Source organism: Phyllostomus hastatus, unplaced genomic scaffold (assembly GCF_019186645.2).
Source record: "Phyllostomus hastatus isolate PE091 unplaced genomic scaffold, TTU_PhHast_1.1 phas_contig_58, whole genome shotgun sequence".
NCBI classification, from domain to species: Eukaryota; Metazoa; Chordata; class Mammalia; order Chiroptera; family Phyllostomidae; genus Phyllostomus; species Phyllostomus hastatus.
The window spans coordinates 20,681,251-20,734,886 of NW_025333916.1; the positions used below are offsets into that span (position 1 = coordinate 20,681,251).

Genomic DNA, 53,636 nt, shown 5'->3' on the forward strand with positions numbered 1-53,636 from the left:
GGGAAATAGCAATACCTATGAATAATTTTTAATGTTAAAAGGGGGAAATTTACTAGCACAAAAACAGTTACAGAAACATCAGAAGAAAATTTTCTTTTAGTCAACCTATTTCTGATATTCCTCCTCACCTCTTTTGAAACTATAGTTTTGAACTCATATTGTGTTCTCTGAACATCCACAGCATCCTGTGGTAGTGTAGCCCTGGGCAACGCAGCAAACCTTCCAAGCCTGGCAGAGACTTTTCACTGGCTGGCCACTAGGAGGAAACCACCAGGGTGAAACTGAGCCATAGCAGGACCAGGCTTTTAATGGTTTGACTGCTGGCTGCCTGGGCTGAAGTACTTATGGGTTACCTAAAAACAAGTAGAGTCTGGAGGATCTGTCTAGGACCTCAATTTCTATATTTTTAACAGAAATAGATATATTTAATAATCTAAAGCCTCTTCCATTTTGAACATGACCTAGCTGTATGCTCTAATAGTACTACAGGAAACAGTTTTTTCTTACTGCCTTACATTGTCAACAGGACATCAGAGAATATGTGAGATAGGCAAATACCTCATTTTTTAAAGGGGCCAACAAAGGCTTTTGTGAATTATTAGGAGTACCTGGCCATGTCTTAAAGAGTGTTAGATCCTTCCCATGCAACACTTGTCCTGGGTTCTGGCCAAGCTACTCCTGAGGCTAACAGCTCACGGATAAGCACAAACTAACAGCACCTCCTCCGCTGCCTAGGCTAGGGGCATACTCCTCCCCAGGGCTTCCCCCACTCTCAGTCCAGTCATCAGAGATGGGCGGGCTTTGTGTTGTGGTAAACAGGTCAGTTCCTCCTCTCCCCACTGTGTGAACTGTCCTGAGATGCACAGCCATCCCGTCTCTCATCTCTTGGAAGAGAGTGCCCTCCAGGGCAAATCAGTTGTACTTGATACCCAGTGGCAGCCAATTTAGTAATTTACCCTGGTCTTGGCTCTCCCTCCTTCCCCACATCACCCCTTTCCTTCTCTCCTGTTTCCTTGGATTTGCACTCCTGAAAAAGGCAGTGGCACACAAACTTGGGCTTCAGGCTTTGCTTTTTGAAGGATCTAGATTACAATTAGGAGTGGTTTTCAGTATGCAAGCCCTAACCCTGTGGACAAAATGAAGGCCATTTTATGAACACTAATTAAGAATATTATAAGTATCTTTTTAAACTTTACCTGAGTTCTGAAAACTATATATTGTCTAAAGCATCAAGTAATTAGTGTTAGCCTACGTTAACTTAAATTTAATGATTAAAACACTTTGTACAATAAGAGTATGTTTTCATATTTATTTTTATATAAAGAGGTTACCAGATTTGGGGGGAAGAGGATTGGCAGTCACTAGAAACTGACCAGATTGAAGACCACATGGAGGCAAGACTTTTCACTGAATACCTTTGTTAAAAACTTTGGGGAATCATGTGAACACGTTACCTTTTTTAAACACTCAGAATGTTACATGGGCCAAAAATGTGGAACTATAATTCACGATAGAATAACTGGACCAAAATTGCTCATGATATTATTTCTGGCCTTATAGACCTGGAGTCAGAATTTGAGAATGAAGGGCCTTAAATTTTAATGAATAGGTGCATATATGCTAACATAAATTGATATACTTGATTTCATATTTATTTAGTAACTTTCTCAGATTATAAAAATAATACATGTTCATTGTGAAAAAAACTGGAAAGTACCAAAAAGTACAAGGAAAATAAAATCACCTATAATTAAATCCCCAAGAGAAAAAAAATATTGGTATATATGCTTTGGTCTTCTTAAGTAAAATATTACACATATGTGTATTTAAAGCCAACAGCACCTACAAATTTCCAAAGCCAGTTTCTCTTACAAAGGAAATAGTAAGTAGTTAATGATTTCACACTATGGGCATGAGGTGACACATTTCACAGGTATTGTCCCTTCATCCTCAGCAAAATGCTAGGGTAGGCATTTCTCCCATTTTGTAGAGAAGGAAACTGAAAATTTGGGGATTTGAATATTAGAATGCCCAAAGGTTCATAAATAAGTGGCAAAACCATGTCTCATCTTAAAACCCCAGGTTTTCTCATATGCTATGATGCTGCCCCATCACATTTTTTAAGCATGATGTACAAAACCCTCCTAGATTATGCTATCACATATGTTGCATTAAATGAAAGAAATGGGAAAATCTTATACAACTTGCCTTAAGCAAAACCCTCCCAAAATTTCAACTTCTCAGTGGTTGGAAAGTATAATACCATTTTTTCATCTGTTAAAGGATCCTGCTACCAACATCTTCATAATGGAAAGGAAAATCAATTCTACTGCTAGAGGAGCTTTATGGCATTAAAAAACTAAATTTAAAAGGACTGTATGCTGAGTGGAAAATCATTTAAATGCAATTTCTCTAGGCACTTATGAAACTGCACATTTCTTGGGCTCTGAGTCAGTTTCGCTTTTGAATTGACGGATCTTTTCTGGAAAAAAACAGCATAACATTTATTATTAATGCCTAACACTTATTAGGCACTTACTATGTAGGTGTTATTATGCACTTAACCCCACAACAGCCCTTTGTCACAGACAGCTTCTTTTACTAGGTAATAAATGAGAACACTGGCAGGCTGGCACAACTTCTCCAGACCACATAGCCTATTAGCACTGGAGTGCAGGTACAAGTCCAGAGCTCATGCCCTTTACCACTTCAGAGAACTGCCTCTAGTCACCCCCTGGGGATTCTTATGGGGATGCTTTCCCAGGAATGAATAAATATAAGGTCGAGGGAACAACCCCAGTGCTATGAGGATAATGTCATAGAAGGTAGGCTTTATCCATTCGTGCATTTATATTCTCAGCCTAAGGTAAAGCTGCATCATGAGAATAATGGCAGCTGCTGAGTGGTTATTATTACATGCAAGTTATAACAACACCTAATTTACTGATAAGTTTTCAAAGCATCTTCCCTGACAATATAATCTCTGACAGTGATTTTTTAGCAGTAACCTCAGCTGGCAAGGCAACAGCCTGTTTGCTCTTTTCTTTCAACCTAGACATACCATTCTTAAGGACACTGACTTGCAGTTTCCCAAACAGGGACCAAATAGCATTTGGAGCAAGACAATTCTTAGTTGTAGAGAACCTACAACCTGATACATAGGTTCAGTGTTCCTGTCCCCCTGTCACCTTCCCCACCCTCTCACTCCTGCCCACACAGACACATAAACAAAAAGACCCCTATACTTGTTCAAATACCCAGCTGACACTGAGGTAGACACTGAGAACCACAGGGCTAAAAAAAAAACAAGTACTGATTGAGTCATTCACCAAAGGAGAAGCTGGATATTCTGACTGAGCCACAGTGATCACCCAGCTGAGGCTGTTGCTGTTCAGGGCAGCTGTATTTCTGTCAAGGGTCCCCTAACATTTTAAGGGAGCAGGAGTGTCTGTTTATTGAAAACTGCCACTCACCAGCTAGTTCTGGGAAACCTGCGCGCACCAGCTCTTCGTACAGGTGCTTGACTGGCGAGTCCTGCATCATCAGGGTCCCATGCAGCCAGATGAGCAGAGCCCTGTAGCCATGTTCGCGGAAGCTGTCCTTCCCTGTGCCACACACAAAAGGTCAGAGGCCAAACACCACCTGCTGATGATGTCTCTTTTTACTGCTGTGATCTCCATTCTGAGTTTTCTCTCTGGCTGTGGTTGCAAATTCACTCCTCTTCTGATGAATGTTGGGTCAAGGCCCAGTGGATGAGAGCCCTTCCAGTTGGCCTCACTGGAGCTGCCTCTGGGTAACCAGTGTTCAGACGACCCCAGTACTTCCCATGCACCTACTGTGCTTGACCTAGCCCAAAGGAACGGACAAAGATTGTACAGCTGGGTCCCTGCCCTGCAATCAGGAACCATCTTGATGAGAAGTGGAGCTTTTTGAACACAAAGGGCATTGTTTCACCTGGGGACCTTGTTAAAATGCAGATTCTGATTCAGTCGGTCAGGGGTAAGAATCTGCATGTTTAATAAGCTCTCGGGTGCTGCTGTTGCTGCTGCCGTCTGTCACCTGCACTCCAAGCAACAAGCATAGACCATCCCGCTGCTCCAGTTCCTGATAGAAGTCTGAATCCCCACCATCCGGGGCACTGAATACTAGGCCAAATACTGACTGGATACTGAACCCTGAGAAGTGGTGGGGGAGAGGGTGCTGGAGTGTGGAGGTGAGAATCCACTGGCACTCCAAGCAGTTCACAGTTACAAACACATGACCAGCTTCTAGCTCTATTGAGTGTATGCCCCTGAGCAGACAGATGCTACAAGAGAAGGGCCTGAGCTCCAGGGAGGGAGTTCATTGGACAGATTGTTAGAGGGGCAGGTGTTTTGGGAAGAGCAAAGTGTGTGCACAAAGAATGTACTCTGAGGTGAATCCTCCTAATCTTACCCTTGTCAAACTAATTTTTCTCAAATATCATCAATAACATGTCAATCTTTTGCTCAAAAGTCCACAAACTCCCTGGTGCCATTACCTGGGTCACACTATAAATAGATCGTGAATGTTACTGTTAGGCCAACTAGAGTATAAACTCCCTCAAACATGCACCAGTTTACCTAGCAGATGTACCCTCACCTGGCCTAAACACGCTCTAAGCACTCTGTAAGGCTGGACTAAAACATTTTAAATTCCCCTTACCCTCATGGCAAGTACTATGAGGGTACACTATAGTTCCAACTTATTTATTTAAGTCAAGAGAGGTTTCCAGAAGACAACCATTGGGAACTGCCCAGCCTGGTTTCAGAAGCTGTAACCCCCACATGGCTAAGGCTGAGTGACTGACCTTCGGACCATAAGCCACTAAGAAGACAAAGGTTATCTCCCTGGCAGGAGTACCGCCTCTGCTCCTTTTACTTCATCCTACCTGGCCCCCAATGCTTCATCAATTAGCCAATGACAGGTAAGATTCCTCAAGGGGGGAATGACTTAAAACAGGAACAATCATAGGGAGACCCCAGAGAAGGACTTGGGGGGCCATAGCAAAAGGGGGTGATAGACCCTTGCCCCTCAGCTTTGACATAGCCTGAGTCCTCATTCTGTCTGCAAGAAGTCTCCTAATCTCTTGGCTGCCTTAGTTCCCCTCACTGACTTAAGCCTGAAACAATGACAAAGGGTGGTGCAGCCCTGTGCTGGAAAGGGTGGGTTCCCAGGGTGATCAGGCTTAAGAAGGAATGGGTAAACTGTGAAACCTGCCTTGATAAGAATGCTCTTGATTAAATGATAAGGGTCTGAGCAGGAAATGAGTTTGTTTCCCAAAGTTTTGTAGCCCTTTAGCTAGCAGACCCTGACTCAGAGTAGGCCCTCGGAGTTCTTTGCATGCTATCTATTGTTTGATCCTTACTGCCTGACAATGATTAATGAGATTTACCTGTATTCCTGTGCAAAATGAACCCAATAAAAGTCCATTGAGGAAAAGGCTCTGGGCCCTTCTCCTTTGAGAGATGGGCCACCTTTCCTCCCCAAGCAGACCATGTCTGGTAGATTTATTCTCATCCGTGGAGGCCGGGTGGGGCAGGGGAGGGCCTGCAGGCAGAGAGCCCCCACAGACAACTTTCCTAAAGACTTCACAGAACATTATAGATGTCTAATTCATGACAAAGAAAAAATAACAAGAATTCTTTTTGGAAACTATAGTCAAGATTCAACATCTTTTTTTTTTTCACATGAAAACATGTCCTTAGAAGTAGCCATAAACTTGCCATAATTTGTGGTACAAGTCGCACATACCCCTGGGCTGTGCTTCTGCACCTACAATCCCCAGCAGTCAGCAATGCAAACCGGCCCCAGCAGGGGACACAATCACATATCATGGTATCCACAACGGGAAGTTCTGTTAAGTAGGAAGTTTTGCCAAGAAAAGTGTTTCCTTCTGTGTTTGATTAGTTGGTTAATGCCAAACAAACTTTCTGTATTTTCTAGGTTTGGGCCAAATCATTAAGAAGCACAGCTAAGGACTCCAGCTGACGTGACCTCACTAATCCTGACAGCTAGCCTGGCTGAAATGAGTCCATGGCTCGGCATCCTCTGACGGAGCCCAGAGTCTGTGTCCCTGGCACTTACTTAGAAGATCTGTCCCCAGGAAGGAAAGCTGCTCCTGACACAGAATGCCTCCTGCCACATCATCTAGGCCATGCTCACCTGACCACTGTTCCTCGATGGCTCTGATCTGGTCCTCTGTGAAATCCCATGAACGGGCCAGCTTCTGCCACTCGCTGGCCTTCAGCTGATGGTAAGCCAGGTGCCAGAGGAGACTGCGAATATGCTTGGTCTCCTGACTGTGATCTTGCTTGAATGTCAGAGGAAAGTTGGTTGTTGGGTCCCTGACGTTCTCACTGTGCTTCTAAATCAAAGTATCAGATGGTTTCAGACTTATTGCCTTTTCTGCTTATTGCCTTATTACAGAATATATATTTTCAGATATAACTGGTAAGGTGGTAACTGAGACCACGCTTTCAACGTTACCTGCTATTGGATCATTTTTGTCATTCAAAAATGTAGACAAACATCTGAAATAAAAAGCTTGAGTACTCTCTGTCTGACACAGGAAAAATAAGGGATTTTCAGTGTCATGTTTCTTGCTTCTGTCTCAACCTGCTATTTACCTGCCTCCAAGGAAAACAAAGGTGATACCTTGGCTAAAGAAATGTCACAAGCGCAGATGCATCTTTAATTGAATAGTTCTTCCGTACCTCTCTCCAGGCATAGTATCTCTCTGCTTTTATGAGCATGTCCACGACGAGGCTGTGGTTGCTCCTGGAGGCCACAGCCAAGGCCGTCTTCCCGTGCTAAAAGTTAAAAATGAAAGTGTCAAGTGGTGTGGCCTAATGGTTAAGAGCTCTAAAAAACAAGAGAGCCTAGGTTCAAGTCTGGACCCTACTGCTTCATTGCAAGGTGAACCTGGGCCAGTCCTTAGCTTCTCTCCATCTCAATAACTACCCCATGGTGTAGTGGAAGAGGCATATGTGATAACACATGTCATGCCTTTAGGACAGTGCATGACATGTGCAAATTGTCCAAGAAGTAGTAGATATTGATAGTGTCTGGTGCTGCAGCAACTGGTCAAGGGAAAGAGTTTGGGCTAAGTGGCCCACCATCATCGAGTAATGTTTACACGTGGTCTATCAACGAGAACCTGAATATTTCCTAATACCCTCAGGGGTCTCCCTGGCTCACTGCACTGGGATGTCCTCAGCAAATAAACAACATGATTGTACATTTTTCTCCTCAAAGGCAGACTCCACCTGTGGCAGAAGCTTTAGCCAGTGGCCATGCCCCCACCCTTCAATAGCCTTTTCTTCCTTTCTTCTATAGGAAGAGACCTCTGGGTTTTAGCTGGGCATTTGGCCATTCTAAACATTTCCTAGCTTCCCTTGCATTTAGGCATGTGACCTAAGTTCTGGCCAATAGTATAAAAATGGAAGTGGCACACGCATCTTCTGGGAAGAATCTTTAAAGAGAGGAAGGGTGTCATTCTCCTTCTGTTCCTCTTCTTCCTGAGTAGAATGCTGTCTCTACAGCAGGAGCTTATACAGCCACCTTAGACCAGGAAGTGGAAGCCATGTGTAGAGGCAGGCAGAGTAGTGAGACAGAAGAGGACTGGGTCTTATTAAAAGTAGTATCAAACATGACAACACGACTAATTCATTGTACAGAATTCAGATTGCTGGGCTCCTCACTAGAACTTTTTTCTATTATATCATACTGCCTCTAACCAAGGGTGAGGGTTGGAATCTCAACCAAATAGAATAATTGATAAGGGCTGTTCTAGACATAACTTGGGGCATGAGTGGTCTGGTGCCCATACGGTACCTTACACAAATTACAAAAGAAAAACCTCTGTCAAGATAGAAATACAAGTTTGCATGCAGTGTCCCCTAGATATGTTTCCCTTAGATTTTATGCAGCACACAATCTAGACATCTCTACATTTTTGTTCCCTGAGCAAAAGGTGGTGGTTTTCATTTGCTTTGCAAATCACTCATGAAAATTTGTTCAAGAATCCTGAGGAAAATTATGAGTGGTCAGACATAATCCCCAAAGAAGTTCCAACCTTAGGAACCGATGTTTCTATGCTTAGGGATCCACAAATATATCCCGATAATTCTCTTATATATGACTATTTGCAACTTCCACCAACCCAAGTAATTTGGCTGTTAATCCAGGCACTAAGACCAAGGTGAGCCTGAAAATTATGGCTAAATGTAATCAGCTTTTAATCAAAAGAGATGATAATGAAATTAGGAAGAACTGCATTTTGCAGGCATTTAGTAAACCTCTAATTGCACACTGTTTAAATTCTGGCTTGTAAAGCTATTTGCGTCACTGTAATTAGTCTATTTTGGGAAGGCAGCATTCTGAGAGCCAGAGTTTCCAGGCCCCCAGGAAACCATTCCTGGGAGTGTGCGCTCAAGTGGAAATCTAAATACTGAAACCATTGAGGGTAAAAGGCCCTCGGGGGGCCTTGTGACGTAAGTCTCAGGCCCAGGGAACAGGATTCTGGGAAAATCATACTTACACCAAATCTTGGCTCCTTTTATCCATTCAGATCTTAATTCAGTTTTAGAAATACTTATCTTTGGTAAAAATTGTAGGAGCAGATGGAAAAAAGTAGCTTTTATTCATTAATTAATATGTATTTGGTGTCAGCTATATTCCAGACCCTGAGAAAAAGAGGGAGGAGGAGAATGGAAATCTGGGAAAGTCACATTGTGAGGTCCAGTAAACCGTGGGTTTTTGTTCTGAAAACAAAATCAAGTGGTAACATTAATGGTGTCTACTGGAATAGCCAGTCCACTAGCACCAGGGACCCAACATGAATTCCCTGCCGATGCTATCTAGATTCTCTACCCACAAGACTTCCCTGGGGCTGTGATGTATTCGTGAGAAAGTAGAATAAAGTACAAAAAGAAAACATAGGAAAATACTAATACTAAATGTTAATACTAATACTAAATGCTATCGCAAGTTAACTGGTGGGATTCCACCTAGGTGATGGAATTGTGGGTTATTGTGTTTTCCTAATGATTTTCTATGTTTTCCAGACTGCCCGCAGAGGGCCTGTATTACTTTTATGACCAGAAAAATGTTTTAAGTTAATTCTAAAAACTGACACACAGAGGTAAGTAAAATAGCATGCCATCACTTCAGATCCTAAAAATATAAAATAGGTGATTCTGAAATAGAGCAGGATGGATTCAGGCTTGCCCCAGGAATTAGGGACGTGCTGAGCTGATGAACAGTGTGAGGGAAGACAAGGACAGGAAAAGCTGCAAGTTGTGGAAGCAGCCTTTGCTGCCAGTTGTAGGAAAGCACTGGACAACCAACTGGCCAGTAGCCTTGAGTTTGAAGCCAGGCTTTTACTATGTGTGCGTCCTGCTGTCATTAATTTCTCAAATGTTGTCTTGAAAACGGGGATTATTTTGTCTGCCTCACAGAGATGTGAGGACTGAAAGAATACAGCGTGTGTGTGAGCACCTAACAGGGCTGCCACACAGCAGTCTCCTGCGTCTACACCTTTCAGTGAAGCTGGAACCTAACAGTGGTCGTCTTACTCCTCCCCAATGGCTGAGCGGCACTATTTCATCAAACAAGTCTACATAGCATTCAAGAGGAGAGAGCAACCCAAATGTCCCTTCATGGATGTAAAAATAAAATGTGGTTCAGTCACACACTAAATACCACTCAGCCTTAAAAAGGAATGAAATTCTGCCACATGTACAACATGAATGAACCTTGAGGATGTAAAGCTAAGTGAAATAAACCAGTCACAAAGGGGCAAATACTGTATGGTTATACTCACAGGAGGTACCTAGAGACGAAGGTGAATGGTGGTTGCCAGGGGCTGGGGTGGTGTGGAGGAGAAAATGGGTGGTGGTTGTTCACAAAATTTCAATTTTGCAAGATGAAAAGTTCTAGAGATTGGTTGCAAAATAATGTGAATGTAATTAACAATAGTAAACGGCACACTTAAAAATAGTTAAGATGGTAAATTTTATGTTATATGTATTTTACAATTTAAAAACTCTTTAAAATAAAAAAACAAGTTTAGACATGGATGTGTACACTTATTCATTGCAGCTCTTTTTATAACAGCAAGAGCTTAGGAACAATTTAAATGCCCATCAGCTGAGGATTAGTTAAATTAATAGTGTGTCTACACCACGGTCTACTACACAGTTGTATAAAAAAGAATGAAAAAAACTGTCCAAGTACTAACATGGGATGATCCCCACTTTTCTATTGTTAAAGCAAAAAAGCTACATGCAGAACAATATGTAGAGGCACATCACCCCTGTGCAAAGAGGACAGAGGAATGGGAGAAGAGCACAATATTCTTATTGTTTGCTTGTCTCTGCAGAGAGAAATTCTGGAAAGAACAGAGAAACATACAATAATGGATTTACATGACAAGGGTGGTATGGGAACCAAGGACAGGGGTAGTAGGAGACTTATACTGTCAAACCTTTAATAGTTATATGTATTTTTTTTTCTAATTTTGAACCAGCCCTGGCTGGCATAGCTCAGTCGATTGAGTGCGGGCTGTGAACCAAAGTGTCGCAGGTTCAATCCCCAGTCAGGCCACATACTTGGGTTGCAGGCCATGGCCCCCAGCAATCGCACACTGATATTTCTCTCTCTCTCTTTCTCCCTCCCTTCCCTCTCTAAAAATAAATAGATAAAATCTTTTAAAAAATTTGAACCATATGAATCTATAATCTTTTCAAAAAATTAATAAATAATTTGACTTTTAAAAATAGATGTTTAATTGTTCACAGTTAAATTTCTTACTGACCTATTTCAATAAAAATTAGGATGTTTTACTGACTATGAAGACACAAGTTTTCTCCAGTTTGTGTCCATTTCTCACAGGCTATGCAGCTGCTAAAGGCAGACAGCCAACAGGCATTCTGGCAACCACCTTAGCTGAATAGGGTGAAATCCGTGAAATTACCTTATCAACCACCTTCAGGTCACAGCCTGCCTTCAGCAGGGTTTCCACCAGTTCCACATTTCCAAGATCAGCAGCCACGTGCAGAGGAGTTTGCTGCCTCTGCCATGAGAAATTTCAAAAATGTAATCCACATACACTACAAAGGGGAAAAACACAAGCATAGTGAAAAGACAAAGGGGAAATAGAGATGTCCTATATAGGCATAAGGAAAAAGAGATAAAATCACATGTTTTTAAGTAGGTACAGGGGATACTCATTACAGTATTATTTATGGCAGTGAAAAACTGACAGGACATTACACATTTAACAAGGAGATTCATTAGATGAACTATGGTGTGTCCACATATTGGAATAGTAGGCAGCTATTAAAAAGGGTTTTTAAAATTATTTCAATATGAAGTACCTAGAATAATCAAGTTCATGGAGACAGAAAGTAGAATGGTGATTGCAAAGGGCTGAGGGGAGGAGGGTTGGGCAGTTGTTATTCAGTAAGTATAGAGTTTCAGTTTGAGAAGACGAAAAAGTTGTGAAGATGGGTAGAGGTGACAGTTCTACAATAATGTGAATGTACTAAATGCCACTGAACTGTACATTTACAAATGGTTAAAAAGGTAATTTTATGTTATGTGTACTTTGCCACAATAAAAACTGGGTTCAAAGATTATTTTTTTAAATGAAAAAATACTTATTTAACATTAAAAGCCTTAGGAAACAAGGAAATGGCACTGTATTTGGCAGAGCCAACACCCCCCGCAGTGTATATATATACACACATTATCATTGTTAATATAACAAGAACAGTTTGTATGACATCTATGTAACCTGACAATCAAGGAGAGTGGACTGGAATGTACATGTGTGGACAATGATGACTTCAGTGTACCGGTCAGTGAGAGTGGTAGACTCTGTTGAGTGAGCATGTGTACTGTGTGACCATTGCACTGAAAATGACTCAGTGATTAGAACAACAAATATGCATCAACTTTTGCATTAAGCTTGAACATTCCTCCACAGAAACTATTTGGATGATTCAGAAGACTACAGCTATGGGCAACTGGTGATTGGCCGCTTCATCATGACAACACACCTGCTCATGCATCACATCACATACAGAGTTTTTTTGCAAAACATCAAATCACCCAGGTGACTCAATCCCCCTACAGCCCAGATTTGGCACTCTGCAACTTCCAGCTTCTCCCAAAACTAAAATCACCTTTGAAAGGGAAGAGATTTCAGACTGTTGATGAGATTCAGGAAAATACAACAGGACAGCTGATGGCGATTGGGAGAACTGTGTGAGGTCCCAAGGTGCCTACTTTGAAGGGGACTAAGGCATCATTGTCCTGTGTACAATGTTTTTTGTATCTTGTATCTTGTTCAATCATTGTCTCTATTTTTCATTTACATGGCTGAATTTATATATATATAAAACTCAGTATACATAAGAAAATAGCCCTGGCTGGTGTGGCTCAGTGGATTGAGTGCTGGCCTGTGAAGCAGAGGGTCACTGGTTCAATTTTCAGTCTCGGGCACATGCCTGGGTTGCAGGCCAGATCCCCAGTAGGGGGTGTGTAAGAGGCAACTACACATTGAAGTTTCTCTCCCTCTTTTTCTCCCTCCCTTCCCCTCTCTAAAAATAAGTAAATAAAATCCTTTAAGAAAAGAAAATACATCAATAATGTTAAAAATGATAATATCTGGATAGAGGGATTAGAGGTCATTTTTATTGCCTTCTCCATTCTTTTCTATTTTGTTAATTTCCTGCATTGTAATGTATAAAGAACTATAAGACTTCTAATTTCTTTTTGGAATAATCATTTTCCTATCAAGAGAATGAGAGTGTTTCAACAAATTATATGAAATTTCAAGAAATCATCCATTGTAACCTCTCATCCAGAATAATGCTCATGTGAAACATTTCTCAACTATTAGGACAGAAAGAACATTGGTTATGATATAGCCCAACGCCCAAACCAAACAGAGGAAGCAACTTCCCCCAGGTCACACAGCTGGGCAATAGCATCTAGCCTATACTCTCCCGGCCAGAGCACAGGGCCAATTTTGCTTGGGATGTTAGCATAATTAAAGTAGAAAAGCACTTAACCAAGACCCCCTTTGGCTGGCAGTGTGCCTCTCAGGGGGCTCATCATCCAAGACATTATTACACTTACACTGACAAACCCATTGAAGGTCTGTACCAACATGGAATAGAGACACAAGTGTAATACATCAAATGCCAATGAAATTTCATGTGACAATGGTGTTGTAAGCCTAGAAGGCAGGAAAATGCACCAAAATGTTAACAAGAGTTCTCTTTTTGGGGGGATGACAAACAAATTATAAATTGTCAGCTTATTTATGTTTTCTTATTTTTGTACATTGAGTGTATTCCTGGTCTACCAAAAAAAAAAAAAAGGAAATGATGAAGTCCAGCTCTATAACTGGATGGTAGTCTAACATACCATTCTTCTGTAGAGTGGATCTAGCCAATTGTGGTGAAACCAAAATCACACCTGAGTTCTGTCTGTGTATGTAGCAAAGAGTCTGCCCATTAGGAAAGGCTGGGGGCATTAACATATTTGAACAAATGATTATATTTAATAACATGAGGAATTTTTCTTTCCCCAAACTTTTGGGATAGTAAACGATGAGGGGAGGAGGAAGGCCCTGGGGAAGGAAGGGACCAAAGGGGAAATAAGTCTCTATTCAGCTCAAGGCACAGATGATCTCACAGGAGAAGACTGCAAAGATCTGAGTCGGTGCTCTGGTTGGACACAGGAGAAGTAGAGTGCTACACAGCAGGTTAGGATGGCTCAACCACCTGGTCTGGCTGGTCCCCACCCAGAGGGCACTGCTGAGGCTTCTCTGGGAAGAGGCAGAGAAAAGCAGGAGGAACCCAGAGGTCTCTGTCCTCAAGATTCTGGAAAGGCTCCTCTCTGAGAGTTTCTCTTCCCAATCCCTCCCTACAGCTCCTGGAAGGGGCAGCCCAATGCAGGGAGCAGGCACTGATGCAAAGAGTGCCCCTCCCCATCCTTTTTAGTCTTCCACCTTTGCCATTTCCAGCCGGTGACAGATTCTGGTCATGAGGAATATGATTCTGCTCCAGTGGGTTGAATTCATGGTGATTTTTTATACCAAGATTTTGCCTCTGGGCTAAAAGAAGACACATTTACTGTCTCTAATATAACATAGGAACAACGTTTCCTTCTAGAGGTGAAGGGCTCCCTCCCTAGTTACAACATTTCATACCGGGCGAGTGGCTTTTCATTTAAAGACCCTCTGGCAATTTACCTCTGAACTATTGCTTATCAGAAGTGCTGGGCCTGTTAAAGGAATGTACTGGCTGAATCCCAGTTGTACATTTGAAAAAGACACAGTATTTATTTGCAGGTTACAGGAGGAGGAGGAGGAGGAGGAGGAGGAGGAGGAGGAGGAGGAGGAGGAGAAGCACATTCCTCCCAAGAAATTTTAAAGCACCTTGAACTTGATCAAAACTACCCCTATACACACACTACATTGAAATATAAGTAAATAGATACTCCAGGTGCTGACTTGCTTGACTTACCTGATTTAAGATGTTAGTATCATGCTGTGCACTTAATAAGCTGTTTACTACAGTGACGTGGTTGTTGATAACAGCTAAATGAAGAGGGGACTCCTTAGGCTGCAGGAAGAAATGAAAATTTCAAGTCCAAACTATTCTGGCTTCATCATTCAGATCAAAAGCAACTCACTTCAGCAGACATTTCCTGACACTCTCCTGAGCACTGAAGGTGAGTGTTCAGCTGTCATTTCCACACCAAGGCTATGCAGCAAACCTGCTCGCCAACGATCAGTTTTCTCCCTTCACTCACTCTAGAACTACACACTGAGCACCTGCTGCGGGCCAGGCTAGAGGATGAGTGGTAAACATGGCCCATTCTCAGAAATCTTCCAATCCAGTGGGGTAAGCAAATATTAACTATTTTTAGTGTGTGTGTGTGTGTGTGTGTACACACAATTACAAATTATGATAAGTGCTTTAAACGAAAAGTAGAGAGTAGTATGAGAGCACACATCGAGGCTGGCAGAGGGCTGACCTCATTCTGGAAGTCAGTAAAGGCTTTCCTTAAGAACTGGCATGTGAGCTCAGATAGGAAGGATAAGAAAGCAATTAATAGGCTCAACTGCAGAACTTCTCAGAACCTTCAAAGAGCTACAGTGCAGTGGGAAGAGCCACCAGGAGGAAACAGCAATCACGTTTAGCATTTCCTGAATTGACTTGATCTCAAGCTCCCCCCCTCACCCAGGGGCACCATTCTTGTGCTCAGCCCTCCAACCTACATGAAGCCCAGCCATGATGTGCTGCACCCTTGTAACCCTCTCCCCTTTCCTCCTTGTTTGTGGCTAAAATTCCTGTTTTCTGGCCACATCCCCATGCTCTCACTCATCTCCACCTCGTGCTCCCTACCCAGCCCTCTGGGCGGCAGTGCCCTCCTCCAGGAACACACCTGGCCTCCTGCTGCCCCACTCTCACCCAGCTGCCACGGTCCCCGAGGGCATGAGAGAAAACATGTTTCCAGTGCAGAGAAGGCAGCTGAGAGGTGGGGAGGGGAAGAACACAGTTGTGAGGGAGTGTGAGGTGAGAGGCATCCAGTGGAGAGGACTGGAGGCGGGTACAGATGTGAAAGAACAAGGGCAGAAGATCCATTGAGACTGTTGAAGAGTCGCTGAGCTGAAAGCAAAGTGAGTGGAGAGAGGGAAGGCAGGTGCATGTGAGCACGGGTGAGAATGGAGGCTGTGGTGCTCAAGTGGAATAGATGTTAATAAACCTTAGTTATGTGCATCCAATGTATTCTTATAATGGTAGTTAGTATACTTACTTCCCCAACAGTACTCTGTATTAAATACAACTTTTCATTCACAATAACCCCAGCAGTTAGGTTTTCTATTCCCTGAGTTGTATATGAGGCACAGAGAGGTTAAATTACTTCCACTAGGCATCGGAGTGAGGATGTGGCAGAGACAGGATTTGAACCCAGATCTTCCTGATGCGAACATTGCATCAGGCTCCTTCCCATAAAATAGGGGCAGATTGACAGAGGAGAGATGTAGCTAGTAGGCAAGTGTGTCAGCAGCACACAGAGGAAGAGGAGAAGAAGGGGCACGTAGGATGCCACGGCTATGTAAGTTAGATTGTCTGAGGGTGAGCAAAGAAATGGGAGACAGATAGGGTGGGAGCAGGCAATGTGAGGGGAAGGCTTTCTGTGCAGGACCCCTCTGCTCAGGAAGACCTTCTCTCTTGACATACTAACCATGGAAAGAAAGAAGAAAGGAAGGGAGGGAAGGAGGGAGGAAGAAGGGAGGGGGAAAAGGAGGGAAGGGAGGAAGGAAGAGCAGGCATCCCTCCTCCCAGGAAGTGGGCAGTGTCCTTCCTGCTGGGACCACCGGCCTTGCTGGGGCCCAGCCCCTCTTGAGACACAGGAAGCATCTTTGGACCAGCCAGGAAAGTTCAGGGCCAGTTAGTTCCCTTGACACCATTCTCTGAAAACTACCAGTCATGATTCAAATCATATCCCTTCCCTTGAGTTCATACAAGAAATAGTAATGGCTAAGCAAGATCAGAGGAAAGAATATTCTCCCAGGAGAAATGAAAACAGAGTGAAAAATAGAGGAATGTTTCCCATCTAATTCCAGCACAGAGAACTTTTGTAAATTTTACCAAAGCCAATTCAAACTTCAGAAAACCTAAATCAGCATAAAGGATTGACTTTCAAAAGAAAAACAAGATTGTTCAGTGAAGGGGATAAAAACAATCATTCTCATTCCTATTGACAGCAGCTTCATCATTTTCCAAGACTGATAAATTTAATCCAAAAATAATGGCATCTCTAGACACATGATAAAGTTTTGTTACAGCAAACATAAATATTTAAAGCACACAGATTTCATTTTGTTCAGGAACTTCAATGACTTTCTAAAATTCAACCCTCGGATTTTATTTCTCAAGATTAAGACTCAGCCTCTGAAAGAAGTCAGCCGGCCTTCCCAGAAAGAATTCCTCCTTTGTGAACACCTCATGCCCACCATGTATCTGCAAGCAGCATCTCCCAGCACAGCCCGCCTCCCAGCACCAGGATCAAAGCCCGAGTTATTAGAATAGACTCACTTCCCCATTCCGGTGCAGATCAACGTTCTCACTGAGAAGAAAGCTGACAAGAGATGCATGGCCACTCTGGGTTGCTATCTGCAAAGCACCAACATTGAGCTGCAAGACAGGTGGAGAGGGCACATAAGGATTCCTGTTAGAATCCAGCATGCTTTCTGGTGTTGATCACATGGCAATCAAATAATACAATGAAGTAGTACAACTATTTAATAAAGAAAATCCAATGTGTTTTTTTTATAATTTGCAGGGCGTGGGCACTTCGTTGCTTCTAAGTGTCTTCCAATAAAGAGTCCAAGTCCTAGGTAATACATACGTCAGGCAAATATGAGTTCAATATCTGTTTCTCTTGTGTAGGAAGTACAAAGGAGACTAGAGACAAGTCTCTCTATACACCCTGCTAACCCCCTCCCTGAGCCAACTACCTGACTTGGTCCCAAGAAAAGGCCCAGCACTCTCCTGCCTCCCTGACTATTTGCTAGCAGCTTTCCCCTTTGCCATAGCTTAGCATGATTGCTACCTGCGTGCAGTGTTCCCTTGTGACCCCTTTTCTCAACTCCTTTAACACCTCCTCTCCTTCGCTGCCAGCAGCTGTGTCCCACAGCTCCCTGTGCTCAAGTGTCTTCAGTCAGTGTCCACACTAGGTGCCAAAGTGTTTCACATCAGGGCCTGCTTTTAATGATCCTGCCATCCTCCAAAAGGCCTAGCAGGTGCCTTGCAATAATACAAGGTCAATGAATAGCTATTGATTAACTCATTTTAAGACTGCTACAAAGTATTTTCAGGTCCTCCATCCAATAAGGACGCTGTAGGATATCATGTTTTCCTAAAAAGGCTGCATAAGTATCTCCCATCCCACACGCTCTTCTGCAGTGTGGCCCTGCCACTCCCCCATCAAGCAGTAGAGTTTATTTCTTCACCCCGCTGAATCTGGGTGGTCCCTGTAACTGCTTTAACCCATAGAACATGGCAGAAGTGACAGTGTGCCAGTTCCAGATGTGGCCCCTACCTGGCCTGGCAGCTTCTGCTCCCTATTGCACAGAAGCCAGTTGCCATGCTGTGAGAAGGCCAAGGCATATGGACACACCACATGTTGGTCCTCTGCTCCAGAGCCCCAGCTGAGAGCTGGCCTTGACTGCCAGGCATGGGAGTGAGCCATCACAGACCTCCACCTCAATTAAGGTTTCAAATGACTAAAGGCCTGCCTGGCTGGCATCTGACTGCAGCCACATAACAGCCCTAAAGTAAGAATCTCCCAGCTGGGCCCAGTCAACCCTTGGAGCCACAGAAGATACCTGTACATTGTTTTATGCCACTTCACTTTGGGGTTGGTTTGTTATGAAGCAATAGATAGGTGAAACAAAGGCTAACAGGGATAATACATATTCTGACCAACTGGAGTCTAGTTGAGCTGACATGAAATACCTTTATCACCTTGGATAAGTGGCCGCTCCAGTATGTGCCCCTTTGTCTTCCTCAGTTAAAAATTATATTACCACCTATATTAGTTTTCTATTGCTGTTAATAACAAACTGCCACAAACTTAGTGACTTAAACAGTATAAATATATTACCTAACTGGTCTAGAGGTTACAAGTCTTTTTTTTATTATTATTTTTTATTGAGGTCTGGCTGGTGTGGCTCAGTGGATTGAGGAACAGCCTGCAAACCAAAGGGTTGCTGGTTGGATTCCCAGTCAGGACACATGCCTGAGTTGTGGGCCAGGTCCCTGGTAAGGGGGTGCGTGACAAGCAACAACACATTGATGTTTCTCTCCCTCTCTTTCTCCCTCCCTTCCCCTCTATCTAAAAATAAATAAAATCTTTTAAAAATTATATTTTATTGATTATGCTATTATAGCTGTACCAAATTTTTTCTCCCCTTTAACCTCTCCACCCTGCACCCCCCTCCCACCAGCATTCCCCACACCATGTTAGCTCATGTCCATGGGTCATGCATATAAGTTCTTTGGCTTCTCCTTTTCTCACACTATTCTTAACCACCCCGTCTATTTTGTACCTACCAATTATGCTTCTTATTTCCTGTACCTTTTCTTTCATTCTCCTCCCTCCCACTGACCACTGATAACTGTCCATGTGATTTCCATTTCTGTGATCCTGTTCCTGTTCTAGTTGTTTGCTTAGTTTGTTTTTGTTTTTGAGGTTCAGTGCTTGATAGTTTTGAGTTTATTGTCATTTTACTGTTCACAGTTTTGACCTTCTTTTTCTTAGATAAGTCCCTTTAACATTTCATATATGAATTCCTTTAACTTGACCTTATCTGGGAAGCACTTTTTCTGCCATCCATTCTAAATGATAGCTTTGCTGGATAGAGTAATCTTGAATGTAGGTCTTTGCCTTTCATGACTTTGAACACTTCTTTCCAGCCCCTTCTTGCCTGTAAGATTTCTTTTGAGAAATCAGCTGATAGTCTTATGGGAACTCCTTTGTAAGTAACTGTGTGCTTTTCTCTTGTTGCTTCTATGATTCTCTCCTTTTCCTTAATCTTGGGTAATTTAATCATGATGTATCTTGGTGTGCTCCTCCTTGGGTCCAACTTCTTTGGGACTCTCTGAGCTTCCTGGACTTCTATGTCTATTTCCTTCATCAGATTGGGTAAGCTTTCCTTAACTATTTTCCTAAGTAAGTTTCCAATTTCTTGTTCTTCTTCTCCTTCTGGGGCCCCTATGACTTGGATGTTAGAACACTTAAAGTTGTCCCAGAGGTTCTTAAGCCTCTCCTCATTGTTTTGAATTCTTATTTCTTCATACAATTCTGGTTGGACAACTTTATTTCTTCCTTTTGTTCCAAATCATTGATTTGAGTCCTGGTTTCCTTCTGTTCACTGTTGGTTCCCTGTATATTTTCTTTTATTTCACTTTGTATAGCCTTCACTTCTTCCTTAATTTTGCAACTACTTTCAGTCATTTCTGTGAGCATCTTGATTACCGGTTTTTTGAACTCTGCATCTGAAAGGTTGGCTAGCTCCTCCTTGCGTAGGTCTTTTTTCTGGACTTTTGATCTGGTCTTTCATTTGAGCCATATTTATTTGTCTTGGTGCACCTGTTATGTTGTAAGGGGCAGAGTCTTAGGTATTCACCAGGGCAGGGCAACCCACTTCACTGCATTGTAGTGCTATATGTGGGGTATGGGACAGAGAGGGTACAATGCCCTCTCTCCTTGGCTCTCTCCCCACTTTCAGTCACTTCCCCTGCTACCTACAAGCAACTTGTGGCCTTCTGATGCAAATTCCTAGGTGGGTAAGCTTGTGTGTACATTTTAGGACCCCACTGAGCCCCTCCAACAGACTCTCCTGTGAGACTGGCAGTTTTTCCTCCTGCTGCAACCCCCACAGGATTTTACAGCCAGAGGTTTTGAGGCTTTCTTTTCCTCATGCTGGAACCCTGGAGTACGTGTCTGTCTCACTCCCCAGTTGATCCTCCTGGCTTTTCCATATGCAAATGTGAGATTTTCATGTCTGCCAGCTGCTGCCTCACCCGACCCAGTCCTCCAGCCACCACCTTGCTGCATGTCCTCTCCACCCCAGCTGCCCACCTCCACCCCTCCTACTGGTCTGGATGAACGTTTCTTCTTTAACTCCTTGGTTGTCGGACTTCCATACAATTCAATTTTCTAGCAGTTCTGGTTTTTTTATTGTTGTTGTTTTTAAATTGGTTGTTGTCATCTTTTTGGTTGTGCAAGAAAGCAAAGCATATCTACATATACCTCCATCTTCGCTGGAAGTCAGAAATCAGAAGTCTTAAATGGGCCTCACTGGTTTAAAATGAAGACCTTTTTGGAGGCTTTCAGAAGATTCCATTTATTTGCCTTTTTCAGTTTACAGAAACCACCCACACCCCTTGGCCTATAGCCCCCTCCTTCCAACTTCTAAGCTGGCTTGGGTACACTGAGTTCTTCTGATGTTGCCTGCCTCTGACCTTGCCTGCCTCCCTCTTGTACTTTAAAGGCCCCTTGTGATTACATTAAGCTTGGCTATATAATCCAGGATAAGCTCATTTAAGGTCAAATGATGAACAACCTAAATTCCATCTGCAACCTAAATTCCCCTTTGCCATGTAACATAACATACTCACAGGTTCCAAGGATCAGGCCATGGACATCCTTGTAGCCACTCTTCTGCCTATCATACCATCCTACCTCCTTCTCTCAAAACACAGAAATACTGAGATAATAAATGAGCTAGTAAATGTGTATTGTAATCATAATTATTGTCTTAATCATTTCACAAAAAAAGTATTGAACATTTATTATGTGCCAGAGTTTGACTAGATTAACAAAACCTCTGGTATTATATTTCAGGGGCTTGAACAACAAATTGATCTATAGATTTGTAGATTGGTAGTTCATTAAGTCAGTAGATTTAGAATAAATTTATTATACTCCAGGTGTTATTAAACAAATAATGTCACCAAGTGGTAAGTGCTATAATCACAAGTAAAATAGAACTGGATGACTACTTTCCAGCAAGTAATCAAGACAGGCTTCTCGGATAGGGTGACATTTAGACTGAGATCAGAACAGTAAGAAGGGCTCCCAGTTAGGAGATCTGAAGCAGAAACAAATTTGAGAACTCAATGCCGGAACCCTGTAGTAGGAAGATCTGTGGGATTCTGCAGCATTTTATCCATGAGGTATTACAGGCTCAGTGCACAGGGCCCACAGACTTCTTAGAGCCAAAAAAATATTTAAAATCTTAACAGAAATGTTTCCAAGATACCAAAAGAAATTAAATACATATTTAAGTGACATATTCATACTTCATAGATAGCTAAATTAATATTCATAAAATATACATAGCATTTGTAAACAACTTGTAGGTTAAAGTTTTTCACCTTCCTGAAATTCCCAAGTACAGAGGCCTAAGAAATCAGTCAATCAGAAATTAGGGGAGTTTACCATATCCAAGCAATGATGAAAGCACAAATAAAAAAGTCCTTTAAAAATTATTTTCAGCAAAAAAATATTATTTAACTTGAAAAATGGGAAAATCTAAATTGGTTTAATAAGATGTGAGGATAGGGCCTCCAGAATTATGAATTCTTATGGTCTACAAATGTCTTCACTGGACCCAGACAGTTAGTAGTGCCCAGAAGAGAGACTATTGCCCAAAAGCCTGAGCAGTCTCTCCACCCAGCACTAATGGAGGAACTCTCCACTATCAGCTAAATCCATAATCTACTTCTATTACCTCTTCAGAAATGAACCCTTTAGCACCCCATTTGGTTGGGTGGGGGGACACAAAGGCAATCTCCTGGGACCAAGACTAATCAATGTCAGCAGGTGGAGCACTTCCACAATCAAACACAGTAATCCCCTACAGATGAGAAAGCAAAACAAGTCTAGTGTGTCCCCTGGGTAATGTGTGTGTCCATGCAGCTGGCCTCTTGCTTCACATGGCCTCTTTCCCTGGGGTCCTCGCTAAATTGGGCAGAGACAGGTGTGATGGCCAGTGGAGGCTGAGGCTGTAGATCCAGTAAGTATGCTAATGAACTCAGTGGGAAACCTCAAGATAACAAAAGAGCTGAAAAACAGACTCAGGACAATTTCCAGGCTACCTGCATGAGGCCAAGACCATAAGGATATGGGCAACATGGAGCCTGTAGTCTTAGACAGGTGAAGAGAAGAGAGCTTGTAAAAGATATTACAAAGCAAAACACCTCTGAGGGCTGAATAATTAAGTCCAGAAGGGCGAGACGGTATACACTCTGAACATTTCCGGGGCCCCATGAATTCTTAAGTTTGTGCTCATTTATTGCATAAGTAACCTTGCAATATCAGTATGACTCACTTTTCACTATCTGCATTTCTCAAAATCCTGTTTGTGTATATATAAATTACATATGATGAAAATATATGTATAAACACATACTGTTTTTTTAGTGTTCTATAATGAACATTTTTCTATATTGTAATATATTTAGTATTTATCATTAATATTTTTAATGGTATTCAATTTTCCATGAAATGGGTGAAGCAAATTTTTACTCAGCTTTTCCCCTATCATTCATTGTACTTACAGGTTGTACCTAATTCTTGGCTATTGGAGGAAACTTCAACATCTCCGTTAATGCATGCAGCTTTTTCCCCCTTTCAGAGTATTCCTTTAAAATAATTTCTCAATGGTGGGTGAAAGGAAAGTGACAAACTGCTTTTCAAGAGGATTAAACACCAGTGTTCACAGCAGCACAATAGCCAAGTGCTGGAAGCAACCTAGGCGCCCATCAGCAAATGAATGGATCAAAAAACTATGGTACATTTACACAATGGAATTCTATGCAGCAGAAAGAAAGAAGGAGCTCCTACCCTTTGGAGACCATTATGCTAAGGGAAATAAGCCAGGCAGTGAACAAATACCATATGATCTCACCTTTAACAGGAACCTAATCAACAAAACAAAGAAACAAGCAAAATATAACCAAAGACACTGAAATAGAGAACAGGCTGACAGTGACCAGAGGGGAGAGGGGAGGGAATTTCAGGGGGAACGGGGAAGGGTTTGAAGTATAAAGGACACATGGACAATAACAAGGGGGGGTGGAAACGGGAGGGAAGTGGGAAGGGGAGGGAGTGGGGTGGGCTGGAATGGGGGTAAAAGGCAGAAAACTGTACTTGAACAACAGTTAAAATAAAAAAATTTAAAAAAGAAAAAGAAAAAATAAAATAAGAAATATTTTTTTAAAAAGAGGATTAAACAAATGTATACTTTTGCCAGCAGAATACAAGGATATAAAACATTATTAGTTGGGACTTTTTTCTTTAACACTTCTGAAGTAGAATTGTTTACACATTGTGCTGATAAGGAGCGATCTCCAAGAGATATTGGCAATTAAAACAGAAACAAGGCCCTGGCTGGTGTGGCTCAGTTGGTTGGGTGTTGTTCCACAAAGCAAAAGGTCACCAGTTCAATCCTCGGTCAGGCACATACATGCCTGGGTTGCAGGTTTGGTCTCTGGTGCATTTGAGATGTTTCTCACATCAATGTTTCTCTCCCTTTCTTTAAAAATAAATAAATAAAATCTTCAAAAAAAAAAAACAAGGTTCAGAGCAACATGTATGGCTACCACTTATATGGTACCAGTGTGTATATGTGCAAGTGTTTAATCACATTTTCCTTATAAGATTAAATCATCTGTTAATAATGTTAATTCTGAAGAGGTGAAATTGAGATGTGGAGGTGGAATAAGACACTTGTCATCATATACCCTTTGGTACTCTTCAAAATTTTTTGTTATTGTCATTATAACTTAAAATTAATTTAGAAAAACAGAAAAAGAACATAAAACCATCTGAAGACAAGGCCAATAGCAGTGGTTAGAAGCTCAGACACTCAGCTTGAATCTTCACTGCCATTAACTAGCTGTATGATCCTGGATGATTTTCTTAATTTTTCTAAATTCAAGTTTTCTCATCTTAAAAAAAAAATAAAGGTAGGTGTCAAAGGATCTGAGCACCGAAGTATTTTGTATTGAGAAAAAGCCTCCATCCTGTTTTCTCCAGGCCCCAGACTGAGCTCTGGGATTTTGCACTACACATATATATACATGTAGTGTATCTTTTTTTCAATATCTACTCAATATATATATATATTTCAATATCTACTATGGGTAAGCCAGGCATGTACTAGTTGCTAGGGGTAAAACAAAGCAGAATAAGAGTGTCTCCCTATTTGAGAAGTAACAACTATCTGCTCCTTTTGCTCCATTTTTAATTATTCCTTCCCCAAATAAATAGGGAAGACAGCATTGCTTTTGAGGAGACATTAATTAGGGAATATCAGATATAAATCACTGATTCTTATCCCAAACCAAGCAAATTATAAATATGAATTCTACAAAAGTGCAGTGAGTGGATCACCACAGGACCAGTTACTGGGAGAGCATCCTGAGTCCCCCTCACTGTGCGAGTGAACGCGGCATGCAGCACATACTTTATTTGGAATGTTGATATCACTTCCTGCTGCCAGCAGCACTTTGCAGCATTCTTCATGGCCTCCTGCGACAGCTAGGAAGAATGGTGTTTCTCCATTCTAACAAAAGGAAAAAGGTTAAAATTAATTACCTCTTGGCATGGAATGAAATTACTTGAGAAACAACGTGCTTTCTCTATATCTTTTGTGTATAACTCTTAATAATGGATAGTGCTTGTTAAGCATCTATGTGCCATCACACACTGCCAAGGCTATATGCTTCAGCACAGTTAAATTGCACAATAGCCCCATGAGATCAGGATTAATATTACCTTCTTTTTATGTATATGGAAACTGAGCCTCAGCTGAAATGTGGCAAAACTGGGATACAAGTCCAGCTGTTTGGCTCCAAAACCTGCATTTTTAACTCTTTTGTTATGTGGCCTCCTTTAGACTTTCCCTCCACCATTCATCGTCTTCACCTTTATCAATTCATCCAGCAAACATTTATTAGACACCTACTATCTAGACACCTTTTAAATACTACTAGGCACTGGGACTGGAAAGACAAATAGGACACAGACCCTACCCACCAGATGGTAACAGATTGTTAAGAAAGATAATCACAGAAATAAGGAATTATGATGCAGTGAAACATACAAAAATAGAAGTACACTTGCACCAAGTATAGCTTTAACCTTTAAAACTGATTTAAAATGTTGTATGTCACTAAAAAAAAAAGTAATATGCTGTCTTGGTAATTAAGTTCCCTGAAATTCATGATAAACACTAGTAGGACAAAGCAAGTTTGGATTAGGCCAAAACATAGAGAGAAAAGAAGGAACTGGTCTCACACAGAATAGGTATTTAGATATTTTCTCCTTTGTGTGGATTCTTTCCTATAAATATTGGGAAGGAATGCAGAATTCCTTCCTCACTCCCCAACCATTTCCCCCATTGGATGCTAAGAAAAACATCCTTAAAAACTGCATTAGCACACATTCACAAGGTTTTACCTGTAGCTACTTAGATATGAACAGCCACGCTGACAGGGATGCAAGAGCATGGAACCAATATTTCCATTCCAACAAGATGGAAAAATCATATCCCACGCTGTTTTACCTGAGTGCCTGGGACAGCCATCTGTTACAACGGAATTTCTCTTCATAATCTACCTTCTCATTTTTCCAGGAAAAGAGATGCCAAAAGGCAAACCCCAGTGGAAAAATACTTGCAAAAAATGTGAAGGAAAGAATTCACATCTTTAACATATTAAAAGCCTAATAAATGTTCATATCTTTGATCCAACAATCCCACCTCTAAGAATACACCAAAAAGAAATAGTGAGGAATTCACACTAAGGTATGTACAAAGAAGTTCATGATAGCATATAACAAAGAAGAATTGAAATAAACTAACTAAATACATAACAAACTAAATGAATTTGGGGCAACCACTACAATGTATAAATGCATAGGAACTCGAAGGAAACTGGCAGAAAAATACATCAGATATACACAGGACAATCCTTCCAGTGTGGGGAAAATATGAGAACTGCTATTTATGTTTATGCTTATCTCAAATTTAAAATGTCTATTTCTGACATACGTTTTGTAACATATTAATTTAATTATAAATGTATATGTCATAGGCACATACACAAACTTTCTTTACTGGCACAAGTTGGCTACCAGCAAATGTTTGGACACAGCTGCTCTAGCGTATGTTCACATGGGTCACTCCAGCTGCCCTGGCAACAGCTTCTATCAAGAAGCAGAGGCAGCCCGAAACCCTATGAATATTGTGGGCCTTATCCAAAAGGTTAATAATATCAACAGACACTTTATTTTGTGCAAATGAATCCTATCATATTCTGTAATTACACTTGGTTGGATGTTACGAGTTCTCCCCAATGTGCCCTGACTCGAAAATAGCTAAAAGGTGGATGAAACCCAAATGCACACATTCCAATGGTAAAGCATTAAAACAGAACAGGGCAAGCACAACGAAGACTTTAAATCCTGTGACTACAGAACTCAATCTCTGTATTGATTTGTGAATGCAAATCATGCCTGTATTATACCCGAGGTGATTCATATTCCTTTTGAGTTTCTAAAACATCAGCCCTGACTTTCATTCAAAAAGACCAAGTTCCTGGGATCTTCTTTAATTGAGTTAAATCAATTAAACCTGATTATCATGCCAGATGGTCAGAAAATAGTGAACTCACACACAAAACTAAACAAATGGAGGCTCTATTTTTGGCCAGGTTCCTCAGCTAAAAGCCTGGCTTATATTATCCTGGAAACTGGAAGAGAAAATAATGAAGGTGATTTAACAGTATACGCTACCGATACCAACAATAACCACAGTTACATTCATTGCACCCAGACAACACCATAGTAACAGCAGATACCACATGCTGCACACTTACCACGTGTGTGACACAGCCTTTCCATTTAAAGCTCACTGTAGTCTTACGAGACTATTTTACAGGTGAGGAGATCGCGAGTGAAAGAGCCTAAGTAACATGCCCAAGATCAGCCAGCTGGAAGAGTGATGGAGCCAGGACCAGCAGTCAAAGCCCTGCTTTTAACCTCAGCATGCCCAGGTCCAGCGAAGCATCAGACCAGGCTGATGGGCTTCCCTGGCCCAAAGGGAATACTCTTGTCCCAGGCACCACACATGCTCACTTGCATAGCCTTCAGTTTCCATTATGTTACCCACAGTTGCTGTTTTTATGACCACACCCCACCAGTTCTAAGTCACATGTTCTTTCATATGTTAACCTATCCGAGATTGGGACCCATCTCACAAACTGTTGACCAGGCAGCAGGTGTGACACAGCTGTCATTGCTCATTATGTGCAGAATGTCTGTCCCTGGCTTAGAAGACAATCTCAGAAACAATAGTGGGGTGTCCTTTGATGACACAGAGGACAATATTTTGTTTGGAAAAGCAAGGACCTCAAGAATCTGAGTAAGAAAGGGATTTAGATGAATAGGACTCAATGTGTAAAGTACAGGAATACCTAACTCCCTTATTTGTTCCTTTACATATGCATAATAAAAAATATAAGATAAAAGTCTAAAAAACTCTTTCAATAAGTATAATATACTCTCATAGACAGGAAAGATTTTTTTTTGTGTGCATCATAGTTTAATTGGCAGGATTACTTTTTAGTATTATATAAAATAATGATGTCCCTTATAATCAATGGTGTCTTAAATTAAATGATTACTATACAATATTCTTTATAGTATCTCTCAGGAGAGGTAACAAGTTTAGAATTTATCAGAACATTAAATAAAGTCCAAGAAGACTCCACTCACCTGAGCTTCCAGAGAACCAACCTAAAACTCATTGACCCAAAGGTTAAAAAGTGACTGACTATGCAGAGTGAATGACACGAATCTACCTCCACAGCCACAGCCTCTCCACTGAACTTCAGACCCAGTTTTTACCTCCCTATTCTCCACTGAACCGCAGACCTGGTTTATGTCTCCCCACTACTTTCCACCTGAATGTACCCCACTGCCCCACCCCAGGCACTTCAAAGTGAACCCATCTAAACCCTTACTATAGCCCTTGCTCACCTGCTCCTCCCTTGTGTTTCACAGCTTAGGGATGGGTATTCCACCATCCCAGTAGTCCAAGCCAGAGAGCTAGAGGTCCGAAAGCCTCCCCTCTCCCTGATTTCTGGTCATAATTCTTGTGGCCCCTGCCTCCAACTATCACCTCATCCTGTTTGCAGCCCATGAGCACCTTGATGAGAGGCTCTCCATAGCTCTTTCCATAGTTCTTGCTTTAGCCATTTGCACAGTCACCTGACTGGGACCCCCCACCCCCGAAACTTCTCTAGGCACCATGGCAGTTAGTTACTTGCCTACACCCAAGATGGATCCCATCCCTCTTTGCTGCTTCAAACCATTCTGCTGTCAACAGGTCAAAGCCAACCCCCTGCCTGGTAGGTGTAGCCTTTCCTCACCTCTCTGCCTTGGCCCACTCAGCTCCCACCTTTCCTGGCCCACTTGTCCTTTATTTGTGCCCCACTGAACTTGTAATTCCTAGGACACACCATGGTCTTTCATGCCCCAGTCTCTTTATATGGGCTCTTCTTCCTTTATCTGAAATACTCTGTGCTTGCTTGCATTCCCCTCAAACCTCCTCCTACCAGTCTATTTAAATGGACCTAGATAATATATTACCTCCTTGTGAAGCCTGGGTGATTTCTGAAACAGTTTTCCCAGTATTCCCACAGCAAACTGTATAGCTATCTATTATTTAATTTAGCCCAATATATTATTTTGGCATGCCCTTCCTGCCCTATAGGTTTCTAGAATAAGTATATATACTTTACCTAGCATAGCATACATATTAAATATTTTTTGGATGAATTAGTGAATAAATAAATGGATTAACAAATGAATTGCTACAGGTTACTCAAAAGAAAAAAGTAGGAATCTTTCAGCATCACATTTCACACCCTGTGACATGAACATCTTTGTTTTCTTCTCATTCCTTTCTCAAAAGTTACCCCTGCCACCCTTCCACTTGTGAGCCCCATGCCCAACAGTGATGAACACCTCCACATACCTCATTGGTCTCATTCATCTCTTCCTGGTCGGGGAGCAGCAGCCGCACCACAGAGCTGTGACCATGCTTCGCTGTAAGGTGCAGGGCCGTGTTCCCCTCCTGCAACACAGACACACTCAGGCAGCGTCCCCCGCGCAAGGAACACGCCCCTTCTCTGGTCAGGATGCAGTGGGGCTTTTGGGAGGTTTCGTTTGGTTAAAGCTGTGATCCGGGGCATGGGCCACATTATCCAGAGTTTTAAGTGAAATTTATAATATTTTAAAGTTTTAAATGAAAATACATAGCTGTTGAACCTAATAGAAAAAAAAAAACTCTCCATACTTTTTGTTCAACCTTTGCTGCTAATTTGGTAGTAAAAAATAGAAAAATAAAAGTAATTCCATATAAGTTCTGTGAAGGTAAACTGGCGAAAATTTTAGCAATGTATACTGAAATATTTTAGAAATACAGACCTCTCTGACCTACAATTTCACACCTAGGAATTTGTCCTAAGAAAATAATCAATGATGTGACATAGATATAGAGGTCTATTTGGGGTTTCCCTCCCTAGTCAGGTGGGGTTGAGCCTCCAACAGACTTCAGGAGAAGAAAAGAGAGGAGTGGAGTAGACAATGAGAAGGAAAACCCTGGTAGTCTATTAATTTCAAAACCATTTATGGATCAAAAATTGACAATCTGGGCAATCTACTGCAAAGGTGGGTTTACTTCATCTGGATATCCCATGATTCTCTCTGATTGTAGTAACAACTAAAGAACTCTACTGGTGACCAAAATGCCATCACCAAAATATACACTGCCATTCCCCTTCCTCTTGTTCTTTAAAGAAATAAAAGTCAAAAAAATAAATAAATAAAAGTCCAACTCACCTTGTCCTTTTCTGAAGTATGCAGCTCAAGGAAGGTAAGTTTTTCTATCATCTCAACATGGCCCCTTTCAGCGGCCAAAAGAAATGGTGTTCTTCCTTTCTGAAAATCAATCATAAACCTCCAGTGTATATTACACACTTATTGAACAAGCAAGACACCTGACAAGGTAGGCAGCATTTTGAGGATGATGAGGAAGCCAAGATGGTGCTTCTGGTCATAGCATTCTGGGCCCTTCTTGGGGAGAGTGGAAACAATTTCCCTAACCCTGTACCAGATCCAGTTCTGAGCTATTCCCCAAAACCTTGGGAGTTTCCCCATCAGCCCAGAATCGTTTAGGGGAAGCACTGCTTAGAAATGGCCCTCCCAGCAGCTGGGAAGGTGCCATCTCACAGCCAGACAAGTTTCCCTTTCAAATGTAGCCATTTTACCAGTTTCCTGTGTTTATTGAATAGTTCTTTCACTCAAGTATTTTATTATATGCCAGACCTGTCTCAGGAACCTGCATATCACACATTAAGCCTTGCCTTTCCGGTAAAAATGTTTGAAGCAGAAATTTTCCAGGGCTCAATATTTACATGGCCATTCAAGCAGCACCTTTTAGCCACTGCTCCTTTTCAGGCCTTGCTTGCTTACTCATATGTTTATCTCCACCATTCACTGAGAATCAAGAGAAAAACTCTTGAGAATGGTCTATGTGAAATGGAATCAAGAAATTAGGCATTATGCAGAGAACACAGCTTAAGATGGATGTTCGTTCAGGTGTGATTTTTTGGGAAGGAAAGTTCAGTGCAGAATTTTCTGATTATGGTAATTTCTCCAATTTTCCACATTGCAAATACAGATTGCATTTATAACAGCCAAAATATCATCAAGAAAAGTAAAAGATCCATAGAAACTTTGATTTTCTAACTCAACATATTTAAAAGGAGAAAAAGGAAGTTGGGGCAGCAAAATGGAGGCAGAAGTATTTTTTCCAACTAAAGAAAACTCAAATCGGCTTGGTGTGTTATTAACTAAAAGCTTAGCAAGATGTTTGAGATGTGAAAAACAAGACGCAAGCCTCTGTGTAAGAAGGTCCTTGAGTTCAAGATTTGTCATCTGATCTCCTGCTAAGGCGGGGAATGAAAAAATCATGGTCATTGTTAACCTGAGATAGATCTCATGATTTCTCAGAAACCAGAAGAAAAAGGAAAGAAAAATGCTGAAATAATAAATGGCAAAAAAAAAAAAAATGTCTACAGGGATCAGCTCTATGAGCTTCATATTCATGCATACATAGAGGCTGGAGAAACAAACTGGCACCAAAAACTTCAACTTAATCTTTATTTTTGTGCCAGATGGGCTGCCAGTGAGGGCTGTATTCCCAGCTACATTCCCAGTGAGGGCTACATTCTCAGCCCTTCAAAGTGCTGTCAGTGGCCAGGCCTCACCTGCCCCAAGAAGTGGTCACATAACCCATGCAGAGGCGGCACCCACATTAAAATCCATAAACATCTCTGTAGAATATAAACGTGAGGCTGCTAGCAGCCATCTTTCCCACCTTGTGAAGACTATGTCTATCAATAATGCCAACACAGAGATACCCAAGAGATGGAGGGAAAAAAAGAACTGGATGTAGCCATGCCTGAAGCTAGCCAGATATACTCTCAAACCCTTTAGTTAGGAGTTAAAAAAATACCTTTATTGCTTAATCTAGATTAAGCTGACTTTTTTTCACTCATAACAGAAAGCATTCTAACTCATATATATTTAATAGTTTGGGGAAAAATACTATTAGCAGTACCAGAGAGTCTGTTCAACTTTAAAATGGCCTTGTTTTTTCACCCTTGCTCTGCAGTCTAGCATTTCTGTATATCCAAACAAAATGATATCCACCCAAAAGAAATTCTCATCTGGCAGGAAATGGGAGGTTATCACAAACAAAGCATCTTTCCTTGCCAAAAAACAGTTGTTACTTTAAACTTTGGATGCCCTTTAAAAAAGTTATCAAAAAACAACAACAAAAAGTTAAAGCCAAATTATACAAAGTAACCTATATCTTATAAACATACAAAAATAGCATAAAGTAATATCTATCTTTTTTTTAAGTTAAGATTACTGTGGAAAACAATATGGAGTTTCCTCAAAAAATTAAAAATGGAACTGACCTTTGACCCAGCGATCCCACTCCTGGGAATACATTCTAAGAATCCCAAAACACCAATCAGAAAGAACCTATGCACATCTATGTCCATACCAGTGTTATTTACAATTGCCAAGATCTGGAAACAGCCCAAGTGCCCATCGGTAGACTAGTGGATAAAAAGCTGTAGTACATTTATTTAATAGAATACTACATAGGTGGAAAAAAGGAACTCTTACCCTTTGCAACAGCATGGATGTACCTGGAGATTATTACTATGCTAAGCAAAATAAGCCAGTCAGAGAAAACAAATACCAGGTGATCTCATTCGGGTGTGGAATCTAATGAACAAAATAAACTGACGAACAAAACAGGACCAGAGGCATGGATGCATCGGACAGACTGACAGATCTCAGAGGGGAGGACTGTAAGAGATTAGCCAAAGAACACACATGCATATATGTATAGCCCATGGACATAGACAACAACGTGGTAACAGCCGGGGGCGGGGGGCAAAGGTAGAGAAAATGGGGGACATCTGTAATAGTGTTAAGAATGAATGAATGGAGCCCTGGCTGGTGTGGCTCAGTGGATTGAGTGCGGGCTGCAAAACAAAGTGTCGCAGGTTCGATTCCCAGTCAGGGTACATGCCTGGGTTGCAGGCCATGACCCCCAGCAACCGCACATTGATGTTTCTCTCTCTCTCTCTCTCTTTCTCCCTCCATTCCCTCTCTAAAAAATAAATAAATAAATAAAAATTTTTAAAAATCTAAAATAAGTAAATAAATAAGAATGAATGAGTGAATAAAATTAAACATTTAATTGGCTTTATTCCACAATTCATGAATCGGGCAGCACCTCCTCTAGTAAACAGAAAGCTGCTCCCAATACCTTATGAACATATCAAAAATAGCATAAAGAAAGATGAAGTAACAGTAAAATGAGATACAAATCTCTTCTCCCACCCTAGAACATGAGGAAAATACATGGCACCCAACAGGAATTTCAACAATATGTTTTTAAATATAGTTTCCTATCATGTCTTATTTCAGTTTTAGGCACCCAAACCTTTTTAATTGATAGGCCGAGACCCAGTGCAATCTCATAGGACTGCCCCTCACTTGGGAGGCAAGGAGACAGGAAGTCCTTTCAGCCAAGAGAACAGTGGAGCCTGGTGTCAGAGCCCCAGACTTGGGGTCCCAGACAAGTCACAATGCCTTCCCAGCTCAGGATCCTGATTCCCTTTCCTAATTAACAAAAATAAGGAGTCCCCAAAATTCCTGTTCCTTTTTTCTTTTATTCACTTAATGTGCATTTAACCTAGTATGTTTTAATTCAGTTCATTTATACTTTTTTGCATGTGAATAAGCCTGAGGAGTAGCAATTGTTTATTAGAAATTATTTTTCATTTCTAAGTTTACTGCTAGGGTTATCAAATTTGACAAGTTACCAAATTCAGCAAAAATTTTTAGAAACAGTCATTACCTTGGCACCCAAAGTCCCACCTGACCATCCATTCCCCCAGGGATCCCACAGATGGTGCCCTGGGCAGCCTCTGAGGGAAGGAGGCCAGTGGAACCCAGCACAGAGCACCTGGGACCTTGTGTACACGTGGACGCCACACATTTCCCCTTCTGCTGGGATCAGGAATTCACAGCAGCACACCAGCAGAAGGGGGAAACCAGAGGGTCCCTGAATAAGCAGAGATCTGAGAGGCAAAAAGAATGTTGTCATAAGGTAGAAAATGCTGAAAGAGCTGGCAATGAATATGAAGCCGTGGATCTGGTGTAGGCGGGGGTTAGTTCTTCCCTTACACACTGTAGCTGATAGATTTGCTAACTCTAAGGCTGTTAAACACTGCTCTTAGGTTCACATAAGAAGATATGTCTTCTCAAACCCCTCATGACCATTATTCCCAACACTCCCCCCAAAAAGCTTCTTTGCATTTTGATCTCTAGCGAGTTCCTATATAGATTCCTTTAAACCAACAGAAGCTTCCATATATCTGCAGCTGAAACCAACTTAACACAAAATTCTTGTAAATATTCAACAAATATATGAAAGGCCTCTGAGGCCACACCTTTCTGTGTCCCCTCTTGTAGTCAGAGTACTTATTTTTGATCATTAGATAGGAGTTGACACGGAGATTCAGAATATGTAGCCAAATTTACCTATAACTTCTTCTAGCTGCTCTAATCTACTTCTTCTAGTTGGCCTCTCCTAGAAAGGCCAGGTGATTTCTAGAGCTATAATAGGGTTGGGAGAAAGCTTAAAAGATTTTCCAGTGCCCTCCATCTCTCCTATTTAAGCAGGCCACAACAAACTCTCCTGGTCTAGTTAAATCCATTTTATTAATGAAGACCTCACAGCAGGCCTGTCCTTGTTAGCTTTTGGAGTTCCCTCCAGGCTAAAGAGAGGATTTCACTAACTCTGGGCAAATAAACAGGACCTCAATGGCTTTCTGTTGATAAGACAGTAGGCCAGAGGGCCAACCGTGAAGGTGGAGCAGTCTTTTCTATCACGCGTGTTTCAGGAGCTCCACAATGCTTTTAAGCAAACACTGACAAAGCACCTAATGATGAATTAATAGGCCCTGAACTCCCAGTTCCTACTGGCTTATGCCAGCATCCCTGATCCCGCTCACAGATTTCAGAGGAGGAAGAAACTGTTTGCCTTTTGCACTGATCAGTCCAGGTTTCCGACAGGACTAAAAGTGAACTCAGATTCTTCTCTCCCTAGACACCCCAGTAGGCTCATTATTCGCTCATTCCTCATATGTCTCTAAACCTATCTCTATTTTAAGATCTCTCAGCAGGACATGTGACTTGCACAGATTGCCAGGGCTCCTTGGCCTTTTACCCGACAGATAGTCAGAGGATGAGGAAGAAGACTGGAACAGGACAAACCCAGACCAGCTGAAGGGACAAGAAAGTTGCAGGCTGGCAGAAGCTCCAAAAGTAGGGAAGGGTCCCCACAAACATGCTTTGGTCTTTGAGCCCTTTCAGCCTGCCCCACACTGCTGCCTCCCTTGAAAGCAGCCAGAGTCCACTGAAAGGGAAGACAGTCCTGTGTTTTAGGTAGAACAGGCCCTGAACAAATATCTGCCGAACTGAACTGAATGGAATTCATTTGGAGGCTACCTCCCCACTTAGGATCAATCAAACTGGGATGATCCAACTTCTCCCTACATGTGATGCTATTTAACTATGATTATCAGTTTGAGGATATCAGATCATGTACTTTATCCTATAATAGCTATTACAACAGCAATCATTTAGTGAGTGCTTGCCATGGGCCAGGCTCCTTGCTTAGTGCTTTAGTCATGAACCCATCCAGGCATCCCCCAAAGTGGCTGCTCCAACATTTTCTACATAAGAATGGCTTAGGGGTGGTATCTGATTGGAAAGGGGTGATAGAATAGCTTACCATGAAGCTCATCGGCATACTCATTTTTACAGAATATTAACAAAATATCGATTTTCTATATCAAAGAATGGAGGTGTTGCCAAAAAAGAATTATAGTGAAGTCAACCCAACCTCCCCAATCATTCCCTTGATGCTACCAGAAGTAGGTTTTATTATTCTCAATGTACCTATGGAGATACTGAGGCTTTCAGCAATTGGAGAATTTGCTTAAAGCCACATAGCTAGTATATGCCCAGACCATTGCCCAAGTCTCTCTGCCTCTGAGCTGTAAATGTATAATAGTTACTTAGTCACACTCAGGGAGTAAAAGAAATTTATAGCCCTGGTGGGTGTGGCTCAGTGGATTGAGCTTCAGCCTACAAACCAAAAGGTCTGGTTCCACTCCCACCCAGGGCATATGCCTGAGTTGTGGGCCAGGTCCCCAGTTGGGGGCATGCAAGAGGTGTGGGGGAGCTCCGCCCACAGGACCCCTCACCCCCAGCTGCCATGGATGAGAATAAATCTACATGACATGATCTGCTTGGGGAGGAAAGGTGGCCCATCTCTCAAAGGAGAAGGGCCCAGAGCCTTTTCCTCAATGGATTTTTATAGGGTTCATTTTGCACAGGAATACAGGTAAAGCTCATTAGTCATTGTCAGGCAGTAAGTATCAAACAATAGATAATATACAAAAAACTCCAAGGGCCTATTTTGAGTCAGGGTCAGATAGCTAAAGGGCCATAAAACTTTGGGGAACAAACTCACTTCCTGCTCGGACCCTTATCATTTAATTGGGAGCATTCTAAACAAAGCAGGTTTCACAGGATTTTACACATTCTTTCTTAGATCTGATTGCCCTAGGGAACACACCCTTTTCAGCACAGGGCAGCACCCACCACCAGCATGATTTCAGGCTTAAATCAGTCAGGGGAAGTAAGGCAGCCAAGAGATTACGAGACTTCTTGCAGACAGAATGAGGACTCGGGCTATGTCAAAGCCAAGGGGTGAGGGGCCATCACCCCTTTTCTGTAGCCCCCAAGTCCTTCCCTGGAGCCCCCTGTGATCATGCCTGTCTTAGATCGTTCCCCTTGATCAAGCATTGGGGGCCAGGCAGGGTGAAGTAAAAGAAGCAGAGGCGGCACCCCTGCCAGGGAGATAAGCTTTGTCTCCTTAGTGGTTTATGGTCTGAAGGTCTCTCACTCAGCCTTACCCATGGGGGGTGGTTACAGCTTCTGAAACCAGGCAGGGCGGTTCCCAACAAAGAGGCAACCAGTCAGTTTCACACATTGATATTTCTCTCCCTCTCTTTCTACCTCCCTCCTCTCTCTCTAAAAATAAATAAATAAAATCTTTAAGAAAAAGAAATGTATAGGCTGTATTTGAAGAAGTAGTTTTTGTTATTGTTGTTGATTTTAAGTCTGAGGTCAGAAAACGTAAAACATTTTTTTTAAAGATTTTATTTGTTTATTTTTAAAGGGGAAGGGAGGGAGATAGACAGAGAGAGAGAGAAACATCAATGTGTGGTTGCTGGGGGTTATGGCCTGCAACCCAGGCATGTACCCTGACTGGGAATCGAACCTGCGACACTTTGGTTCCCAGTCCGCGCTCAATCCACTGAGCTACACCAGCCAGGACATTTTTTTTTTTTTAAAGGAATGCTACTAATTAACTTCTGGAGACTTATGGAAAATAATGTTCTAGAGGCACAGTGAAATGGTGGTCCCTTTCAAAATAAAACTGCCAATCCCACAAAGAATACTGCCCTGTGAAGAAAAGCCTAAGAGATATAGCAGAGAAAAGACAATCCCTGCACATGGGCAATGCCCACCATCATCTGGAAAGGGAGACAGCACAGCACAGTGACTGGGTCAGCCAGACCTGACCTCAATTTCTGGTTCTGTCACTTTCTAGTTTTGGAACTTTGGATCAGGTACTTAGCCTCGCTGAGCCTCAACTTCCTCACCTTTAAAAATAGGTAAAATCTTCCCTTCTTTATAGGATTATTGTGCAGGTTGATAGGATAATTTATTCATTCAGCAATGAACTATTTAACATCTATGTGTGCCAGGCTCCAGCCTCTCACTGAAATGAATGTAAGTAGCTTTCCTCTCTGCCTAGCCCACTAATAAATACTCAAAAGTGGTACCTGCTATTATATATCTCCCTATGAAAAGAAAAGGATATACACAAATATGGTAAAATTGCATTATTTTTCATGGTTCATTGCTGCAGAGCCTTGGGTCAAATACATTCCAAAAAAGGTCAGGCATAATAGAGTAAAATGTGGTCACCCATTCTGAATACCAAACAGGGTAGATGCTGTCCACACCCCTGCCAGCATGAGGGAGTAGAGAGAGAAGAAGGAATCTGGGGGCTTCCTTACTACTGCCTGCACTCCCCACATGCAGGTGCCAGGGCCACCACCAGCACCGGCACTTTCCTTCTGCTCCGTGGTCCTCTGGGATGATGGAGGAGCTTGCTGCAGGTTTGTGCTGGCTGTGCTGGCATCTCCAGCAGGGGCAGAAAGAGAGCAGAATTTGGTGGGGGGGGGGGGGGGGTAGGTGAGACCTGTGCCACCACAGCGAGCACACCTCATCAGGCTGGTCCAGGTCCTTCAGGTGCAGATCTTGAATGAGGTACTCCACAATGCGTACATTATTGCTCTGAGCTGCAAAGTGGAGGGCATTCATTCCATCCTGGGGAGAATCAGGGTACAGGAGATAGTCACACAGTGATCTCAGGACCTCCCCCTCCTGCACTGTGATGTGGGAGCTTCTGTCCAGGTGTGACCCATGTACTTACCTGATTTTTGGCTCTCTGGTCTGCTCCAGCTCTAACCAGCATGAGCATAATCTCAAGGCTCCCAGACCAGGCTGCAAGGTGAATTACTGTCAAGCCGTGCTTCCCCAAGAAAAGAGAGAAAAGAATCCATCACTTGGATGAGCCACACTGCATAATCTTGTCACCAAAAGTCAAACTGACAGTCGACTGTTGAAAATTAAGAAATAGAGAATTTCATATACAGCAAAGGTGATATTTCAGTTCTATGGGGAAAACAAATATATTTAACAAATAATGCAGGCACAAGTGGCTCTCCATCTAGAAGAAAATAAAATTAAGTCCTATATATCATATCGCAAACACACAAAAGCACAATAACAACACATATTACAGGAAAATCTAAACTGCAATGTACAGTGTCTTCATCCAGAAGTTATAAAAGCAAAGACTGATGGTAAAATCAGTAAACAAAGGATAGATTCTTTAAATGTTTCTTAATAAATATAAATGGTTACTTTCTCTATTATATGAAGCACTCCTACAAATCAACAAGAAAAAGATAATTAAACCAATTGAAAAATGTACCAAAAGTGGTATCAGTGGAAATGAAACCATCATAACTTAAGCAATCTGGCAAAATCTATTAAAATTTTAAAATGACCAGCAATCCCACTCCTGGGAATCTACCCCATGAAAAGAAGTTTTAGGGCCTAATGTTATATAATCAAGGATATTAATTTTAACACTTAAAACTGAGAGCGAGGTTAATGTCCATCAATATAGGAATGGGAACAAATTAGGAAACACGTCATGAAGCCATTCAAAATAATGACTAGAGCTACAGCAGTCGACTGACTTGGAGCAATTTCTATGAGGTAGCTGTTAAAATGTAGAAAAGAAGGTGCAGATAAAATATAACATAACCCTATTTTTATAAAATGAGCAATGATGAAGAAAAACCCTCATATGTGCATGTATGTATATATATACATATATATACGTTGGCCCTCCATATCTGCAGATTCCATGTCTGTGTATTCAACAAACTGTAAATTGAAAATATTTGGAAAAAAATGTAACGTAGTTGCTGACATGTACTATGCAATTAGGCCTACACACTCTATTTAAATATTTACAATTCCAATAAAAAGAAAATGTTTACCAATTTCTGTACTTTTCCTCAAAGAACAACGATGTACAATAACTAGTCAAGGTTCACCTTCTCTACAAATCAATGCTATATATTCAGTAAAACTAAACCCAGACTCACACATGGACAAAGAAGAGGCCAGAAATATTTGGGGTAGAGGATAACTCATGTTTTGATAGGAGCTCAAATTTTCCCTAAGAGGTCATTCCTAATTTCAAAGCCACAAACACATAAAGATTTCAAACACTGATCATAAAATCCAAAAGCCAGAAATTCAAGCTGCAAACAACCTGAGTCTCTGAAAATATAAATTCAGTATGGAGCCATTATTCCTCGGAGACAAAGAATCACTGCTCACTGATGTCAGTTCTACCACGAAAACCATCATAAAACTAAGTCTTCTGATATCAAACTGACATGCCTGAGAAGGTTTATGAGCATGTGTCATGGATCACACTAGTGGTTGGTACACGATGCTCTGTGAAGTATTAAATGCCCACCACCACTGATAGCCTGTCCTCGGTACAAGCCTGGGCATAGGTGAAAAGGTCAATAACTTCCTCTGGGGAACACTTGTACTTAAGGAGTTTTGCAAAAATAAGAAGCTCAGAGAGCAGATGCTTGTCATTATTCTCTGAGCATCATCTGCGCTCCAGCTGGGATTCTTTGTTCACATCTGGAGGAAGAGCCTCTTTTTACTAGTCTGCCTCTTCCCAAGCCTTGAGGATGCTGTCCACTTTGAACCTGGCATCCTCAGCATCTGGGCTATGCATTTGATCCTTATGTGGTGTCTTGAACGGTCACATCTCTTACAGTTCTGGTCATGGCTTCCTCAGTAGATTATCAGCCTCTCAAAACAAGGATTGTATTTCATGCCAGTAGTTTTGGACACAATCACCTGGGGATCTTGTTAAATCACACACTCTGATTCAAGAGGTCAAGGGTGGGCCCAAGAAACTGCATTCCTAAGAAGCGCCCAGGCGATGCTAGCGCTTCTGGTCCTAGGACCACACTTTGAGTAGCAAGAATTTATATCTATCAATAGTTGAATCCCCAGTAGCTGACATCGAGACTATCCATGACAGTCATTGCATAAATATTGATGGTGAAGGGCTTCAATTGTTGACTCTTTGCAAACAGGTATTAGAACTTACGAGACAGATCTATTTGCCAAGACAAACTCGGGGCTCATCACCCACATAAGGGAGTTTCCACATCTGACCAAACATGGCCTTGCATGAATTACAAAAATCATTTTATGAGTTATGTACTAATTTCACTGTGAGTAATAAAACTAGTCACAGAAATACTTAACTTAGCGAATCTTCAAGGCAGAATATGGTGATACATCAGAAATTACTGACAGCATTCAGTCTCACAAGGCAAGTTATAAGAGGCTTCCAAATGGGAAAAGCCTCAAAGAGAACAAGTTGGTAAGAACATTTTTGGGATTAATTGACTTACATTCTAACATAAGCCAATAGTATATTTAATATATGAGAAACGTGGTGTTTAAAAGAAAAGATGCTATTCAACCTGGACAATGGATACATAGTTGTTTATTACATAATTCTTTTCACTTTTAGAGAATGTTAAAGATTTGGGGTTTCAGTCCTGGTTAAGATGGGGTAAGTATACTCCACCCTGTCTCTCTCACCAAATGTGACCAAAATCTCTGGATGGAATGCATAGAGCAGCTTTTTGAAAACTCTGAGAAGTAAATGATAACAGGTAGATTGGGAAGGAAAACCAGAACCCAAACTATAAACAGTAAGAATTTCCTGATTTTTTGCTTTTGCCTTCCATGTCTTCCTCCTTGAATGCATGGCAGTGCAAATCACAGAACTGCACCCTGGGCATGGACAGAAAGAGCTCCAAGAGAAGCCCTCTCTGCTCTGAGGAGTAGAAGGGGGACCCTATAGGACAGAGAAGGGAAGGGAAACCCTGTTTCTTTTTTCCCTCCTGGCTATGCCCCAGGCAAGCCTCATTCCCAAAGCTGCAACCCTATGGTAGGAGGGGCAGAGGCTTGTGACTGAACAAGCAATTAAAACTGACAGTGGGAATCCTTCTCTCTGACCAGAGACACTCTGGTCAGTAAAGGGGATGAGGGTGGGGGTGGGGAACCCATTGCTTTTTCTCCTTAGTCCCAAAGAGAGAACCAAATGTGGAAAGTACACAGTGGAGCTAGGAGACTACAACCTTGGCTCTCTAGTCAGAGCACCAGAAAAGGAGGGGAGGGGCCCTGGAGCTGGAGAATAAGGGAGAGATAATCTTGGAGAGGTGGAAGGTCGAGATAGCAACCCCATTAAGTTGTGTATGAATTCCTAGCCTCACCTCTGACCTATATATGGACCTGACCCTAAACAGCATGACAAAGGTTTAGAGAACTGAACTAGGGGCTAGAGTCACTGCCCAGGTCTCAGACTGGCCCCCGAATGGCATACATGTGAGACAGGTCCAAATAGCACTGTAAAGGTGTTGAAAATGTAGTGGCATTGGTATCAAATGCTGTTGGTGAAATTGGCCATCCATACACAAGAAAAAACAGACGAACAAATGAACAAACAAGAACCTGGAGCTATTCCTGATACCTTATTAACTCAAAATGCACAACAGATCTAAATGTAAAACACAAGGCTATAAAAGTTGTTCTTTTGTTGTTGTTTTTTTCACTATGAAGGTATGTTTATCAAAGATGGGGACAGTGAAATAAGGAAAGGCCTGGGATAGAAGTAGCAATAAGAGAGAGCCTAAGCTGGGCTGCCTTAATTCACTGGGAAGTCAGAGAAAAGAGGGCATTGTGGACAGGTTCAGGGCATTAGCCCAGGGCAAGCTGTGATGCCCATTGCTCCCTTGGTTAAAGTTTGATGGGGACCCTTAGAGTTTAGGAGATTTGTGTCTATGGGGGAAGAAGAGATAGAAGAGGGGAAGGGAATGGCGTGGTTTGCTCCCCAGAGGGAGAGCATGCCTATGAAAGTTTTGAGAAAAGAAAAAAAATCTTCATGACCTTAAGTTAGGCAAATCATTCTTAGATATAATACCAATATCCAGATTCATTTAAAAAATATAAGTAAATTGCACCTCACCAAAATTAAAAGCTTTTGCTCTGAAAAACACTAAAATGCTATAGAATGTCAGGAGATATTTGCCAATGACATATCTGATAAAAGATTTGTATCCAACCCAATTAAAAAATGGGCAAAGGACTTGAACAGACACTTCTCCAAGGAGGACATACAGAGGATCCAAAGACACATGAGATGATGTTCAATATCGCTAGCTATCACAGAGATGCAAATTAAAACCACAACGAGATACCACTTCACACCAGTCAGAATGGCCATCATAAACAAAGCAACAAACAAGTGTTGGAGAGGTTGTGGAGAAAAGGGAACCTTAGTGCACTATTGGTGGGACAGCAGACTGGTACAACCACTATGGAAAGCAGTATGGAACTTCCTCAGAAAACTAAAAATGGATCTGCCTTTTGACCCTGCAATTCCACTGCTGGGACTATATCCTAAGAACACTAAAACACCAATACAAAAGAACCTGTGCATCCCAATGTTCACAGCAGCACAATTTACAATAGCTAGGTGCTGGAAGCAACCTAGATGCCCATCAGTAAATGAATGGATCAAAAAACTATGGTACATTTACACAATGGAATTCTAGGCAGCAGAAAGAAAGGAGCTCCTACCCTTTGCAACAGCGTGGATGGAGCTGGAAAGCATTATGCTAAGCGAAAAAAGTCAGGCAGTGAAAGACAAATACCACATGATATCACCTTTAACAGGAACCTAAACAACAAAACAAAGAAACAAGCAAAATATAACCAAAGACACTGAAATAGAGAATAGGCTGACAGTGACCATGGGAGAGAAGAGGAAATTTCAGGGTAGAATGGGAAGGGCTTACAGGAACAAATTTAAAGGACACATGGACAAAAACTAGGGGGAGGGTGGTAATGGGAGGGAAGTGGGGAGGGTTGGGTGGGTGGGCTGGATTGGGAGTAAAAGGGAGAAAACTGTACTTGAACAATGATTAAAATAAAAAAAAAGATTTGTATCCAAAATACATAAATAATTCTGAAATTCAACAATAAGAAAACAACTGAATTTTTAAAAAATATTCAAGAGATCTGAATAGATACATCACCAAAAAAGACATGCAAAGAGTAAATACTACAAAAAAAGATGCTCCCATTAAGGAAATGTAAATTAAACCACAATGAGAAGCCCATACAAAGCTACTAGAATGGTTAAAATTAAGGGGAAAAAATGACAATCCCAAATGCTGATGAGGAGGTGGAACAACTGGAGCTCCGCCATAATCCTGGTGGGAATGAAAATGGAACAGTGACTCTAGAAAACTGTCTGGCAGCTTCTTGTACATAGCTTACTATATGATCCAGTCATCTCACTTCTAGGCATTTACACTAGGGGAAATGAAAACTTATGCATGCACAAATATCTACACATGGATGTTTATAGAAGCTTCATTTGTGACAGTCAAAAAATGAAAACAACTCTAATGTCTTTCAACTGGTGGAATGAATCATTAAACTGTAGTACATCCACATACTGGAATGCTATTCAGGAATAAAGGGGAGGCATTAGTGATACAGACAACATAAATGGACCTCAGATGCATTTTGCTGAGTGAAAGAATGGCTACTAGAATGGCTAAAATTAAGGGGAAAAAGTGACAATCCCAAATGCTGATGAGGAGGTGGAACAACTGGAGCTTGAAAGGGTATATATACTATGCAATATCATTTATATGGCATTTTCAAAAAGGCAAAATTATAGAGATGTAGAAGAAGTAAGTTGTTGCCAGGACTAGGGAGGGTATGACTACAAGCCCAGCATGAGGGAATTTTCTGGTTGATGCAATTTTTGTGGATTTTGGTTGGGGTAGTGGTTACATGAATTTACATGAATCTATAAATGTGTTAAAATTCATAGCACTGTATGCCAAAAACAGTGTTAATTGTAAGTTTGTTAATTTAAAAATTAAAGTAAAATAAAAAGTTATTGTATCAGGGTTTCAATGTCAGGATAAGAATAGATACTTGGTAATCAGGTCTATGATCAAAGCATCTTTTATAGGCTAATGTTAAAAAATAATCAAATAACCTAAAAAACATGTTCCTTCAGTACCATTACCATAATACAATTTATTATACTTACAACATTGGAGTGCTTTTGGTGCTGATTTTTAAAAAGGGTAGTTCTTCATTCTGATTCTGTTATGGATCAATCTACTTGCCCACCAATACTAGAGCACTAATTATGACAGAGCGGGGTGTACTCTACTTGTGAAACAGAGAAATTCTCATCATTATCAAGTCTAGACCACATCTATATGTTGACAAAACTAACAAAATGACCAATTGGTTTGAACTGACTTATTCATTTATTTTCCAAAGACTTAACTAAGCACATACTAAATCCAAGCCCTGTAAGACATGAAGGTAGAGTAATGCTGAGTCTTACCCTCCAAAGAGCCATTTCAGAGAGGAAACAGAATAGCTCTGTGGGAATCTGCTGAATGGTTTATCTTTAAGAACCATGGTCCATTGAATCAACTAAAAACCAAGGCTATCATCTCTTTCTGCAACTAGAGATGATAAGCATGATGTTGGATTTCTCCAGCCCAAGTTGTTTCCTTGTGCCATAGTAAAGTATTTTAAAAAGTAGGTGGAAAATCCTCAGGATGTAGGCTGATGTGTGGCTAATGATATGGTCCCTGGAATCAGGGACCATAAATCAATTAAACCAGGTTCAAATCCTGCTTCTACCCTTTCTTAGATGTAATTTTGGGGCAAGATATTTAACCTCTCTGTGTCTCAGGGTCCTCATCTGTAACTTGGGTATTAATTCTCTTTCAAGGTTGAGGGGCTAAATGTTAAAGTCCCAAGACTGGTGCTTAGTATATACTATGTATTTAAAAAGTTTCTTTATTTATCAGAATTCACAGGACAAAGTCCCTGAGGCCAGTTAGCTTCTGTCTTCCATTGCCCCAAGTTATATTCTGGGCAACCATCTCACTCTTATAAATGTATGCCACTGACAATAAGGTCAACATGGAGAAATAAGTAAAAGCCCAAGTCCTATAGGTAATGGGTAAAGAATTTAGTCACCAAAAAACAAAGAGCACACAACACATATATTCTCAAAGAGACATTTCTGAAATGACTAGTTCCAATCGAAATATTTTGTGTATATGTGAAGAAAAGGTGACCCAAGTGACCAGACTTCCCCAAACATTCGTCCTGTTCCAATCCATTTTACCAAACGAGGAAGACCTTACCTTATCAGCAACGTCCACCCTGGCCTTGTGATTAAGCAAGAAATCCACTGCAGATAAATGACTTGCCCCCACTGCAAAGTGCAGGGCTGTGCGGTTCATCTGAGGAAACAGAATTTGTGTTTTCAATCACCTGATTGTTATTTAGCCTTTTTAAGATTCCCATTTCTTGAATGATCACAATTTTCTATCCGGTGCTTATACTTTTTATTATTTATCCACTCTTTATTCTTGTCTTTGAAAGTAGTGAGAATTGCGTCTAGCATAATCTTGCCTTCATTTATTACTAGATAATATCAGAGAATTTGGCAATCCACCAAAGGCTGTGCCCCAAGCTGACATCCACTGCACAACCTAACATTGCTTATAATGATATAATGGATCTCAATTAGGGAACAAAAGTCGTATTTTTCCCCATATACAATAATTAATAATGGTACTATATTTTTCGGATCAAAAGACACACCTAGGTTTTAGAGGAGAAAAGTAGGCAAAAAATTTTTGAAGCCAAAAATGTGGTAAAATATTTAATAACATAAATAACATAATATTTCACCAATGTAAATGTAAACAGAACTCAGCAGCATTAGCAACCATTGTTTCTCCCAAATTTGGGAGGAGGGGAGAAAAGGTGCATCTTATAGTCCAAAAAATATGGTAAATATTTTCTGGTTAGAATATATTGATAATGTTATAATAAAAATTTTCCTACATTTTTAATACATATACAGTTTTTTCTTCTGCAAGTTTTTGGACTGCAAATTTTACTGAAGCAAACAAATTTCTTCTGACAGGAAGGGAAGATGACAGGAGAATGAAACAGACACAGAAAAAGAAAGCTATGAATATCTTTTGCTTCAAAGGAAAGCCACCAGGTGCTCTAGAGACGTCCAGAGACAGTCTACTGCATTCCAAATGATGGATGTTTTGCTTATAAGTAAAATTCATGTCGTATTTCCCATAATCTAGACACTGTTTTTCCTTCCAAAGAAGGTGCCTGGGCATGGATTTACCATCCTCTGTTTCACATAAATAATTTATTGCAAAAATATGAGAAATGTTTAAATTAAATATTTGACTTCCTTGGTAGCTAAACTGGTGAAAAACTAAGTTTGACAAAACATTAGTTATTCTTGACGTTGTCTGCAATCTAGAGCTATGTTCTAGTATGTCAAATTTGGGCTTATACGATTCTCCATTAACTTTATTTTGAATAAAAATGCAAGCCAAAGCAACATCCAAGATAATTCAATAAAATCACCTACATTTTTTTCATCTCTATCACTACAGATTTTAAGGAACATTACAGGTAACCATGTCAGTAATTTGCTGTAAACAGGCCTAAAAGAGATGCCATTAGAAAGAATAACATAATTCATCAGTAGTTTATGATAACTTGCCATACTGAACGTAAGTTAAAGTGGTCTAGGTTGTACTGTATCTCCAAGTACTTTAATATAAAAATATGGTTTAAAATATCAAGAACTTGCATGTGAAAAATTTAAATGGTTATAAAAGTATACTGAAGAATCTATTTCCTGCCACTTGGAAAAATGATTATTGCTTTATTTATTCAACCATCAATCTAAATAATAGCTTGAAAAGTCCTTGCTTAGTTTTTACTTCTCTCTTCCTTTCTTCCTTGATTCCTTGACGTTTTTCTTTTTTTGTTACTAAAATTTTTATGCTGCAAAATTTGCTATTTTTCTACTCTTTCTAGGATGTCTATAGACAATGAATACTATACACACCCATAACACATCAGATACACTGCACACACATGCATATAATATACAGACACATAAATTCCCACATATGCATAAACACATACTTCTTCAAATACACACACGAACAACTGCTAAACATCCTTCTACTGCATATGATGCGAGACTTCAGTTTCTATGACCTCATCGCCTGGGACAGATTAAGGCTTCTTGGAACTTGAAGTTTATACTCTTTAGGGAGCCCTCTTTAACACCAGAGTCAGAGAACTTGACAGATTGTTGTTAAAATTTCTCACTTTTTCAGATTTTACAAAGTCATATAACTATGGGAACATAGTCCCAGAACCCTTCAAGGGTCTTGGAAGAGGGTTATATAAGCAGGGGCCCTAAAACTTCTGTTTAATTTAGCATTACATCCACCTCTGCAACCCCAATCTTGAACCACTCCACAAATTGTTCTAAACAACTGACACAACCCCAACCAGTTCATTTTAATGAGCTCTGCTTTGAGGGGCTGTCAGGAAATCCCCACAAAACCAAGCCATGGGAAATTCATAGTCTAGCAGTGGGCTTCTCCTGCCAAGTGGAGCACTTGAAAAACGACTAAGAGCCAGGTTTCCGAAAGGGCCCGATTGCCCAACATGCAGATGCATTTTCAAAAGCGGTAGAATGAAAACACATATTCTCCTTTAGATTTTAAATTTGGAAGAGCCAACCACAAAGGACATAACTGGAGAGAAAACAACCTAGATTGTGTAGCAAAAGATGTTCTGCCTTCCCAGAATGTAGGAGCCAAAGTCATCCACAGGCAATAAACTAGGACTGAGTCCAGGCCCATAACCTTGACAGCTGGCTTTACTGCCCACCCACAGACTTTACACAGATGTGCCTAAAGACCCCGTGCACTTCCCCTCTGTTAAGATGAATTAAAACACTAGGAGCCTATTCCAATGCTTGATTTCACCTTTAGCATAAACACTCAAATTACCAACAAAAGAGATCTCCCTTACCTCATCCAGCACAATCATTTTTATTTTTATTTTTATTATATTTGGTTGACCTGTGTAAACCCAAACCACCCTTAGAGCAGTCACTGTCACATCTGTGACTTCCACTCACATTGTTCACAGCATTAATGTTAACCTTCTTTTCAAACAGCTTCTCCATAAGATCCAAATTATTGCTTTTAGCAGCATTCTGGAAGCTTCTCTCATTTGGCAATACTGAAAGAGAGCAAGCAAGCAAGCATGACTGAGGAACTTTATAGGGAATGAAGAAAAAGCAAACATCACTTTTGGTAAACCTTTTAACTTTAAAAACTTGAATCAACAACCTCGAGCCTTTCTCATTTTGCCATTCTGAACAAGGGAACTCTGCTTCGATATTTTATAAGCTGTGTTGTTAAGATTCCACTTTCTCCTCACTCTACAAGTGTTTTCACATACTTAAAAATATTCCTGGTCCCAAACAAAACATTATTCCCAGGGACCACCCTGAAGTCGGTAATGTAGTCTCTGGCTCCAGGAAGTTATAGGGTGGCCAAAGACTTCCCAGGGGATGTTGTTTATAAAATGTTTGTATAAGATTAGACAGGGAGGAGCCCAAATGCTCCATACAGAGATAAAATTGTTGTCTGCAGAGCCCTGTGCAGATGCCAGTCCTGCTGGAACAAAACTTTAAAATGCAGCACATCACATAAATATATACAAAGCCTAAAAGGGATGAACATTTTTTATTCTCATTTATATGGAAGGAGATAAAAGTAGATTCACAATTACTATAAATATTATATATCACACACATACACACATTCAGATGGTAGGTTTCATTACCTAGCATAAAGAAGATTGGGATTCATTTATTTACCGTCATGTAGGGGAGATAGAGGGTTCACAGGGGAAAACCTCTACACTGGAGGATAAAGTCAGAATTGGAACAATGAGAATCAACAATAGACCATCTCCAAAAAGAAAGGACCCTAAGAGAGGTTTTGTAGATATGTTCCCAAGTACTTTCCTTAGTATCTGCCAAAGACTCTTCAGAATACCATGAAGTCCAGGTAAAGGTTACCCAGATGACCAGGGGGCATCTTCATTCTTTCTGTCCTAAATTCCTCATTTCTTTTCTACCTCTCCTACTATTACCACTCTGTGACTTCAATGTCCACAGAGACGAGTAATCCAGCACCTTAGTTTCTCAGTTCCCTGCCTCCCCTGCCTCTAATAATCCATCTGACCTCAGCCATCCAATTTCATGGTCATATTCTTGACCTGATCACCCTAAAAAAACTACACTATCTCTGACATCTTCAAGAATCCCATTCTCTGAACACCACCTCATCCATTCAGCTCGAGTTCCCCCAGTGCAAAAATTCTGCAACCTCATCAAGTCCTCCAATCTACTGTTCTCCCATCATTTTATATTCATCCCTTATGTCCTTACTTCCCTCCTTACCCAGTTTAGATCCCATAGTCTATCTTTGAAATCACATCCATAGTAATAAAATCCTTTGTATCCAGAAGAGTTTTCTGCCAGCATCTACAATACCATGGTAGGCTAACTTGTTAGCTTGCACGTAGAGTAAAATCTCAGACCTTTTACAGTTGTTGACATGTGGGGTCCTGAGAGTCTAGGTAGAGCAGATACACCCTCCCAGCCCATGTAAGAAGTGTTGTATGTGCGAGAAATAGACCTTTACTCAGGTTTAGGGGTTATTTGTTACTGCAGAGAAAGCTAGTCTATCCTGACTGACACACATACTAATGAGCAACAGATAACAAACATACTCCTACATTTTTACCCATTACTCTCAAGTAGGACCTCAGTACAGCAATCCTACCACATTTCCCTAGGCTTCCATTCTCCAAAATTTCATGCCTTTTTCTTTCTCTTCAAATATCCTAATCTACTAATTAACCTTATTGGCCACCATTACCATCACTTAATTCTCAGTTTATATTAGTGCATGGGGAAAGTATAAGCAATCAGATAGGACTTCCTACATCTTCTCACCAGTACGTCTACCCATGAATATACATTTATACTACACCCTCTGCTTGTATTACTGTTACAGTCAATGAAAATCCCTGTGCCTAACCAAGGCTAGCCCCTCTACTTGGGCTCTGGATCATGTCCCTTCTTGTCAATTATTTCATGTATTAGTTTCCTAGAAATTATCTTCTTGCTCCTCTGCATCATTTAATCATACACCTCAAAACAGTCAGCAGCAATGTTATACCTTCAGTGTAAAAAAAACAAAAAACAAAAACCTATCTCTTAACTTCACATTGCTTTCCAACTGCCACTCCATTTCTCAATCTTCTGTTACCCCCAAACTTGTAAGTGTTCTATAATTTCTGATTCTACTTCCTCATCTCACAGTCTTATCTCAACTCATGTTAATTAGACATTGTTCTCATCACTCGACTGAAATTGCTCTTGTCAGGTCAAGATCGAGATTTGTTAAAATACACTCATCACCCCTCTGTCATGTGCACTGAACTGATGGCAGATTTGACACACAGGATGACACTTCCCTTGTAACATGTTCTTCTCCAAGCTTCTGTTAGACCACCGATTGCTTCCAAGTCTCTTTTACTGGCTCTTCTCTGCTTGATCTCCAAATATTGGAGCACCCTAGAGTTTTTATAAAATGACAACCTAATGGAGTAGGCATTAGCACTCCCATCTCACAGATAAGGAACTGAGACTTGGGGGAAAAAGTGAAACCACTTGCTCATGTCTTTTTTAAAAATTTATTGACTTGAGAGAGAGAGAGGAAAGGTGAGAGAGGGAGAGAAACGATTTGTTGTTTCACTTATTTATGCATTCATTGGTTGATTCTTGTATGTGCCCTGACCAGGGATTGAACCTGTGACCTGGGGATATCAGGACAACACTCTAACCAACTGAACTACCTGGCTAGGGCCTGGCCCCCCTTTTTTTTTTTTTTTAATTTTAATCCTCACCAGAGGATATGTTTACTGATTTGAGAGAGAAAAGGGAGAGAGAGAAAAAACATCAATTAGTTTGCCCCCCTGGCACGCACCCTGGCCAAGGATGGAACCTGCAGCCTAGGTATATGCTCTACCAGGAATCAAACCTACAGCCTTTTGCAGTATAGGAGGATGTTCCAACCAACTGAGTTACCTGGCCAGGGCTGGCTTACTGATTTTTGACATAGGTTTGAAGACCTTGACAATGGGGAAAGGATAATTATTTCAATAAAATGTATTTGAATACCTGGACATTCAAATGGAAAAAAAACTGAATCTTGATGTAAACTTCACACTCATACAAAAATTAACTGAAAATGGATATTAGATGTAAATGGAAAACACAGGAGAAAACACAGGAGGAAAATTTCACCAGCTGGGGTTAGGCAAACAGTTCTCAGACATGACAACAACAGATAAACTGGACTTCATCAAAAGTTAAATCTTTGCTCAGCGAAAAGCACTATTAATAGAAAGACAAGCTGAAGGAATATATCGGCAAGTCACACATCTGGTAAATGAACTATATTCAGAATATACAAAGAACTCGGGAAAGTCAACGGGAAAACAAATAGGAAAAAAGACATCAATGGACCACAGCGGAACATTCTCGAGGTTTGGAAACTCTTCCAAACATCGAGGAACGTTCCAAAAATCGGTTTATAATATAAACTGAGGCAGATTTATATTATAAATGTATTCCTAAGGCATAGTTGACCCATTCCATGCTTTAGAAATGTAAGTACAGAAAAATTAACTGACTTACTGAAAGTCATACAATAAATCAGTACGTGAGTCAGGGTTTGAGACACGAGCTCCTGTTTGAGATGGGATCTGAGATATTAAACTCCTATTTGTAAAAAGGTTTAATCTTCCTCATGTGGGAAGAGTAACACTTTCCTTCCATCCCACAGGGCAGGTTTAACCAGAAGTAAAATCACCCGGGAAACCTGGCCCCAGGCGTGGGTGGGGGTGGATTCCGTAGTGGAGCGACTCGCACTGAGGGTGGGTGCGGGGCCCGGCCACGCCTAGAGCGCTTCCGCCCGCATCCCCTCCGCCGGCCCGGCCCCGCCCCGCCCCGCCCCGCCCCGCCCCGCCCCGCCCCGACAGGTTCTCCACGCGCTGTCCAGGGACTCACGCAGCTCGTGTCCGGCCACGGCCGCCGCCGCCTCGGGAGGGCCGTCCTGCTTAGGGACGCCGGACCGGTCTCTCCCGTCTGGCCGAGCCCCCTTCGCGGTCGCGGCAACGGCGAGCAGCAGCGCCTTCAGCGCCGCCCCGCGACCCGGGGAGTGCCGCGTGGGGTCCATGTCCGCCCCCGCAGCCCTCGGGCTCGGTGGTGCGGGTCGCTCTGAGCCCCTCGGTTCCCGGGGCAGCGCGCGCCGGCCGGCCAAGAGCCCCGCCCTCAGGTGTGGCGGCGTGGCAGGGCTGGGTTTTACCTGCGGTAAAACATGCTGAGGAGACGCCCAGCTCCCACCCCAGCGGCTCCTCGAACGGCTTTGAGAGCTATGGGGGTTGGACTTAGAACCAATACTGCTGCAACTTCAACATGAAACCACTTCCACATGGGCTTACAGAATTTTCTTTTAAATAAAGTGACACTCTCAATTTCTTCCCCGAAG

General features: G+C 41.3%; 1 protein-coding gene across 1 annotated transcript; it reads right to left on the bottom strand.

Annotated features, from left to right (window-relative positions):
• Window positions 1–1,309: 1,309 nt before the first annotated feature.
• Window positions 1,310–53,411, bottom strand: ANKDD1B (ankyrin repeat and death domain containing 1B). Its single transcript, XM_045848230.1, has 15 exons — window positions 53,156–53,411; window positions 49,142–49,245; window positions 46,302–46,400; window positions 38,858–38,956; window positions 38,647–38,751; window positions 30,529–30,627; window positions 29,663–29,761; window positions 25,088–25,186; window positions 17,145–17,243; window positions 14,562–14,660; window positions 10,997–11,095; window positions 6,735–6,830; window positions 6,184–6,385; window positions 3,474–3,605; window positions 1,310–2,482 (listed from the first exon to the last, which is right to left on the bottom strand). The coding sequence occupies exons 1-15, from the start codon at window positions 53,322–53,324 to the stop codon at window positions 2,421–2,423; spliced, it is 1,662 nt and encodes a 553-aa protein (XP_045704186.1). The 5' UTR covers window positions 53,325–53,411; the 3' UTR covers window positions 1,310–2,420.
• Window positions 53,412–53,636: the final 225 nt, after the last annotated feature.

What these genes read in the sequence shown, in the direction of transcription:
- ANKDD1B (XM_045848230.1), bottom strand. Translation starts at nt 53,324, where the DNA reads ATGGACCCCACGCGGCACTCCCCGGGTCGCGGGGCGGCGCTGAAGGCG. An exon ending in GGGTGGACGTTGCTGATAAG is followed by an intron (nt 38,957 to 46,301) that starts GTAAGGTCTTCC and finishes TTCTTGGGGAAG; the next exon opens with CACGGCTTGACAGTAATTCA. An exon ending in GATACTATGCCTGGAGAGAG is followed by an intron (nt 6,386 to 6,734) that starts GTACGGAAGAAC and finishes ACTTTGATTTAG; the next exon opens with AAGCACAGTGAGAACGTCAG.